This window comes from Entelurus aequoreus, linkage group LG13, assembly GCF_033978785.1.
Source record: "Entelurus aequoreus isolate RoL-2023_Sb linkage group LG13, RoL_Eaeq_v1.1, whole genome shotgun sequence".
NCBI classification, from domain to species: Eukaryota; Metazoa; Chordata; class Actinopteri; order Syngnathiformes; family Syngnathidae; genus Entelurus; species Entelurus aequoreus.
In genome coordinates this window covers 60,795,870-60,867,958 of record NC_084743.1, presented here as the reverse complement: position 1 = coordinate 60,867,958, position 72,089 = coordinate 60,795,870, and the positions used below count along the sequence as shown (strand labels likewise).

Below are 72,089 nucleotides of genomic sequence, written 5' to 3'. Positions count from 1 at the left end.
ACACATATATACCTATACACACACACACATATACACTACCGTTCAAAAGTTTGGGGTCACATTGAAATGTCCTTATTTTTGAAGGAAAAGCACTATACTTTTCACTGAAGATAACTTTAAACTAGTCTTAACTTTAAAGAAATATACTCTATACATTTCTAATGTGGTAAATGACTATTCTAGCTGCAAATGTCTGGTTTTTGGTGCAATATCTACATAGGTGTATAGAGGCCCAATTCCAGCAACTATCACTCCAGTGTTCTAATGGTACAAAGTGTTTGCTCATTGGCTCAGAAGGCTAATTGATGATTAGAAAACCCTTGTGCAATCATGTTCACACATCTGAAAACAGTTTAGCTCGTCACAGAAGCTACAAAAGTGACCTTCCTTTGAGCAGATTGAGTTTCTGGAGCATCACATTTGTGGGGTCAATTAAACGCTCAAAATAGCCAGAAAAAGAGAACTTTCATCTGAAACTCGACAGTCTATTCTTGTTCTTAGAAATGAAGGCTATTCCACAAAATTGTTTGGGTGACCCCAAACTTTTGAACGGTAGTGTATGTATATATACACATACATACATATATGTGCAGTATAAATAGTTACTTTACATGCAGTCGATTTTCGACCCCCGCCAAAACATTTTTAGCCCAATGTGGCCCCCAAGTCAAAAAGTTTGGACACCCCTCGTATAAACACGTTGTAAGACAACACTGGCACATTCAACTTTATGGTAAAGACTACTTCCTGACTAAGGCAACACACTCAGGACAAAGTGAAACAAACGCATACTTGCGAATGAGACTCAGAAGTGTCAGAAAACAAGATGTAACAACTGGGCCGCACAGTTTAACTCGATGTTAAATGTTGCAAAAATGCAAAAGCTATTAATTAAAAAAAAGTCACATTTGTTAACACATGATCATACAAAAAATTCCAGAAAATTGGTACCTTTGAGTATTGAGTATTGATTTCCAGGCACTTGGAATTGATGCCGTGTCGGCTCCAAATTTTTTATGCCAATCAAAGCCGTTGTGAATTCAGTGAGCGGCTAGAAAACATCTATAAAACGTGCACCATCATTTTTCTAATTGACTTCCGACTTTTCTTTTTGAAGCATTCACGTGGAGCAGCGAGCTCATCCAACCCGTTCCTGCAGAAGACACCACCGCGGAAACTGAAGAGCAAGGCAGGGAGGCGGAGTTACACTTTCTCATGGCATAAAATGCTCTGGGTGGTCACATTGCGCAACTATTGTCTCCTTGTCCCTCCCTCGCTTATCCCAGACAAGAAAGACAGGTATTTTGTCTTTGCCGTCTGCCATTCACAATCTGGTGTGGACCAGCCTGGTCCGACTGCACGTCCCATGTGGCAGCAATCACAGCGTAAATAAACGATAAGATATTATCGCAATGTTTTGTACGGTCTGGTAACAATAGTATTAAATTAAGAGCAATGAATTATATTTATCTAATCAAGTCTACCTATGCACACAAAAAAGAAAGAAATTACAATTTAAGAATGAAATATTAGATTAAAATGGGTAATGTAGAGGGATGCACAATTTTTTTTTTAAACCGATACAGATACTGTATTCATATCTATTTATTTTTCAAATGTCGATTGAACTTGAACACAACTTTCTTTGGCGTCTTCAAAAACTTTTGTAACACTGTCGTAGCAATTCAGGTGGCTGATCAGTTTTGATGTGTCGATGAGTGAGGGTTTTTCCCCTCCTGGCAAAATGTTTGCAAAACATCTGGTGCTAATAGTACGCAAATTACCTTCCTTCTGAAACAGCGAAGAAGTCCCACACAATCGACGCCATGTTTGTTTACGACAAGCTCGGGGGAAGTTGGTGTTCAGAATCGATGTTCATACCAATTTATCTTTACTGTATCTTTAGAGAAAACTATGCGATAACGTTTGGATATTGATATTTTATTCTATCTCGAATGACTACCGGTACTCGACACGTAGAGGGGAACTCGCTTATGTTGACATCCTTCAGACTGGCTGACTGATGCGGTTGTCGACATAACCTAAACCAGCCATTAGGGGTGTGAATCTTTGGACACCTAAGGATTCGATCCGATCCCAATTCCTGGGGGGACGATTCGATTCTCGATTCAACACGATTCTCGATTGAACCCGATTCTTGCAATGTATTATTTGGTATATTTACAATGAAACTTTTTCACAACATGTTACAGGTTGGGTTTTTTGGGGTTTTTTTTAATTGATTTTTTAAAATTATGAATCGATTTGGAAACAGAATGAATAAGAATCGCGATTCAGAAGTGAATACATTTTTTGTGCACCCCTACCAGCCATTGCTTGCACATACAGTATACTTGTGATGGGCGATAATAAACGATCTTTGAACCTACGGCAGACATATTGTTTTTTATGTTGTACATATTTTAATTGTTCTGTTTTTACATTATATTGTAAACCAGTGGTCTTCAAAAGCGGATACGTGAGGGGTTTCGCAAAAGTACTGCATTTTTGTTTGACGTTTAATTTTTATATTCCCCTTGCAATTTTTACACAAATTCAAATGTCTTGCAATGAGGGATGTAACGAAAAGAACATTACATATTCCGGTCATTGTTAACAAAATGATCATTATTACCACGGTATTGTTTAATGTGCTTAAAAATTACTTTTACACTAAAATATTTTAACCAAGTTGTATTTTTTTTTCTTTATAACTAAAACAAACACTACTTTTTTGGCAAACGAAACATTAGATATTGTTCTAGCTTTTTAAGAGGCATATTTTTACTTGAGTGTTTGATTATGTTTATCTTCTCCTATTTTAATTTGTAAAAGTTGTTTAAAAATGTCATTATTGAAGATTGATAAAAATGTTATTGATCAAAGAAAACTGAGTGTTCACTTGGCTTCATTTCATGTGACATCACAAGAGTTCACTTCCTGTTGTAGAACTGCACCAAACGATTATTTCATGAATCGATTAATCCATCAAAAAATATTTTTTTTACATTATTCTGACTAATTTAATTTATTTTTGTATCTAACTGTTTTTATTGTAGTGGTACAACACATTTACAAATGAATACCCAAGCAAGTGTCTTATATGTTAGAAACTTTAAATGCATGTTTGGTTGGGGATTCAAACAAAAATTATCCAAAAATCCGTTTTACTTCCTCCGCCATCCAAGAGAATTGCCCTTGACACCTTTTTAAGCACTCATGCAGCACTTTAAAAAGCTCATTTTTTACGGTGTTGTATAAGCATGTTCTGATCAGGGTTTTATGATGCTAATTCCGATACCGGTCATCCATAAGTGATGTCAGCTGATACCATCAGATGTAGGGATGAGAATAGATCTGATTTTTCTGGTTCCGATTCCACTTTTGATTCCAATTGACGATTTGGTTCCTCAACAGCTTTTTTTCCGATTTTTTTTTTGGAAAAACAGAAAATAATATGATGGACGAGCATCAATTGTGTTTAGTTTAGACGTAGCGTGACCTTACAAAGCCTACAGTGAGGTCTCAAGAGGCACATACGTAGTACATAAGAAAAAATTACTTTTTTGTGAATAAATATAAGAAACTAATATTTGTCCGTAGAATTTAATCATGCGCAAATTACACAATAATCTAACATTAACTTATTACAAGCAAATTTGAGATATGTTGATTGATTGATTGAAACTTTTATTGGTAGATTGCACAGTTCAGTACATATTCCGTACAATTGACCATTAAATGGTTACACCCGAATAAGTTTTTCAACTTGTTTAAGTCGGGGTCCACGTAAATCAATTCATGTCAAGCCTTTATTGGTTATAATTTTGATGATTATGTCTTTCAGTTTATGAAAATGTTCAATTGAAAATCTCAGAAAACGTAAGGTTTCCAAAACTGTAAGCCATGATGATCAGAATTATAACAAATTAAGGCTTGCATGTAATAAATTAATATCATTTGACGTTAATTGCTGACATGCATGGACTTTTACACAATATTCTAATTTTATGAGTTTCACCTATAGAATATAATGACTGAGAGACCATCTGGTTGCAGGAGAACATGCAACTTTTCTCTGACTACAATTGAACCTTCACCTACCCAAAATGCAAACTTTTGACCACAAACTGCTCGGTGGCATTGGTCTATCGGCAGACATGAACTGGGGCGAGTCCTGCCAGTCACAATCTGTCTCTCGTCATGCTCATCTAAATGAGAAGGCATTCATTTCAATTAAACAAATATTAGCGCTGACATGACAGGCGGTGTTAATTAGTACCTGTTTTGTTCAGATGGCTGCTGCTGGAATGAGATCGGAACGGTTAAAAACACGACTTTCATTCATAATTATTGCATGGTGTGTTCAAATGTTTCAGTATATTGTTCGTATGTCCTCCTCTTGATGAGCTAGCAGCCTTATAATTATTACCAGTAGCGCTGTTGCAATCTTGTCTTGTAAAACGTAGTCAACTGTAGAGCGTTTTTGATGGGCCGTCATTTTGAGATCTTCCCCATCCGGAAGGATTGATAAGAGAACTGTTTGGATAAATGGCAAGAACAAGAACCGTTTTTTGATTCCCACTCCTAATCACATGTATTAACTGTAGTGTGAGAGCTATTGACTAAATAAACTGAAAGAGGAACCATAAATACTTTTTGGAAAGTGAACTACCCCATCAAATCATAAAAACAGGGTCCCACAGTAAATTTTTGGGGTCCCACTTTTTTGTAAGACAACAAATGATAAAATGTATGCATTGTCCTGTTATATCTCACATTCTATATTGTGTTTTGGAAAAAGGTTGTCATAAACATTAGTTCATTAAAAAAACAATACAAAAGAAAACACATTTTTATGTATATGTAAATGTATTCACTTCTAAACATTCATTCACTTTCTTCTTTCCTTCATGGATCTAAATTTTACCGCTGCCGGTATTTTCCTCTGTATTTTCATTTAATAAGTTGTAGGTGTATTTATTTCTAGTTCTTTCAGATGACATATATGCAGAGTAAGAAGGACCATCAAGACGGAATAGGAATATTATCAAGTTTTACTAAAGCTTTAGGAGACCAGTCCTACAGTCCGTTAATAGCGGCATCTAGAAGCGGTCTGAAAATCAAATGGGAAGAGACAACTTATTGAATACGAAAACAGCCCCCATCCTGCCCACAAAGGAATACAGCCTCTTTGTTCTAATACTGATAAGGTAAAAAGGAGTATGCTATACTCCCACATTCCAACCCCTTCAAAGTAAAGCACAGAGTTTACTTGTGGACATAAGATACAAGAACAACGTGTACACATGGGAAAATTTTAGCTGCTTTAAACATGACTATGAATAAAGAAAGAACTCTTAAAAATATATGCATTCTCCACACTCGCCATGACGAAAACACTAACACGCAGGAGTCCTAATACCGCATTTGCGGTATTTGTGATCGATAAAACTTTCTGCGAATCAAAATTTAAGAAATTGTACCGGAAAGTCCATTACTTTGAAGTCGACCAATAAAAACACAATAAACGGCGACGGAAATTTGACTCTGCAAATATAAACAAAACAAAACATCGGCGGAAAGCGATAATCGATCAAAAAACAAGTAAACCAGAGTTTTGACCCGCAGAAGGCAGGGTCGGTAAAAAACTAAAATAAATCCGCGTCCCAGTGACGTGCATCTTCCGGCTGATTTCAATGCGTAAAAAGACACAAAAAGTGCGTTAATGCCAAAAGTGCCAATATGTTTAACTTTAAAATATTTAAGATCAGTAATTTTGCTTTTTAATTTTGCCTTAAAATTTTAGGTTTATTTAGGGGTTTTTTTGATACTTTGAATTTAAAACGGTAATACTAACTGTCGGGAGTTTTACCGCGGTTGACATTACAACCGTTTTCGTTACATACCAAGAATCTTTTAGGGAATCGTTAACAAAACTGGCAAATGATTCCCAGGAATCGAAACACTGGGTTTTCGATTCCCACCCCAAGTCGCGATCGGACAAGCTGTACAAAAGCGAGCAAAGTTGAACAATAAGGTCATGACTTACTACAACGTGATGCAAGCCAAGCTCCCAGGACTGGCTTATCTTCTGGTACGTCACCATGTCCAAGAGGTCATAGATGAAGTAACCTGTCAGGACAGAACACACGTGTTGAACATACTTGGCCCATAAATCTGAGTCGGACTTGTGTGCTAACAATCTGGTCGTTACACTTCACTCATTCATCAAAATGGAACAGATTTTATCGTCTCAAGTGCTTGCCATGTCCTTTTTAAGCCATGAGTCGTGGGGGTGGGGCCTCGCTACCATGACAACCGCGACGGCAACTAAGAGGCGTCTTGGAGAGGGGCTATTCATATCCACCGACTCCCAAACAGCCTCCGCCCACAATCGGTCGTATCCATGGCGACAGCTTTTCAGAACGCTGGAAAAATAATGGATGTGTGGCGTGCGGGCGAGCGTGGGACTCTTTGGTAAGGTTGGAAGTTGCCCTATTATGTGGGGGAACGCGAGACCTGGACCCAATACTGATGTGGTGGCATGCTTGCATGATTCTTACCATGGAGGTCTTAGGTTATGTGTTTAAACCCAGAAGTGGCAGAAAACTAGAACATTTAAGATAAGGATTTAATGGCAATTGTGTCCGCCGTTAAGAAAGTATTCAGTCATTCTTCATTGTGTAGACGTACATTACTATATAGTCATTTTAACATAATATAAGAACACACACGCAGTAATAACAGAACATTTTGTTGGTACATTTAGATATAAATAAATATGATCCTGTCATTTTAACCTGTAAAACCTCAAGAGAAATGGAGGTGCCTATTTTTAATCATATAATCCTTTTATCGTATAATCCTATTTTTGTATCAACATACGGTACACAAGCTTGTGGCTTCAACATTATGCAAAAAAAAAAATCTGTATTTGTAGTCAAATTTGAGCAAAGGCAGTGAATATTTATGCCAATGAGATTTATTTTATATATATATATATATATATATATATATATATATATATATATATATATATATATATATATATATATATATATATATATATATATATATATATATATATATATATATATATATACACACATTTTCAAACATTTAAAAACATGTTTTTCATGCTGTCATCATAGGGAGTTATGTGGAGAATTTTAACGGGGGGAAAAATAATGTATTCCATTTGGGAATAAGGCTGGCACACAGCAGAATATAGAAAAAGTGAATATTTTACACATGAGATTTCTTACTTACATTTTTTTTTAAACATGTTTGTTATGCTGTCATTACAGGGTGCTGTGTGTAGAATTTTAAAGGGAAATCAATATTCAATTTGGGAATAAGGCTGGCTCACAGTAAAATATGATACAGAGGAATCATTTCCACTTAAGATTTCCTGTTTAATTATATATATATATATATATATATATATATATATATATATATATATATATATATATATATATATATATATATATATATATATATACACACTTTTTTTTATTATTATTATTGCGGTCATTATGGGGTTTTGTGTAGAGAATTTGTAAAGGAAACAACAACAAAAAATTTAAGTTTAATATTTCACACGAGAGCTCTTACTTTAGTTTTTTAAATAAATTTGCAAACATAAAAAAAATCAATTTTGTCATTATGCGGTGTGTTGAGTTTTAAGGGATTTTTTTTATTCCACTTGGGAATAAAGCTGTCACACAACAAAAAATGAAAAATGTTAATATTTTATATGTGAGATTTCTAACTTTTTTGTTTTTAATAATCTGAAAACATTTTATAATTGTTTTTTCCATTCTGTCATTATGCGGTGTTGTGTGTAAAATTTTAAGGGGGTAAATGTATTTATTTCATATGGGAATAAGGCTGTAACAACAAAAAATGGAACAAATGAATATTTTACACATGAGATTTCTTACTTTTTTGTTTTCAATAAATTTGCAAACATTAAAAAAATCCATGCTGTCATTGTTTGGTGTTGTGTGGAGAATTTTAAAAGGGAAAACAGGATTTAACCCATTTGGAAATTGGGTTGTCACACAAAAAAAAAAGAAAAAAAAAAAGAATTTTTTTTTACATGAGATCTCCTAATTTTTTATAAATATAAATTTGAAAACATTTTTAAACATTTTTTTTCCATGCTGTCATTATCCGATGTTGAGTGTAGAATTTTGAGGGGGGGAAATCATTTATTCCATTTAGGAATAAGGCTGTCACACAACACAAAATGGAAAAAGGGAATATTTTACACAAGATTTTTTATTCTTTTTTTTAATATAAATTTGAACACATTTAAAAAATTGTTGAGTTTATAAATATTTTTTTCTAATGGGAATAAGGCTGTCACACAACACAAAATGGAAAAAATGAATATTTTACACATGGGATGTTTTACTTTTTTATAATAAATTTGCAAACTTTAAAACAAAAATAAAAAAAATAATGCAGTCAATATGGTGTGTAGAATTTTAAGGAAGTACAATCCATTTAGGAACAAGGCTGACACACAACACAATTTTTAAAAGGATGAATAGTATTTCCATGTAAGATTTCTTACTTTTTTCTTTTTTGTTAAATTTGCAAACATTTAAAAAAATAAATGTCATGCTGTCATTATGTGGTGTTGTGTGTAGAATTTTAAGGGAAAATCATATGTATCCCATTTGGAAATAAGGCTGTCACACAACAACAAAAAATGAAACAAGTGAATATTTTACATGAGATTTCCTACTTTTTAAAAAAAAAAAATTTGCAAACATTTACAAAAAAATTGTTCCATGCTGTCATTAGGCTGTGTCGTGTGTACAATTTTAAAAGAAAAAATATTTATTCATTTAGGAATAATGCTGTCACACAATAAAAAATGGAAAAAGTTAATATTTTACACATGAGATTTCTTACTTTTTTTAAAATATATAAATCTGCAAACATTTCAAAAAATTGTTTTTCCATGCTGTCATTTTGCAGATTTGAGTGTTGAATTTCAAGTAGGGAAAATACTTTATTCCATAGGAATAAGGCTGTCCCCCGACAAAATACGGAAAAAGTGAATACTTTCCGGCTACACTACTGAGCTTGATTAGGGCAAAGACAAAATATTGACACTGCGGTGTTTCATTGTACATCATCACCTACATCACAAAAATATAATTGCTGTACAATGTCTACTTTTTAAACATGTCCACGACTGATGACTTCAAAATGAAAGGGAGCCTAAACACTTTATAAACTGAGCATCATCATGCAGGAATCAGCCATTTTCCACTGACATCCATCCAATCCAAAGCAAGAATGGAACAGTTGGCTGAAAAAAGTTGAGACGCTTGCTTTTTCCCCTCTTAGGGGCTTTGTGAGATGAATATCTATTAACTGGTACACACATATGGAAGAAGTTTGTTCTGTTTTTTTGAGAAAATGACTGGTGTGTGCAACCATGCAAGCATAAACCTCTTAATGTATCAAGTACCATATTTTACGGACTATAAGGCGCACTTAAAAAAAAAAAATGTTCTCAAAACTCGACAGTACGCCTTATAACACGGAATAATTCTGGTTTTGCTTACCGACCTCGAAGCTATTTTATTTGGTACATGGTGAAATGATAAGTGTGACCAGTAGATGGCAGTCAAACATAAGAGATACGTCCATCCGTCCATCCATTTTCTACCGCTTGTCCCTTTGGGGATCGCGGGGGGTGCTGGAGCCTATCTCAGCTGCATTCGGGCGGAAGGCGGGGTACATCCTGGACAAGTCGCCACCTCAATAAGAGATACGGTTAGACTGCAATATGATGGCAGTCACACACAAGAGATACTTGTAGACTGCAATATGACTCAAGTAAACAACACCAACTTTTTATATGTTCCATTGAAAATATACAGAAGAACATTACGGACGGAATAATTCTGGTTTTGCTTACCGACCTCGAAGCAATTTTAGTTGGTACATGGTGTAATGATAAGTGTAACCAGTAGATGGCAGTCAAACATAATAGATATGTGTAGACTGCAATATGATGGCAATATGACCCAAGTAAACACCAACATTTTTTATGTTCCATTGAAAATATAGAACATTACACACAGCGCTCAAAAATCTATAAAAATGTTTTAGTACGACTTTTGTAAGCTATGAAGCCGCACCGCTTGATGGATTGTACTGTGCTACAACATAGGAGTATTATTATGGTGTGTGTATAAGGTAAGATATTATCTGGCGTTTTGTTTCGCAATATTATGCAAGAGCACCTTCTCTTACCTTTTGGTGCCTGCTGATCTGTATTTGGGATCTGCATAAGTCCTGAAAAATTGCACGTGTCCGCCTTTGTAGTCGATAAGCTTCTTCTTTTTCTCTATCTTCTTGTTATGGGACATTCATGTTGCCATTTCTAATATAAAGTAGTGTAAAGTTCTTACTTATATCTGCCATGAAAAGCGTTAAAACATACCGGCGTAGTGAGTGTACATTATTCACCCAAGGAACTTTAGTTATTAGAGAGTTCTGGTCGGACGTTTTTTCACGGGACACATTTCCGGCGGATGAGGAGATGCTGCTCCGTTATTGATTGAAGTAAAGTCTGAATGTCATTAAAACAGTTAGCTCCATCTTTTGACACTTCTTCTACTCCCGTCCTTGCACGGTACACCGCTACAACAAAGACGACGAGGAGAAGACGCTGCCGAAGGTGAGCCACGTAAATAAGACCGCCCACAAAACGGCGCATCCTGAAGTGACGGTCAGAAAGCGGCTTGAAGATTATCTGTAAAACATCATCTATGCAACATTTTGACCAAAGAACCACCATTACATGTTATGTAGACCACAAGGAAGTGTTTTACATTTAGAAAAAAATATATGTATATATGACTCCTTTAATGCGCCCTATAATTCCTTTCTGTCTTGCCTCTGGTGAGGGCAGTTTTTCAAAGTTTCGTTGTACTTGTGCAATGACAATAAAGACCTATCTGATCTAAACCACAAGGAAGTGTTTTCAATTTAGAAAAAAATATATGTATATATGACTCCTTTAATGCGGCCTATAATCTGGTGCGCATTATATATGAAAAAAGATTGAAAATAGACCATTCATCGGCAGTGCGCCTTATAATCCGGTGCGCCCTATGGTCCAGGAAAACACGATATGTATTTCATGTAATCATGTTTGCCACTGCCTGACCCAAGAAAACACACAGCACACATTACACAGCAGCACTAATTGGATTTGATGAGGAGACAGTGGATTGAGGCCCTAAACAAGGTTTTCATTGAACAAAAGTTGTGAGCCACAAATAAAAATGCCACAATGCGGGTAGGAGCACATCTGGAACAAGCGCCTCTCTCAAATGACTGAAACCCCGGAGTCACAGCACGGTCGTTAAGGGAAGGGTGAAGAAGAAGTGGAAGTAAACACTGCGAACCACGGACTTGTGACCGAGCGACGTCACCCGGAGTGCGTGGGGTTGACGCGTGGTGCCACCGACAGATATAATGCTCTCCATTCAGGCTGGAGGAGCAGCGCCGCGCTTTGCTCCGCCAGTTTCTAGGGCCGGGCTTCTGAGAGGAATGTCAAACATCCCGGGAATTCCTGGGGGAGCCCGAGCGGTGTGGCACACCACACCGCCAGTGAACATGCACTTTGGGGGCCAAGCGCGGCCTTTTAAACAGTTGAAGGATTAATTGAGACAATTTCTATTTTAAGACGGAGGGGTTAGCATGTGCGCTCATGTTTGACAGATTGCTTCCGGAAGGGGGAAAAAAACACACACAAACCCAGAGTGACCTGAGCTGATTCAAACCTGGAACTTTCTTGCTGCTGGCCAACAGCACTAACCACTCCTCCACTGCGCTTCTTTGAGATAAATAAGGCAGGGCATTTTTTATACGCGCTTCTTTGAGATAAATAAGGCAAGGCATTTTTTATACGTGAAAAGTGGTTTTCACACCAGCACACACACTAGTCAGGGCCATGTGCTAATATTTTATAGTATTATTATTAGTGCTGTCAAACTATTAAATGTTTTGATCCGATTAACCACACTTTTGCTTTTTGATGAGGGATGTAACGACATGAAAATACTGTGGTATTATTGAATGTGCTCAAAAGGTACTTAAACACACACTCGAATCTTTTAAACAAAGCATTAAAAATATATATATAGTAAATAGACAGCGTCAGAAAATCCACTATTTTACATGATTTGTGTTTATGTTTCACTGAGTGTGTTTTAGCCTTAGTATTTTATCTGTTTTAATGGCTAAACTCGTATTGTTTTAAATATTGGTTTGTACTTTGAAATGTATTTAAATGAAAAGTACGTAACAAAATCTATTATTATTATTTCTGGCGTTCTACTCTGTCCAGCGGTCCTTGAACGCACCATAAAAAACTCCTCTGAGTATAGATCGATCACTCTGTTCTAAGAGAGCACAGCTTGTAGGTTCAAAGTGCACAATTGAATATAATTTTTTTCGTAAGTTTCTTTGTATGTCGTTTCTTAATGGGGAAATACATTAATGTCTCTTGTTTTCACGTTAGCATTTAAGCTAGCGAGCTGGCACCAGTCAGCCCGTGACTTTCTCAAATGCAGTTATCATCACGGTTTTTCAATTATTTTAATTTAAAAGGGTAATACTAACCGTTGAGAGTTTCATCATCATCATTAATACCGTCACCGTTACATCCCAGTGCTGTCAAAGGATTAGATTCTTTAATCCGATTAATCACACTTTTGCATTTTGACTAATCACAGTAAATTAGTTGCGTGCATAATTCAAATCCACTTTCAAAAAGACACCAATATGTTAACACAGATGCATTTTTATTGTCATACAGGAACATTTGTCAAATATTTTATTTGAATGCACATCATATATTTGTTCAAAACTTAAATACATTGTCACTCAATTTATTATACTTTTTTTAGAGAGTAATTTTACTTAATTTGGTTCCACATTTAATACCGATTACCTGGTTTTAGGCTACGCAGGTTGTTTTTTCTTTTAAATAGTGATGCTCTCATAACAAAAATGCAATTCTACTAATTACTCGATTGCTCAAATAATTGATAGTTGCAGCCCGAGAATGTAGTGTAATTGTTCATTTTTGATGAGTCCAACATCGTCTTTCATGGTTGAATGCCTAATTCATATAGCCTACAGATTTATATAAATGATGTGCCTCTATTATGCACTTCTGTAATTTCTATTAAAAAATGAGGGATACTTTAAAAAAATCCACTTGAATCTCTTAAACTCCAGAGTGTATGGATCCACTCCATCACATTCCAGGGTTTCTACACGTAATTGACCGTGGCGGCTCACCACTGCAAAATAAAAGCCGCCACACCTTAAAAACAAAAGGGTTGGGTTTTTTTTTTACGTGAAAACAAATGTAAGTTATATAATATGTTGGTGCACCAGAAGAAGTCACAAAAAATCTAACGCTCTTTTTAACTTTTATTGCCAATTTTATGATAATGATTGGCCCAAGTCCAACAGCTCGTTCCCACACGTCCGTCTCCGTGCTTCACTCCCAGACACACAACACTTCCTCATTCTCCGCCAATCCCCTTTCAGGCACGGTGCGTTCACGATCACGGGAACAATGACCATTAATAACACATTAACACCAGCAGGTTGTTACAGTATGAATGGATATCTATAGCCTGTTATTGGCAGACTATTGACTGCACAGGAAAAAAAGACTTTGACCGCTGAAACTGGATGTTGCGATGACATAAAACTGAAAAGTAGAGAGAGGCTCACAGCAGCGCAAAGCAAGTGAGACTTAAGGCTCTCTGCAGCTTTCGCTGTTCGTCTGGGATGTGGAGCGACGGGAGTAAAGAGTTTCTTTACGAATACAGTCTCCAATAACACCAGAAAAAGATGCTAGATTTGTTGCTGGTCGTTTTTAACAATGAAAAAGTACAACAAATGTGTACAATAAGTAGCAACAATTGAAAAATAGTAATGAACATTGAAGAGTTTGAATTTCCAGGAAAACCGGAATTTGGTTTGGAACTTGGGAAAGTGTTAGTTTGAATGTCCAGGATGAGTGGAAAGGTTGGAAAGGTTTGAAGTGATTAAAAAAATGTGGGAAATGTGCAACTTGGAAAAATGTCCCATTCATTTCAATGGGAACTTCCCGGAATTTTGGGGAAAGCGGGATTTCATTGAAAATGATTATAAGCATGAATGTCCTGAATGAGCTGAATTGGTTGGTGTTGGAATTGTTTAAATTGGTCAAGAAATGTTGAAGTAGTAACAGTTTAAATTGAGAAATGGTATTAAGGAATTCCTGTAATATCGGGGAAACCGGGAATTTTTGCAGTTCAAAAAACAACTTAGTTTTTTTGTCCTGATTAAGAGTAATGATTTGACGGTGGAACGGTAGAAATGGGTTGGAAAAAAATGGTGAAAATAGGGCTTTGGAAAACCAGGAATTCTGGAAAATCCTGGAATTTTTTTGAACTCGGAAAAAGGGCAGTTTAAATTTCCAGGATGGTGGAATGGTTTGAATAGGTTGAAAAATGTGGAAATGGTGGATGTTTGGAAAGGATCAATTCATTCACCAATAGTATATATTTGTACCATGAATTGATTTACGTGGACCCCGACTTAAACAAGTTGAAAAACGTATTGGGGTGTTACCATTTAGTGGTCAATTGTACGGAATATGTACTGTACTGTGCAATCTACTAATAAACGTTTCAATTAATCAATCAAATTCTGAATGGGAAAAATGTGCCGGAAAACCTGGAATTCTGGGAAATCTGGGAATTTTTTGAATTTTGAATGCTTTGGAGCATTCACACAATAACATTACCTCCCTGCTTGGCACTCAGCATCAAGGGTTGGAATTGGGGGTTAAATCACCAAAAACGATGCCCACTGCTCACCTCACCTCCCAGGGGGTGATCAAGGGGTGATGGGTCAAATGCAGAGAATTATTTCGCCACACCTTATGTGTGTGTGACAATCATTGGTACTTTAACTTAACTTTAACTTTGGTTACATGTCCCTTGGCAAGTTTCACTGCAATAAGGCACTTTTGGTAACCATCCACAAGCTTCTGGTTGAATTTTTGACCACTCCTCTTGACAAAAATGGTGCAGTTTAGCTAAATTTGTTGGTTTTCTGACATGGACTTGTTTCTTCAGCATTCTCCACACATTTAAGTCAGGACTTTTGGAAGGCCATTCTAAAACCTTAATTCTAACTTGATTTAGCCATTCCTTTACAACTTTTGACGTGTGTTTGGGGTCATTGTCCTGTTGGAACACCCAACTGCGCCCAAGACCCAACCTCCAGGCTGATGATTTTAGGTTATCCAGAGGAATTTGGAGGTAATCCTCCTTTTTTATTGTAAAGCACCAGTTTCATTGGCAGCAAAACAGGCCGAGAGCATAATACTACCACCACCATGCTCGACGGTAGGTATGGTGTTCCTGGGATTAAAGGCCTCCCCTTCTCCTCCAAACATATTGCTGGGTATTGTGGCCAAACAGCTCAATTTTTGTTTCATCTGACCACAGAACTTTCCTCCAGAAGGTCTTATCTTTGTCCGTGTGATATCAGATGAAACGCTGGTGATTTGCATTATAGGGCTACTTTAACTTTTTTAACTTTGAAAGGCTTGTTTTTAATAATGTTCAGCCTTTTTAAAGAAAATACACGCATTTCAGCAGTTTATGCAAATGATGTGGTGACGTAATTTAACCACGCCCCCATTACCAGAGGTATTTTGGCACTCTGGAGGGGAAACCCTGCGTTCGGATGTTTTTCTGGCTTCTATATTATCCTCCAAGGGTCAAATGCGGAGGATAATTTCACCACACCTAGTGTGTGCTTGTGTGTGTGTGTGTGTGTTACTATCGTTGGGACTTTAACTTTAAACCTTTGCAACACTCTGACATCCGCGCAGTTGGTGGTCAATAATAACCATACTTGTCAACCTTCCCGATTTTCCCGGGAGACTCCCGAATTTGAACATTTTTGAGAGTCGCCCCTCCCGAAAATCTCCCGGGGCAACCATTCTCCCGATTTCCACCCGGACAACAATATTGGGGGCGTGCCTTAAAGGCACTGCCTTTAGCGTCCTCTCTCACCTGAAAAGGAGACTATTATATATGTCTCCGTTATCCATAGGTTTATCTATAACCCATAAAGTAGGCAGGCACGGAGCTATTTCTCAGCGTGTTTTAGAGATGCGCGGTTTGTGGACACAACCGCGGACTCCGCGGATAATCCGCGGGTCGGGCGGGTGCATGACGAAAAAAATTGATTTTAAATAGATTCGGGCGGGTGGCGGTTGAACCAATTCAGAAAAAAAAAATACATACCGTATTTTTCGGACTATAAATCGCAGTTTTTTTCATGGTTTGGCCATGGGTGCGACGTATACTCCGGAGCGACCTATGTGTGAAATTATTAACACATTATTGTAAAATATGAAATAATATTATTTATCTCATTCGCGTCAGCGACGAAGCAAATGGCAGCCATCGTCACACACATGCCAACCAATAAGAATTCGGCGGGGGCGGGTCATGGCAGAGATGCATTGTGAGTTTAGGAATGCTAACTGCTGTACGCTACTGCCGGAGCTATTAAAATGGACCACATCAACGTTGGCGGTAACTTGCAAAAACTGAGAAAATGGCACCGAAAAGGAAATCATATACTGCAGATTACAAGCTGGACGTAGTGAAATATGCAGCAGAAAACAGCGATCGAGCAGCCATCGTCACACACACGCCAACCAATAAGAATTCGGCGGGGGCAGGTCATGGCAGAGATGCATTGTGGGTTTTGGAATGCTAACTGCTCAGTCTCCTTTCTGCCTTGCATCGTCTATATTAGATATATAACAACGGGTGGGTGGCGGGCGGTTGTGGTTTTGATAAAATGTTAGTTCGGGTGGATGGCGGGTGGATGACGACTTTGGTGATGCGGTTGCGGATGAAATAATTGCCTATGCGCGCATCTCTAGTGTGTTTATTCCGGCCGGCACGTTAATACACTGACACACAACATCCGGATACCCATCATGCATTGCTTCAAAACTACGGCAAGTAGTAATGTCCAAAAACATAACAGAAAAGGAAGCAGAAGAACGAAGACGAGACATGGCGACGACGAGTAAGAAGAAGAAGTACGCTTGCAAGTCCCAAAATGATTGGAAAAAATTATTTCAGTTCATCCAGGACAACTCGAAGGGGAAGGGGTATGCTGCCTGCACATTTTGTAGATCAGACTTCTCCATTGAACACGGTGGCCGAACGGATATACTCATTCATGAACGGCTTATTTATATATATATATACACACTACCGTTCAAAAGTTTGGGGTCACATTGAAATGTCCTTATTTTTGAAGGAAAAGCACTGTACTTTTCAATGAAGATAACTTTAAACTAGTCTTAACTTTAAAGAAATACACTCTATACATTGCTAATGTGGTAAATGACTATTCTAGCTGCAAATGTCTGGTTTTTGGTGCAATATCTACATAGGTGTATAGAGGCCCATTTCCAGCAACTATCACTCCAGTGTTCTAATGGTACAATGTGTTTGCTCATTGGCTCAGAAGGCTAATTGATGATTAGAAAACCCTTGTACAATCATGTTCACACATCTGAAAACAGTTTAGCTCGTTACAGAAGCTACAAAACTGACCTTCCTTTGAGCAGATTGAGTTTCTGGAGCATCACATTTGTGGGGTCAATTAAACGCTCAAAATGGCCAGAAAAAGAGAACTTTCATCTGAAACTCGACAGTCTATTCTTGTTCTTAGAAATGAAGGCTATTCCGCAAAATTGTTTGGGTGACCCCAAACTTTTGAACGGTAGTGTATATAAGAAATACTTGAAAATAAATACAATCCCATCTCCCGAATTCAGAGGTCTCAAGGTTGGCAAGTATGATAATAAGTATAGCCATGGCTGCGATGAGGTGACGACTTGTCCAGGGTGTACCCCGCCTTCCGCCCGAATGCAGCTGAGATAGGCTCCAGCACCCCCCCCCCCCCCCCAAGACCCAAAAAAAGGGACAAGCGGTAGAAAGTGCTTGGAGGTCACGTGGTCACATATGAAGATTATAAAAGGAGTAAAAGGCACACCCTGGGACATCATCACAGTGCCAGGAACACACCCAATTCCCAATATATCACTTTTCATTGACTCACCGATGGAAAAGGACACCAATGCGTGAGAAAACACCGAATGTGTTTCTATCAAATCTTCCGCCATGTGCGGCTGAAGGATAAAGCTGGAAAACAACAAAGTTGAAAGTCACACGCGTGATGAAACCTGGAGGGAAAAGGTGTCATGATTTACCAAAACACCGCCCATATCGCGGTGACCAGACTGTGCACGAAGGACGTGGAGATGTTCCTCCATTTAATCGCGTTCTTGCGGGCGCTGTCTGGCACCGGCAGCCTGCCCACGCCGGTGTTGACCAGGCGGAATAATCCGTATGACCCCGCCGTGGTGAGAAGGACCGAGCTCAGCTCCATGGCGTGGAATAGTGCGGTGGCGGGGGCGGGAAAGGTGTTCGGTGCGCTGCCTTCGTCTCGCTGATAAAGGCGCTCCACGAACTCACATACCGGTAAAGTCGCGGTTGTTGACTGGAGGTCCCTAAAAGGCGCTGGTTTGGGGTCCCGGGCTCCGGAAAAAAGCAGACAAATGATGGCATGAGGTGCGCCAGACGCGGAGGTGTTGTCGTGTGTGTCGCCGGCGAACACAGCTCCGTGTCGTCGGGTGAAACCTCGGGAAAGGTGAAAGGACACAAGCCAAACCAAAAAAAAAAAAAAAAAAAAGGCGTGACGACGGAACTGTTCTGTTGTAAAATCCTGTTCGCTGCTTGTGTAACTTTTTGACACCATGCGAAAGCAAACAAACCGCTTGTCCCCGCCCTACTACGAGGGGGCGTGGCCACGAGCACGTTTCATTGTCCTGGGCGGCGTTCAAGCGCAGTCGGACATCTCAAACTTCTCCCCATTGATTGATTGATTGATTGAGACTTTTATTAGGAGATTGCACAGTAAAGTACACATTCCGTACAATTGACCACTAAATGGTAACACCCGAATAGGTTTTTCAACTTGTTTAAGTCGGGGTCCACGTTAATCAATTCATGGTACAAATATATACTATCAGCATAATACAGTCATCACACAAGTTAAAGGCCTACTGAAATTATTTGTTTTTATTTAAACGGGGATAGCAGATCCATTCTATGTGTCATACTTGATCATTTCGCGATATTGCCATATTTTTGCTGAAAGGATTTAGTAGAGAACATCGACGATAAAGTTCGCAACTTTTGGTCGCTGATAAAAAAAGCCTTGCCTGTACCGGAAGTAGCGCGACGTCGCAGGTTGAAGGGCTCCTCACATTTCCCCATTGTTTACACCAGCAGCGAGAGCGATTCGGACCGAGAAAGCGACGATTTCCCCATTAATTTGAGCCAGGATGAAAGATTCGTGGATGAGGAACGTGAGAGTGAAGGACTAGAGTGCAGTGCAGGACGCATCTTTTTTCGCTCTGACCGTAACTTAGGTACAAGGGCTCATTGGATTCCACACTCTCTCCATTTTCTATTGTGGATCACGGATTTGTATTTTAAACCACCTCGGATACTATATCCTCTTGAAAATGAGAGTCGAGAACGCAAAATGGACATTCACAGTGACTTTTATCTCCACGACAATACATCGGCAAAGCACTTTAGCTACGGAGCTAACGTGATAGCATCGTGCTTAAATGCAGACAGAAACAAAAGAAATAAGCCCCTGACTGGAAGGATAGACAGAAGATCAACAATACTACCAAACTCTGGACCTGTAACCACACGGTTAATGCTGTACCGCCTGGCGAAGCCTAGCAATGCTGTTGCTAACGACGCCATTGAAGCTAACTTAGCTACGGGACCTCGACAGAGCTATGCTAAAAACATTAGCTCTCCACCTACGCCAGCTCTCATCTGCTCATCAACACCCGTGCTCACCTGCGTTCGACGGCGCGACGAAGGACTTCACCCGATCATCGATGCGGTCGGCGGCCCGGAGACGGAGGAAGTCAAGGTGAGGACAACGGTGCGGGGGCGGGCGTTGTAGCTTTCGACGACACCCCGGCCGCCATCAGAGTCGGCAAGAAACATATATTTCCCCAAAGTTACGTACGTGACATGCACATAGCGACACGCACGTACGGGCAAGCGATCAAATGTTTGGAAGCCAAAGCTGTAGTCACGGTAGCGCGTCTGCTATCCAACTCAAAGGAGGGGGGGGTTAGGTTTGGTTGCTATCAGCACTTCAGTCATCAACAATTATATCATCTGAGAAATGGACATTGTAACATAGTGAGCTCAGAAAGCATAAGAACAAGTATATACATTTGACTATTTACATTTGATTATTCACAATCCGCGGAGGTGCGATGTGCTGGAGGCATGGGGGGAAAAACACTCCCAAACAGTACGTTTGTGTTGAACTAGAAATGTAGTGACTTTGCTTAATTATGTTTAACTCCCGAATTGAATAAATTATTGTTTTCCCATTAGAATTTTGCACACAACACCCTATAAAGACAGCATGTAATACATGTTTTTAAATGTTTGCATATAAATACAAAAAATATTTTAAAAAATATAAAAAAATAAGTCTATCCATCCATCCATCTTCTTCCGCTAATCCGAGGTCGGGTCGCGGGGGCAGCAGCATAAGCAGGGAAGCCCAGCATTCCCTCTCCCCAGCCACTTCGTCCAGCTCCTCCCGGGTGATCCCGAGGCGTTCCCAGGCCTGCCGGGAGGGATAGTCTTCCCAACGTGTCCTGGGTCTTCCCTGTGGCCTCCTACCAGTCGGACGTGCCCGAAACACCTCCCTAGGGAGCATACTTGCCAACAATCCCGATTTTCCCAGGAGACTCGCAAATTTCAGTGCCCCTCCCGAAAATCTCCCGGGCAACCATTCTCCCGAATTTCTCCCGATTTCCACCAACACAATAATATTGGGGGCGTGCCTTAAAGTCACCGCCTTTATCGTCCTCTACAACCTGTCGTCACGGCCGCTTTTCTTCCATACAAACAGCGTGCCGGCCCAGCCACTTAATATATGCGGCTTGTACACACACTTCAGTGAATGCAAGGCATACTTGGTCAACAGCCATACAGGTCACACTGACAGTGACCATATAAACAACTTTAACACTGTTACAAATATGCGCCACACTGTGAACCCATACCAAACAAGAATGACAAACACATTTCGGGAGAACATCCGCACCGTAACACACCATAAACACAACAGAACAAATACCCAGAACCCCTTGCAGCACTAACTCTTCCGGGACGCTACAATATACACCCCCGCTACCACCGAACCCCGCCCCCAAACCCCGCCCACCTCAACCCCGCCCACTTCTCACCCTTTTGTATTGATTGATTGAAACTTTTATTACTAGATTGCACAGTACAGTACATATTCCGTACAATTGACCACTAAATGGTAATACCAGAATAGGTTTTTCAACTTGTTTAAGTCGGGGTCCACGTTATTCAATTCATGGTAAAATATTCTCCCCAAACGCTCCCAAACAGTATGTTTGTGTTGAACTAGAATTGTAGTGACTTTGCTTGATTTTTTTAACTCCCAAATTGAATAAATTATTGTTTTCCCATTAGAATTTTACACACGACACCCTATAAAGACAGCATGTAATACATGTTTTTAAATGTTTGCAAATGTATAAAAAATAAATATCATATATATCCATCCATCCATCCATTTTCTACCGCTTGTCCCTTTTTTGGGGTCGCGGGGGGTCGCTGGAGCCTATCTCAGCTGCATTCGGGGGCAGGGTGTACCCAGCTGATTTATATTTTTGTCATATGAAATATAAGATAAATATGCAAACCCTTTTTACATCAGGCTATTGCTTTTCGACTTGAAAAAAGAACAACGCTGCGTTTTTTAATGTAATTTTTTGTAATTTAGTTTAGTTTAGTTCATTATTTCTTCGGTCAATGGTCAACAAAATAAACAAACAGTTTTACATAAACAAACAGTTGTACATTCATAAATTGAAAATGTCGCAGACCGAAAGGGTTTAGGCTGAAGTTGAACACTTATTGCACCTAACCCTATAAACAATGTCAAATACAAGATGAGCTTCCAAAAATTATGACATTTCCTTTTCACAACATATAATAAATACACATTGTACACAACATAAACACTGTTCAATTATATACACAGTAAAGACATGTGAAATATCCTTGTTAAACCTTAATTCAAAACGTAACTCAGATAAACCAATCGTTTTTTTGGTTTTAATTTCCTTAGTTCGTCTTGACCGCTATTTTGATGTTTTGACATTGTTATTCAAGGCATTGGAAAATTACAATCGTCAATGAAGGCACCAAGCCACCCACGCGTCCTCAATGGGTTTCAGCGCCATGGAATTGTGGGAAATGTAGGTTGAATTTGAAATCATGTGGCTCTAGGCACTTCCGGGTTGTCGTGACGCGCGTCGCTCAGCCAAACAAACCGGAAAAGAGCACAAGACTAGACTCAAATGTTCCTGAACGCAACACGATTGATACTCCGCCGTCAACACACCCTACTCCCGGTTGTGTCATTCAATTTGTCGCGGAGGAATAAAAGGTAAGTTTAGCATCATTCCGCTTCTTGGTTTTAAATGAATAATGTCCACTATGGTTGTCTAGCGTTTGAGAATAATGCATTGTCAATTGTTATTGAGCCTTTAGTATGTACGTATTGTACACACAAGAATAAAATAAGAACAGCCGACACATTTTACAATGTAAACAGTCAAAAGTCATAAAAAAGCATGTATAATTTGTTATTCGAAGAATATAAACGGTACTTGACTAGGTGTTTACTTGTATCACGTGTGTCTGAAATGTAAGCCATTATTAATATTACATGGTAAACAAAGTGTATGTTTTGTACTTAAAAACCTGAAAGCCCAGATATAAATTTATTCCATTTTGGAATTAAGCTATATATATATATATATATATATATATATATATATATATATATATATATATATATATATATATATATATATATATATATATATATATATATATATATATATATACTACCGTTCAAAAGTTTGGGGTCACCCAAACAATTTTGTGGAATATCCTTCATTTCTAAGAACAAGAATAGACTGTCGAGTTTCAGATGAAAGTTCTCTTTTTCTGGCCATTTTGAGCGTTTAATTGACCCCACAAATGTGATGCTCCAGAAACTCAATCTGCTCAAAGGAAGGTCAGTTTTGTAGCTTCTGTAACGAGCTAAACTGTTTTCAGATGTGTGAACATGATTGCACAAGGGTTTTCTAATCATCAATTCGCCTTCTGAGCCAATGAGCAAACACATTGTACCATTAGAACACTGGAGTGATAGTTGCTGGAAATGGGCCTCTATACACCTATGTAGATATTGCACCAAAAACCAGACATTTGCAGCTAGAATAGTCATTTACCACATTAGCAATGTATAGAGTGTATTTCTTTAAAGTTAAGACTAGTTTAAAGTTATCTTCATTGAAAATAAGGACATTTCAATGTGACCCCAAACTTTTGAACGGTAGTGTGTATATATATATATATATATATATATATATATATATATATATATATATATAATTGTAAACCTAAACCTGTAACATAACAAAATGTGGGGAAAGCGCTGTAAATACCTTCCGGGTGCACTGTAATTACCTGCGAGCCGTTTGTCAACCTGACGATTAAAAATAAATATAATATCCCGATTGTTTTTGTCGTCATTAAAATGGCGATCACATAGTTTTTCAAGAAAATCGGTGTCGGCACGGACTACAAAGGCGGACGCGTGCAATTTTTCAGGATTTATGCCGATCCCAAATACAGATCAGCAGGTACCAGAAGGTAAGAAAAGTTGCTTTTGCTTAACATTGAGAAATAAAATGCCTGATAATGTTTTATCTTATACACACACACCATAATAATACTCCTATGTTGAGGCACATCAAGCGGTGCAGCTTCATAGCTTACCAAAGTCATACTAAAACATTTTGATAGATTTTTACACGCCATCATCTTGCAGTCTACACATATCTCTTATGTTTGACTGCCATCTGCTGGTCACACTTATCATTACACCTTGTACCAAATAAAATTGCTTCGAGGTTGGTAAGCAAAACCAGAATATTCCGTACATCAGGCGCACCGGGTTATAAAGCACACTGTCGAGTTTTGAGGAAAACATTTTTTTTTAAGTGCGCCTTATAATCCGGAAAATACAGTACATTGTTTTTTTTAAACAAGTGCCCTTTAAGGAAGTGTGACTGAGTTCCCTACATAAGTACAAAGGGTCTTTTCATCCATGGTTCACATGGTCATTCCAGTCCCTCCACACAACAATGTGTTTTTGACATGTGATCCGTGTCTCGACAGTATGAATCCAAGCACAGTACCGGGGCAAGACGTCCAGGAGGTGACAGGACTGGTTTGTCAGGAAGCCGACCTGCAAGATGGCCAGTACGTCACATGACCAGCAACATCTACTGTATTGAGACTGTCGGGTAACATTTCCATTTTGAAGGATGAGAGAAGTATCAGTGGGGGACCACAAGGTGCTGCTGGTCCGCACCGAGGGTCGGTACAGTGCGGTGGGAAGCCGGTGCTCTCATTATAATGCCCCTCTGGTTAAAGGTGAAGTTTCTAGGCAGGTAACATACAACATGTGCAACCTGCATCCTTTGTAATGTGTATTCATTGGCAACGCAGGAGCGCTGGTGGGTCACAAAGTCAGATGTCCCTTCCACGGTGCTTGCTTCAATGTGAAAACTGGAGATATTGAGGAGTACCCAGGCCTGGACTCCCTTCCTTGCTACAAGGTAAAGCATCCTCTAATTTGCCGTGACGCTTGTGCACAATGTGCAGTAGGGAAGGTACCTAAAACCAGTGAAGTTGACACGATGTGTAATTCGTAAATAAAAACAGAATACAGCGATTTTCAACTTATATTCAATTGAATAGACTGCAAAGACGAGATATATTATGTTTGAATTGAGAAACTTGTTTTTTTTTTGCAAATAATCATTAACTTAAAATTTAATGGCAGCAACACATTGCAAAAAAGTTGACACAGGGGCATTTTTACCACTGTGTTACATGGCCTTTTCTTTTAACAACACTCAGTAAACGTTTGGGAACTGAGGAGACCAATTTTTGAAGCTTTTCAGGTGGAATTATTTCCCATTCTTGCTTGATGTACAGCTTAAGTTGTTCAACAGTCCGGGGTCTCTGTTGTGGTATTTTAGGCTTCATAATGCTCCACACATTTTCAATGGGAGACAGGTCTGGACTACAGGTAGGCCAGTCTATTACCCACACTCATTTACTATGAAGCCACGCTCTTGTAACACACAGCTTGGCATTGTCTTGCTGAAATAAGCAGGGGCGTCCATGGTAACGTTGCTTGGATGGCAATATATGTTGTTCCAAAACCTGTATGTACCTTTCAGCATTCATGGTGCCTTCACAGATGTGTAAGTTACCCATGTCTTGGGCACTAATACACCCCCATACCATCACAGATGCTGCCTTTTCAACTTTGCGTTTTTAACAATCCGGATGGTTATTTTCCTCTTTGGTCCGGAGGACACCACGTCCACAGTTTCCAAAAACAATTTGAAATGTGGACTCGTCAGAACACTTTTTACACTTTGCATCAGTCCAAAGCGAAAGCCATTTATCAACACCCAGAAACGCTGCCGGAGTCCCATCATAATGTGTTTATGAGCGAGGCAGAACAGATGGTGCCGAATCTATTAGTGGCAGTTTTTTATTTATTTATTTTTTCTGTCTTGCCTCTTGTGAGGGCGGTCACATTTTTTCTGCTCCCTTCTTCTCCCTGCTTGCTCTCTTTGTTTTTTGCCTTGTCTACACTTTTTTGAAGCCTCTTTCTTTGCGCTGTCCTCCAAATCTAAACATCAGACATGGAAATGATCATCTGGACTCTCGACTCAATTGACAAAATCTTTTCGACGAGGAAAAGAGGTTTTGGGGAGCCTGGCTGCCCTGATAGAACCATTGCTGCTGGGTACGTGAGAGATTCCTGGGATAAATGGAGAATCATGTGCCTCTCAGTCCTGTCCATCCAGGACGTGGAAGACATCTACCTATTTGGAACCGTGATCGCGGGACACCTGCTGATTGGGCTGAGCATTGCTCTGGTGTATCGTTAAATTCGTAAGACGATCGCAGCCACTCAAGGGGCCCAAATGCTGTTCGTCGCAATGGAAGGTTTGGGCCGGGCTGTGGCATCACAGACTGGGGCGATTTCTGAACTGAATCGCAAGATGGATCACATCATGGAAAAGCTGGTAAGGGAAAAATTGGATATGAGGGCCAGCATGGACGATTACAACAGCCATTGTAATGTCTGCTCGCGGAAAAACAAAAATCCTAATCTACGATTTGACTCCCTCGAATGGCCTTGACGCTCCAACAACAGGAGCAGGCTGTTCTGAAAACATCAGATGCAGATGTACAATATTAAATATCTCTGTCACTGTCAATCTAAAGTCAACTTCATTATTTTTGTAAAGGCAGAATATTCGGTCCATCCCATGTGTTGAATCCCATTAGATTGTGCAAGTGCACACAAAGTTGTATTTTTTTCAACAGATTACGGCTGGAGAAGTAATCAAGCGGGAGAATTTGATCGATGACACCAGGGCTATTATTTTCTTTTATCCTCTCAAAATTCCCAGATTACCAGGAAGTCAACATTTTGTATTTGTAATATGCTCATTTTAGCATGCCGACTTTTTTTTAGCTAATTTTAATAAAAGCCTCACACCCTCAGCGAGGTCTCTGCCCGGGAATGGCAGGCCACCAGACCGCAGTCCCCGCAACCCGCGCCGGCCGTGGAGGCAAAGAGGGGTGCACCGTACTCCCGAACCCCAACCCCCCCATAACACCGCATTCACCGCTAATTCTCATACTTGCCAACCCTCCCGGGAGACTCCCAAATTTCAGTGCCCCTCCCGAAAATCGTCACGTCCGCTTTTCATCCAGTCCGAGTGCTGGCCCAGTCACAAAATATGTGCGGCTTCTGCACGCACACACAAGTTAATGCAACGCATACTTGATCAACAGCCATACAGGTTACACTGAGGGTGACCGTATAAACAACTTTAACACTGTTAGAAATATACGCCACACTGTGAACCCACACCAAACAAGAATGACAAACACATTTCGGGAGAACATCCGCATCGTAACACAACATAAACACAACAGAACAAATACCCAGAACCCTTTGCAGCACTAACTCTTCCGGGACACTACAAGGTGTGTGTGTGTGTGTGTGTGGGGGGGGGTTATTTTGTAGCCCCCCCCAGTCCATGCAGGCGACAACCAGGAACTACGGCCAGCTAATTTTTTAGTGTACACATAGCGTTGACATAGCATTCAGGATTCGCACACAATTTTCCCCGAAATTGTATATTCTAGTTAGCATGCATCAACGCCATATTCATGCCTTTCTTGTTGTTGTTTTGACGCAGGTCAGCGTGCAAGACGGAAAGGTGTATGTTTCTATCCCCAAACAGGCAAGTAGCGGCATGGTGAATAGATGAAAGTAATCCTGACGTATTTTATTTAAATTTACCTGACATATATCGCCCCTCAGACCCTGACGTTGACGAGAAGGGTGAAGGAGATGTGTAGCGTTTCACCGCACGTCAACCACACTATCGTGCTCATAGGAGGGGGTAAGAAGGACCATGCACTTCGGCCTGTGGACGGCTACACTTTATTTTTGATGTGTTGTGGGTTCAGGCCCTGCTTCTTTGGTGTGTGCTGAGACGCTGCGTCAGAACTGCTACCAAGGTCGGATCGTCATGGTCACCAAGGACACTCTACCGCCGTTTGACAAGCCCAAATTGAGTAAGGTAATCAGAGCTTTTCTTTTGAATTTTATCAAGTCACCAATGCTATCTTGACACATGTGGTTAGCATGTTTCTCACAATCAGGTTCCGCTTTCTAATGTTGGTTCCCTCCCACAATCCGAACACATGCATGTTAGCGTTATTGGATACATAACTTTGAGTCTTTAGTGCTATCTTTCTAGGTGCTACCATGCTAACAGTTATAGCATTTTAGCGATTTCGCTAATGTTTAAATGCAAATGTAATATGCAATGCAGATCGAGAGAATTACTTGATGCATACAAATGACTTCTCCTCTAAAGGAGGCAGAGCTTTTCTTCCTGTCGCACACACCAGTGACCGGGAGAGGTTGAAAAAAAAGTGTTTCAAAGGTTGTTTAGCAAACAGGGAGAGTTATGATGTTAATTTTCAGATAATACTGATCAATGAACAAAGAAATAAGCAATCTACCACTTTTTTCTACAATGCTATTAAAATAAAAAAATAATTGTCGTCTTAAATTTGGGTTAACATGGTATTTACTGTTGTAAATACCGTATTTTCCGGACTACAAGGCACACTTAAAATCCCTTTTTTTCCCTCAAAACTCGGCAGTGTGCCTTATGACTCAGTGCGCCTAATGTACGGAATAATTCTGGTTTTGCTTACCGACCTCGAAGCTGTTTTATTTGGTACATGGTGAAATGATAAGTCTGACCAGTAGATGGCAGTCACACACAAGAGATATGTGTAGACTGCAATATGACTCAAGTAAACAACACCAACATTTTATATGTTCCATTGAAAATATAGAACATTACACACGGCGCTCAAAAATCCATCAAAAATGTTTTAGTAAGACTTTGGTGAGCTATGAAGCCGCACCGCTTGATGGATTGTACTGTGCTTCAACATAGGAGCATTATGATGGTGTGTGTATAAGGTATTTTGTTTCGCAAAATATTATGCAAAAGCAACTTTTCTTACCTTCTTGTACCTGTTGATGTTTAATTGGGATCTGCATAAGTCCTGAAAAATTGTGCGCGTCCGCTTTTGTAGTCCGTGCTAACTCCGTGCTAACACCGTAGTCGATAGGCTTCTTCTTTTTCTCTATCTTCTTGTTATGGGACATTCATCCTCCACTGTTGCCATTTCTAATATAAAGTAGTGTAAAGTTCTTACTTATATCTGTCAGTAAACTCGCCATGAAAGCGCTAAAACATACCGGTGTAGTGAGTTTACATTATTCACCCAAGAAACTTTAGTTATTAGAGAGTTCCGGTCGGACGTTTTTTCATGGGACACATTTCAGGCGTTGTTGTTGCACTAGTGAGCCACGAATGAGGAAATGCTGCAGAGACTCCCCCCACCCCCACCAAGGACTGTTTTCACTGCTGGACTCTAGAAAGAGGTTCTGCAGCCTCCGTAGCAGAACCTCCAGGTTCTGTAACAGCTTCTTCCCTCAGGCCGTAAGACTCTTGAACGCATCATAATACTCCCCTCAATTCCCCCAAAAAATGGATTAACTCGCTGGAATATAAAGAAAATATAACATACATCCATAAACGTGGATACATATGCAAAAGTGCAATATATTTATCTGCACAGTAATCTATTTATTTATATCTGCACCTTATTGATTTTTTATCCTGCACTACCATGAGCTAATGCAACGAAATTTCGTTCTTATCTGTACTGTAAAGTTCAAATTTGAATGACAATAAAAAGGAAGTCTAAGTCTTTATTGATTTAAGTAAAGTCTGAATGTCATTAAAACAGTTAGCTCCATCTTTTGACACTTCTTCCACTCCCGTCCTTGCACGCTACATCGCTACAACAAAGATGACGGGGATAAGACGCTGCTGAAGGTGAGCCACGTAAATAAGACCGCCCACAAAACGGCGCATCTGAAAGCGACTGTCAGAAAGCGGCTTGAAGATGATCTGCAAAACATAATCTGTGCAACATTTTTACCACAGACAATTACATGTTATGTAGACCACAAGGAATTGTTTTACATGTAGAAAAAAAAAAAAGAATTCTAATATGACTCCTTTAATGCGCCTTATACTTCGTTGCGCCTTACATATGAAAAAAGATCGAAAATAGACCATTTATCTTATAATCCGGTGCGCCCTATGGTCCGGAAAATACGGTACCACTTTTTTCTTCACTGTTATTATTATTTTTTTAAGTCTTAATTTTGGGTCAACATGGTATTTACTGTTGTAAATACTGTAAATGAATAAAGCTAACGGAAGCCTTTTTAAAAGTTTCCCCTTTTTTTCCCAGGCTTTGAACGTGGACAGCAGCCAAATCGTCCTGCGCTCCAGTGACTTCTTTCAACAATATGGGATAGAAGTGCGGACACAGCAAGAGGTGATCAAGAGACAAAAAAAAAACCCAAAGAAAAAGCGTGTGATATCGTGGCTTGACGCTGTCAGGTTCAAACACTGATGACATCTATTAAACAAGACAAAGAAGCAAGGAATTAAACAGAGACATAATTACATTTGGCTCAATTGAGGAGAGACATCTGGGCTGTACTCTTGTAACAGTCTCCAGCACGCTCTGGCGAAAGATTGTACGCCTCCTCTTTTATTTGGACTTTCCCTGATTACATGGCAACAGCTGTTTCTAAGGGATGGGGGTCGTAAACAGCCATCGCCTCGGGTTACAGAACAGTTCAAAGAAAAGGTCGTAAACAGTTCACAGAAAAGGTCGTAAAACAGTTCAAAGAAGAGGTCCCTGTAGGGGAGTCAGGTCCTGCTTCCTCTTCGCTTTGTAGTTCTCGGGTCAGACAATATATTTCTGTTGATTACAATACATGAAAGAAACAGAACACCTTCATGTTGCTTCCCATCCTACACAGTGGAGTTTTACAAGCTTTCTGCTTGGTAGGATTAAATACAGCTTTTGTCTGCTCGTCGGGAACTCATTGAAACACAAAGTTTTGTGATAACTTAGACACAATTATTTTAACAGACGCTCTCTGTGACGCAGGCGCTGAATTTAAACACACGCGATAAAGCAGTGGTGATGAAAGATGGCACCTTGCTGCGTTACGACAAGGTCCTCATCGCAACAGGCTGCAGGCAAGATGGCGTCTTCCTTAATAAACTGTGTAGATGTACAGTAAATACAACAACAAAAAACACGGCGTCCACAGAGCGAGGCCACTCGGTTGTCCCGGTAGCGAGCTGAAAGGAGTGAAGTTACTGCAGAGTCACGAAGACGCCAAGGAGATCCACACTTCCTGCTTGGGCCGCAAGGCTGTGGTCGTCGGATCTTCCTTCATAGGTGGACAGGATTTCAAGTTCTACATCTGCTCCTGGATCGCCTCTATGGCCGTACTCATTCCTTACCTGTCTTTGCAGGTATGGAGGTGGCCTCCTATCTGGCAGACAAAGCGTCCAGTGTGGCCGTTGTGGGAACTTCCAAGTATCCTTACGAGCGCTCTCTGGGTTCCCGGATTGGCCAGATGACCATGCAAGTGAGGAACAACGGGGACAGCACAGAATGCCACGTAATCATCGGGTGTTTATTGTCGCTCTCCTTCTTAAAGATGTTGGAGGAACATCACGTGAAGTTCTACATGGACGACCGCGTCGCTGAGATCAGAGGGGAAAGCGGCTCGGTAATATGACTTTTTTTTCATGCTGCTTATTTCAGTTAGGACTGCAACTATTAGTCCGCAAAAATCAATATTAAAATTTGTCACCGACTACCATCAACAAATAGCTTTGACAGCATTGCTTGTGTTTTACACAGGCGGGAACAAACATGCTTAAAAGTCGGGTCAAATAGGCCGGCTTCGTTGGGTGAAGAAGCCTATGATTTTTGGTTGTGTTTTCCGCTCCATTTGCTGAATGGCGATATATATCTTGATATTTTTTCCGTAAAGTAAAAAAAAAAAACACAAAACACTCCTACTAAGTATGTCATTATTATGACTTAGTAAGTCAATAATTTGACTTAGTAATTTACTAAGTCAAAATAATGACTTACTAAGTCAAAATAATGACTTACTAAGTCAAATTAATAAGCGTTTTGCAATAAGCGTTTGGGAAAAAAAGAGTTAAAAGTGGGGCCACATGCTGACATAAGCTCAACTCATAATGCTTCATTTATTACAGCATTTGGGAAGCCTGTAGTTGATTTGTATTATGTAAATGTTATATTTTATCAACATGTGATAGCAGGGACTAGGGGTGTGGGAAAAAATCGATTCGAATTCAAATCGCCATTTCTCACGTTGTACGATTCGGTATCAATTCTCATTTTTCAAAAATCGATTTTTATTTAAATTTTTGTATTTTTTTTAATGAATCAATCCAAAAAAACAATACACAGCAATACCATAACAATGCAATCCAGTTCCAAAACCAAACCCGACCCAGCAACACTCAGAACTGCAATAAACAGAGCAATTGGGAGGACACACAAACATGACACAGAACAATCCAAAAGTAGTGAAACAAAAATGAATATTATCAACAACAGTATCAATATTAGTAACAATTTCAACATAGCAGTGATTAAAAATCCCTCATTGACATTATCATTAGACATTTAAAAATTAAAAAAAAAGAACAATAGTGTCACAGTGGCTTACACTTGCATCACATCTCATAAGCTTGACAACACACTGTGTCCAATATTTTCACAAAGATAAAATAAGTCATATTTTTGGTTCATTTAATAGTTAAAACAAATTTACATTATTGCAATCAGTTGATAAAACATTGTCCTTTACAATTATAAAAGCTTTTTACAAAAATCTACCGGTACTACTCTGCTTGCATGTCAGCAAACTGGGGTAGATCCTGCTAAAATCCTATGTATTGAATGAACAGAGAATTGTTTTGAATCGGAAAAATATCGTTTTTGAATCGAGAATCGCGTTGAATCGAAAAAAATCCATTTATAATCGAATCGTGACCCCAAGAATCGATATTGAATCGAATCGTGGGACACCCAAAGATTCGCAGCCCTAGCAGGGACCCTGCCATTCAAAAATAGGCTGCTACATTACTAATGATTAATGTAGCTATAGCTGAAAAAATAGTACAAGAGCAATAGGAGAGACTATTCATCCGTGAACAACATGGAGTTCATGTAGGCTTTATGATGCAGTTACATTATTATATAAATTATCAGAGACAGCTTCAGGAAATGCTTCATTTAATATAATGTCGTTTTTTTGCTGCTTCAACACAGTTCAACCAACACGGAAAAAGGTAAAGTGAAATAACTTAGTTGTTAACTGTAGGTCAATAATGCTTGTCTTTCTCTCAGACAGACAGGGCTTTGCTGTCCATTTCATGTGGGGCGCACACACACACACACATGTGCACAAGCACGCACACACATACGCACGCACGCACACACACCGCACAGTGAGCTAACATTACGCTAAAAGCTAATCAGCCTTCACCTCAAGGACTGCGAGCGAGCTGTATACTTTTTTTAATAGACAAAAGTTTAATATTATTTTTGTCTCTGGAGCAGCCTAATGAGCAGCACAGTACATAAGTAAATATTTCTGAATGAAGTTGTCATTTTGGTGGTCTTTATTTTAAGATAGTGTTTGCCTTAAATACCTTAAACTGAATTCACTAGTTGAACTAGAGCCACTAAACAGTGGTATGCTTCATAATCCGAATAATTGTTTAGTTGGTCGATTACTCGAGTATCAAAATAGTCATTAGTTGCAGTCCTATTTACAACCTGAATCTAAACATTGCCTCTTTGCAGGTGAGACAGGTGGTGCTGAAGAGCGGCACGGTTCTGGAAGCAGATGTGGTGATTGCAGGAATAGGTAAAGAATTATTTTTGTGTTGTTAAAGGATACATATTTTTAGGAATACTCAAATGTAAACAATTGCAGTATTTTAAAAATGCAAAAGTCTTATTATCGAGTAGAGCTGTCCGGATCTAATATTAATGTTGAATATCGCTCCGATATCAGCAAAAAAAAACGTAAAACAAGTATCGGATTATATCGTCATCTTGTATCTAAAATGTCTGACATTATCTCCGATACAAGCAGCGTGTTTACTTGTTAACAGTTACAGTTAAACTCTAAATGTCCTCCAATAAACACACACTTTCTTCTATTTTAGTCAAGTCTTTTACAAAAAGGTGACCATGGTAGGCTGTAGGCTACGAGGAGCTAGCAGATACACAACAGCTAAGCACACAATAGCACACAAGCTAGACATATGTAATAACTGTCCTTCATTGAACAACAATGCCATGTAAAACCGCACATTTGTCAATATGAACAAGTATCAAATAATTACCGTTAGATATTACTTACACATACAAAGTCTCCAAGGCAGAAGAGTATTGGAAAGTATCCAGTAAGAAACGTGTCCACATCATTCAACCAAAGGCTGGTACGCACTATGATTTTCTGAGTATGAAAATACTTTTTATCAGTTACAGACCACACACATAAAAATAGAAATCAGGCATTGATCAGTTTTTGTTGTTGTCTGTGTGTGGTGTGCTATGTTAGTACAAACAGTGTGTGTTTTGTAATTGTCCTATTCAATAAAGAAATGCAAAATACAGACTTGATTGTGACCAGGAATGTTTTGGTTAAACATTGGGAGTGGCAGTAATACAGCATCAATCACAAAAGAAACCCATTTGGAGAGAAGCCTTTTGACCAAGAGACGTTAAATACAGTATAAATTATTGATCTTCAGCATCACAACAGTCCTAGTCCTTATGTTCTTGGAAGGTGGGGGTATGGATGTAAAAAGAACCAAGCAGAGCTTTCTCCGCAGGGAACTTTTAGAGACAAAACAGTCCAATGCAGTGAAGAGAAGCAATACAGTATAAATCACATGAGGACTGTTACTTAGACTGAAACTGTTGTTTGACAAGTGATGACTAAAATCTTAATTTTGCCACAACATGTTTGTGTTTCAGGTGTGAGTCCTAATTCAGATTTCCTGTCAGGAAGTGCAGTGGAGGTGGATTCTAGGAGAACAGTCATCGTAGATAAGGTCACTGCAGAGTTCATGGAACTATTGAAAGATGCACGTTGCATATTCTCATGTGCCCGTTCTTCTCTTTAGTTCATGAAGACCAACATGGCGGACGTCTTTAGCGCGGGAGACGTCACCTCCTTCCCACTGACCATTCGAGGCGATCAGATGGTCAATGTCGCTCACTGGCAAATGTCACAAGCCCAAGGTAAGACTTTTGTTTGTGGAGGTCCATTTGTGTCTTTATTACCAAAGCTCTTATTTGACACTGAATGTATGTAACTGAATTTTTGCCGTTTGAATTTTGTGAACTGAATTTTTTTTACATTTAATTATGTTGACAATTTAATTGAAAAAAATGTGTCAGCAAAAGGCATGCATTTAAAAATTCAATGTTTTAAAATTCAGTGTAAAAAAAATTAAGTGTAAAAAAAAAATGGTTATAGGAAATCAGTGTAAAAAAATTATGTTAAAAAAAATCAGTTTATAAAAATTCAGTGTAAAAAAAAATCAGTGTATAAAATTCAGTGTAAAAAAACAGTGTATAGAAGTTCAGAGTAAAAAAAAAATCTATTAAATAAAAATTCAGTGTAAAAATATTAATTGTGCAAAAAAATCAGTGTACAAAAATTCATTGTAAATAAATTCAGTGCTGAAAAAAAAAATCTGCCTCTGTTTGACACTTGCTACGCCGTAAACAAGCCCCGCCCACTCTTCTCCACTCTGTTTGTGCCCAGTCTGATTCTTTAAGCACTGAATTTTTTTTACACTGAATTTTTCAGCTCTGAATTTTTTTTACGCTGAATTTTTTTTACACTGATTTTTATACACAGCTATTTTTTACACATAATTTTTAAACACAAGCATTTTGCTAACGTTTTTTTTTTCAATGAAATTGTCAGCATAATTTGATGCAAGAATTCAGTTCACAAAACGCTAAAAATTATTTCAATTTTTATACACTGAAGTTTTTTACACTGAAGTTTTTTTACAATGAAGTTTTTTACATTAAAAATGTTTTACACTCATTTTATACACTGATTTTTTTATACACCAAATTTTTCAGCACTGATTTTTTTACACTGAATTTCTATACACTGATTTTTTTTACACTGAATTTTTTTACATTTAATTTTTTTACACTGATTTTAATACACACAATTTTTTTACACTGAATTTTTAAACACAAGCATTTTGCTAACAATTTTTTTTCAATGAAATCATCAGCATGATTTGATGTAACAAATTCTGTTCACAAAATTCAAACGCAAAAAATTCAGTCACATAAATTCATCCATCCATCCATTTTCTACCGCTTGTCAGTGTCAAATAAAAGCTTCCGTAATTAACACACAAATGAACCTCCATATTTGTTGGCCTTTTTGGTGAACCCAAAAATGGATCTCGCTTTGTCTCTTTTCTCAGGAAGGGTTGCCGCCCTCAATATGTTAAATAAACCAACCAAAATGGAGTCGGTGCCTTTCTTTTGGACTGTGTTGCTTGGAAAGAGCATCCGATACACAGGTAGACGTCTTTTAACTCTTCCAAAGTGCTTTCAGATTTTCAATCTTGTTTTGTTTCGTAGGGTACGGGGAAGGCTACACCGAAATCATCTTCAAAGGCAACGTGGAGGAAAGAAAGTTCCTGGCGTTTTATATCAAGTAAGCACGTGCGCAGGCTGACAACGATGCCGTGTGTCGTGTTCAACTTCCTGTTTGCCCTGCGTCCGCAGAGACGAGGCGGTGGTGGCGGCGGCCAGCCTCATGTTCGATCCCGCCGTGGCTCAGCTGGCGGAACTGATGGCAACAGGCCAGCGCGTGACAAGAGCTCAGGCTCAGTGAGTTCATTGCACACAGACCACACCACAACAGTTAGTTAGTTTCAGTTTATTTCGAACATGCATACAATACAATTATAATGTTATGCATCACATGTTTCCACTTGTTTCATGACGGCACGTCCGAGAAGGAGTAGGAAGAAGCAGAGTTTATTTAATCCTACCCCTTTTGATATCATAGCGGTTTTATCCCATTCCTTTGTTGTCTGTAACAGAACAGTAAATAAATAAATGAGTAATAAATTGATATAAAATTAGGAAGTAAACAAATATTGAATACTTGAATAAATATTAGATCTATAAACATATACACAATAATTCAAGTTCTCATGAATAAATAGTTAAGTAATTTGTGGTTTGCCTAGTGGCTCCCTGGAGCTTTTTAAAAATGTATGAAAATGGAAAAATATATTTTTTGTATTTATATTGTTTCTGTAGGAGGACAAACATGACACAAACCTTCCTAATTGTTAGAAATCCCACTGTTTATGTTAAACATGCTTCACTGATGAGAGTATTTGGCGAGCGCCGTTTTGTCCTACGAATTTCGGCCGACCTTGAACTCACCATACTTTGCTTACATGCACAACTTTCTCCGACGCCACCAGAGAAAGACGTGTTTTATGCCACTCCTTCTTTGTCTCATTTTGTCCACCAAACGTTTTATACTGTGCGTGAATTATAACATATTATAACGCTTTTAAACTCATTTTAAAGTCATTTTGACAGTAGGCTAATATAGTTAACTTAGACACTTCCATCATGTGTTGCCTTCATTATAACACTTATATAAGGCTTGTATTTGTTTTGCGGCTCCAGACAGATTTTTATTTTGTATTTTTGCACCAATATGGCTCTTTCAACATTTTGGGTTGCCGACCCCTAGCCTAAACCCTTTTGGTCTGAATAATTGTCAATTTATTGGATGTAAAATTGTTTTTGTTTATTTAGTTGACCACTGACCGAATAAATAATAATAAACTAAACTCTTTTTTTTTCTCTTTGCAGATGTGAAGACCTGAGTTGGTTGCAAGGTTTCTGATTGGCCTCCTACTACAAAGGATACAGTCTTGATCCTGTTTCCCGCCACCCTTTTGCACTATGCTTGTACAATATTCTCTCTGAAGATGCACTGTGGGTATGAAAAGGTCTGATAAAACGAGAAACATGCAAATAAGGATTTTGTTTACATTTATGCTATGCTTGAACTCAATTCATGATAACGCTGATTATTTCAAAATAAAAACATCACAAATACTTAAGTTGTAAACTGCTTCCATAATGCAGTCAGCGCTATGTTGTGCTTATTTATTTTAGAGACATTGCTCCACTCAGGCTACGCTCTTGGTTTATTTTTTTCATGTCTATTTTGGTGCTGTTCATCACTGTTTTATATTAACTGTATGTCTTTAGCAAATGTCTTTTAATAAAGCATAACTCATTATCGTATCTATTTCTAAGATTATAGTTGTTTTGCTGTTCTTTTTCCACATTTCATGTTACAACCTTATTCCAAAATGTAATAGATTCATTTTTGTCCTCAAAATTCTCGACACAATACCCATAATGACAATGTTTTTTGTTTTTTTGTCCACAGCCTTTGCTCAACACTTTGTTGTTGCACCTTTGGCGGCATTCACAGCCTTTTTGAATACGATGCCACAAGCTTGGTGCCTCTTTGCAGCACCTCTAAAGCTCTATCAGGTTGGATGGGAAGCGTTGATTTTCGTCCAGGATGTCTCTGTGCATCTTAAGTGACGTATTGACAGTTTAATATATGATGGCAAGGAGCAGTTTTCACCGCCAGGCTCCGCCCACTATGAATGGGTACAAGTAGGTACTGACCCATACGGCACGACAGGGTGTTATCATTATCATTGGTACCAATTAGGATCAAGACCTGAAGTTGTGAAGCCGAATTATTCAAGTTTGTGTTGTTTAAAATGCTGTGGTGAGCCCTCAGATCAAAGACATCTTATAAGATGTCTAAGGTCACAGCCATAGACATCTTATAGGTAGACGCAGCATTGGCTGCGGTGACGCGAGAAATTCGGCCGCCATCTTGAAGTGGTGATGAGGAGCCGGTGAGCAGCCTAAACTGACAGTTGACAGGTAGAAAACAAATGAGCGGACTGTTGAAAATAGGAATCGGGGGATTACTTTTCACAAGTAAGATTTAAAATTAACGTACTATTGGTTGTATTTTGTGAAAAGAATATTACCACAGAGTTGAGAAGGAGCAAAGATCTTCAATTGTACTGAAATCGTAGCTGCTAGCAAACAAGAGTATGACCATAATAGAATTGCTTGTCAATTAAATTAATTACATTTAAACATGTCATACTTGAATAACATAAAGTTGAAATAAATGATGAAGATAAAGATTGTAAAAGCCAACAGGGGTAAAAATTAGGACCACAGTCCAGTTTGTGTAGGGGGGGGGGGTAATATATGTTAGTTAACTAGACAATCAGATGGCCAGTGGGTAGAGTGGCCGTGCCAGCAACTTGAGGGTTCCAGGTTCAATCCCTGTTTCTGCCAACCTAGTCACTGCCGTTGTGTCCTTGGGCAAGACACTTTACCCACCCAACTTAGATATTGGGTTTCACAATGTAAAGTGCTTTAAGTCACTAGAGATAAGCGCTATATAAATATAATTCAATTCAATTATACAAGTCTAAATTTAGTCTAGCTTTTCCAACCCAATTTTGTGTAGCCCACCTTCGTGAAATGTGTGGGACTTTTATCCAAAGCGACATACATATAAAACAATCACTGTAAACATGATCATTTAAGGGAAGAATGTGATACAAAATATCAATACAAAGTGTCAAGACAGAATAAACTCTCTGCTGCTGCAGCAACAGAGATACAGTCTATAGGTCCCTAAGATATATAGATATCTAATGTATTCATACATTGTTTATGTAGGATATATGCATGTATATATAACCTAACCATATTGTTTCTTGAACTTAAAAATAGCTGACCGTTTTTTTCCCCCTTCTCTGGGATTATATTCCCAGTTTTGATCTGGGACGTCTGGTTACTTATAGCATATAAAAATATTCAATCAATCAATTAATCAATGTTTATTTATATAGCCCTAAATCACAAGTGTCTCAAAGGGCTGCACAAGCCACAACGACATCCTCGATTCAGAGCCCCCATAAGGGCAAGGAAAAACTCTCAATCCAGTGGTATTCTATTACTGTTAAGCAAACTATTAAAAATAAAACACGCCAAAAAATGTGTCCTTTATCATAGCTACACGTATGACACTCCCAACAGGTGTAAAATAAAGTGCATCCCTATCCTCCTTCCACAACCGCACTAAAACAACACCTCCAGGCAACTTCAACCCCTGACTAACACCCTACCCCTTCCACATCCCACCTCCCCGGATTGTAAATAACCAAATGTAAATAATCAAATGTATTTCTAATCTATATACTTGTTGTTATGCGATCTAAACTCAAGATGTTCTCTGCTCGCTGTACATATCCTACCAAGTCAGACCTACACTGTTTCAATGCCCATTTCTCTGATGATGCAATTGTTGATGACTGAAGTGCTGTTATCAACCGAACCCTCCTCATCCCACCCCCCCGGATTGTAAATAATGTAAATAATTCAATGTATATACTCTGATGATTAACTTGTGTGATGACTGTATTATGATGATAGTATATATTTGTACCATGAATTGATTACGTGGACAAGTTGAAAAACTTATTCGGGTGTTACCATTTAGTGGTCAATTGTACGGAATATGTACTGAACTGTGCAATCTACTAATAAAAGTTTCAATCAATCAATCAATGACAAAAAAACGCGTGAAAATCAGTGGTATTCAGCGAGGTCAAATTAATTAATTGCGCTGACAGTTCATTGCTACTGCCAAATGAATTGCACTGAATGGAGCGGATCACCACTCCAAGATGGCGGCCCCGCGTCTCGTCAGCGCCAGTAGGCAGTAGCGCTCGATGCTGCGTCTACTAATAAGATGGCTATGGTACTGTTGGAATGATGTACGATATCCTCCAATACTGCAGAGGGCGGCCATGAGCTGAAAACAAAAACAATCCGGGTATTTTCAGAGTTGCGCTTGCGCATGTTTCGCAACGTAGGTCAGGAAATAACGCAGGCGAAAGTGCGGTGGTGAATCCAACTAGACGACGTACTGCGTTTGGGGCCAGCGTCGCTCCTTGTGTGCGTGATGCAGTTTTCCGAAGGCAAGCTGCATTAAAAGAAACATGTTTTAGCCAGCAAGAGTGCGGGGGGAAAGAAGATTGTTCACGTTTACAAATCATCGCAGGTGCTGCTAAGGTAGCGAGGTGAGTGTTTGCTGTATTATGTTTGTAACTTCCGAGCTATGCTAAAGGGTTAGCTTTTAGCTTAGCCGACCGAGTCAACCACGTTTGGCCTAACTAGCGCCATTATTGCACCGAGTTTAAAAGCCAAAACGAGGACCTATATGATATATTTGTGTAGTAGAATCGCCTGTTAAATATTGGGTTTGTATTTTCCATGTGAGATCTCTGCATAACTTGCATAATATTCACGTTTTCTGATCCAGTGAACCATTTGTTACCGAACGCAAGCTAAGCAATCAGATGCTAGCTCATTTGTCTCAACTGTACTCTTATTCAACCACGTATTAACACTATTTTCTTAAAGCTAGTTTATATTATTATTTAATTTTAGATAGACTTCTGAGAATGTTTTGCATGTTATGGACTAGGGCTGCACGATTTTGAGGGAAAAAAAAATCTAATTTTGATTAGATCGCATTTTGATATTTTGTAAATACTGCGAAAATTACGAGTGGATGACTTTTAGACTGCCAATCAACATATAATTGTCTCAATGTGCTCCACAATTGGACCGCATTCGAATATTTACTATAACAATATTTGATTTTATGCAGACAGATTCAGAGCTTTGGTCTACAGTACACCAAGCTCTTTAACTGAATAAATACCTGATACAACCTATACAGTGATTATATTGTAATAATACTATATAATCATGCAAGTAACCAATTAAAAGGGTATAAGGTCATCACTGTAGAATTTAGGGCTGCAACAACTAATCGATTAAAATCGATTATCAAAATAGTTGGCGATTAATTTAGTAATCGATTCATTGGATCTATACTATGCGCATGCGCTGAGGCTACGTTTTATTTTATTGAATTTTTTTTTTAACCCTTATTTATAAACTGCAACATTTACAAACAGCTGAGAAACAATAATCAAAATAATAGGGGTGTAACGGTATGTGTATTTGTATGGAACCGTTTCGGTACGGGCGTTTCGGTGCGGAGGTGTACCGAACGAGTTTCCACACGGACATATTAAGTAGCGTACTGCACGTTGTGTAAACAATACTCAAAATGCCGGACATTTGAGGCAAAAGAGGACATGTCCGGTGTAACCATACGTCCTCTTTTCACCGGACATGTCCTCTTTTGCGGGGCTGTCCGGGCGGTGTTTCTTAAATGCCTCAAATGTCCGGCATTTTCAGTTATGGTTGCGAGTAACAACAATGTACGTTCAGGGTTAAGAAGGGGTTAAAAACAAAACAAATTGTGCGCGCAGCAGCATTCGTGAGGGAGGGGCAGAGACAGAGAGAGTTATGATAAACGCGCATGCGTCGCCAGGCTCTGCTTTTTATCGATAGATTTATCAGATTTAATTTTTTAATATGGGACGGCGTGGCGAAGTTGGTAGAGTGGCTGTGCCAGCAATCGGAGGGTTGCTGGTTACTGGGGTTCAATCCCCACCTTCTACCATCCTAGTCACGTCCGTTGTGTCCTTGGGCAAGACACTTGTGGGCTCTGTACCGAGGATGTCGTTGTGGCTTGTACAGCCCTTTGAGACACTTGTGATTTAGGGCTATATAAATAAACATTGATTGATTGATTGATTGACTTCACCCTTGCTCCTGATGGCTGCTGGTAGCGCCTTGCATGGCAGCTCCCTCTATCAGTGTGTGAATGTGTGTGTGAATGGGTGAATGTGGAAATACTGTCAAAGCGCTTTGAGTACCTTGAAGGTAGAAAAGCGCTATACAAGTATAACCCATTTATCATTTATTATCATAGCAGGGTTGTCAAAAGTGTGCATTTTTGTAACGTTTTCCTTGTTTTATTTGGCAAGTTGAATGAACATGGCGCAGGATGCTGTTTTTTTTTTTCAATAAAATACTGGAAAGGATAGAAAGGTAGTTTGTCTCTTTTATCCGATTATTAATCGACTAATGGAAGTAATAATCGACTATCAAATTAATCGTTAGTTGCAGCCCTAGTAGAATTGTTTACCATTTTTACTGTAATTGGAAGGTAAATAACTTTATTTTAAATAAATAAATAAAATGGGTTCTCATTTCTGTAAGCAAAAATGTAACTTAAATATGTATTTAACTTTTTATTTAACATTTGTGCTTTTTTTATTACCGTTGGAAAAACTAGGTCACAATTTTGTCTTTTTGTTTGTTGCCATCACAGTATTCTCGCTCGTTTTTCTCGCTTTGATGGTCTCATATTGGCCATCTGATTTGAACCTGAGCTATTACCGCAACGGGACGTTTGGCTTCGTAATACATTTTTTTCCCTCTTAATTTTTGTTACTTCGTGGAACTTCTTACTAGCAAGTAGCGAGGTGCTCTGTCTGCGCTTCCTGTGTGTATAAAGCTGGGGGTCTAGCCCTACGCCCACCGAGACAAAGATTGTTAATGACTGAAAAGAGGGCTCACTGCATCCAGGTAATTATACTGTTAAATAATAATAATAATGGATTAGATTTTATATTGCGCTTTTCTATTATTAGATACTCAAAGCGCTCACAGAGAAGTGGGAACCCATCATTCATTCACACCTGGTAATAAACGCGTTTAGGTGCAGAGAGTGAGACCTTTTCTCCCTGTTTGAAGAGCGAGCCGAGGAAACGTGAGGCTCAACAATTCTGATTGGCCAACATGTTTGTCACTCAAATGGCGGTGACGGCGAAGGAAATAAAAACAACTTCCATCTCTTGCGGTTGGTGATTGCAGGAATTAAAACCCTCATTGTCGATTAATCGTGCAGCCCTATTATGACCGTTTTTGAATTAAGTTTGTAACACAGCGAAGCAAACAAACATCGAAAGCACCTTCAACAATCTAACGTGGTTTCCTTTGTGTTTGCTTGTAGTTAGAGGCGCCATGGCAGTTCCCTTCCCCTTCAGAGGAGTCCCTCCTGGGATCCCACCTCCAGGTGTACCGCTTCCACCTCAGGTCCCAGACTACATGACGGAGGAGAAATTGCAAGAGAAAGGTTTGCTCACTCACCGCAGGTCTTCATTTGAAGTGGATTTGTGTTCATGTGTTGAATGTCTTCCAACCACACAGCCCGAAAATGGCAGCAGCTCCAGGCAAAGCGCTACTCGGAGAAGCGAAAGTTTGGCTTTGTGGATGCTCAGAAGGAAGACATGCCACCGGAGCATGTCCGTAAGATCATCAGGGACCATGGGGACATGACCAACAGGAAGTTCCGGCATGACAAGAGAGTTTACTTAGGGTAAGAGTACTATCATTAGGGCTGGGCGATATGGCCTTTTATTAATATCTCAATATTTTTAGGCCATGTCACGATACACGATATATATCTCAATATTTTGCCTTAGCCTTGAATGAACACTTGATGCATATAATCACAGCAGTATGATGATTCTATGTGTCTACATTAAAACATTCTTCTTCATACTTCATTAATATATGCTTATTTTAAACTTTCATGCAGAGAGGGAAATCACAACTGATTCAATATACCAAAACTGTATTTATTGGACGGTTATTAAGTAGTGGCACAAACATTCATGTCATTTCCAAAACAAAGTGCAAGATTGTCAGAGACATTTTAAAACAAGCTATGAGTGCACTTTTGTGCATGATGTCACTAAGATGACATATCAAAACAACACTAAATTAAAGTGCACTTTTTGTACAGAACGCCACTACAATAGTTTAAAACAAATAAAGTGCACTTTTGTGCATGATGTCACACAAGATATTTCAATAAGTGTCAAATAAAAATGAGCTGCATAATAGGAAATCAAATAGTGTATGTCCTCCGCTATGTGGTAGGTTCCTGCGGACGTTATCTCCTTCTGTTGACTATTTTTTTCATACGGTGTTGATCTGGAAATAGTTGCTTCGGCATTTTGTTGGTGTGGCACCGAACGCAGATGATGACATGCAGAGTTTCAAGCACTCGTTATTCTCTAGCGGGTGACTTTTCATATGATGATACATTAGCAGTGCTGCTACTTTTTGTAGCAATGCCAGACGATGGACCCTGTGCTGTTTTTCTTGGGAATTAATTCTTCCTTCATTTGTTACCAGATTCGCACCTTCTTTCTGTCTTATCACCAACCGCACCGCGCCGTTAGCATCACAGCTAACGTTACCATGTCGCTACCTGTCTGCTCCGTGGGAGCGTGTGACGTTGCACACGTGACGTATGTAAGAAGGTGTGCTTGTTTTAAGTCTCTGTGAGAAGGAGAGACAAGAAAGAGTTGGCAACACATGTAGTGTAATGCCCGCAGCTTAAGGCAACTGCGTGAGAACGTATACTCGAATATCACGATATAGTCATTTTCTATATCGCACAGAGACAAACCCGCGATATATCGAGTACCGTATTTTTCGGACTATTAAGTCGCAGTTTTTTTCACAGTTTGGCCGGGGGTGCGACTTATACTCAGGAGTGACTTATGTGTGAAATTATTAACACTTTACCGTAAAATATCAAATAATATTATTTAGCTCATTCACGTAAGAGACTAGACGTATAAGATTTCATGGGATTTAGCGATTAGGAGTGACAGATTGTTTGGTAAACGTATAGCATGTCCTATATGTTATAGTTATTTGAATGACTCTTACCATAATATGTTACGTTAACATACCAGGCACGTTCTCAGTTGGTTATTTATGCCTCATATAACGTACACTTATTCAGCCTGTTGTTCACTATTCTTTATTTATCTTAATTTGCCTCTCAAATGTATATTCTGGGTGTTGGATTTTATCAAATACATCTCCCCAAAAAATGCGACTTATACTCCAGTGCGACTTATGTTTTTTCCTTCTTTATTATGCAATTTCGGCCGGTGCGCCTTACACTCCGGAGCGACTTATACTCCAAAAAATACGGTATATCGATATATCGCCCAGCCCTGACTATCATCTTTCCTTTTATTTCTTAATCATCCGGTATTCAGAATCTAATGTATGTCCTCAAGCTTCTTGTTTTGGTTAATATAATTGAACTGATTCAGTTTGTCTTCTACACAGTGCCCTCAAGTACATGCCCCATGCAGTTCTGAAACTCCTGGAGAACATGCCAATGCCCTGGGAACAGATCAGGGACGTGCCAGTCCTCTACCACATCACTGGGGCCATTTCTTTTGTGAATGAAATACCATGGGTCATCGAGCCAGTCTACATCGCCCAGTGGGGGTAAGAAGGATGCATTTCGCGCGCAAAGTAGAGCGGGGCGATTGACGTACTTCCCTGCATCCCCTCTTAGCACCATGTGGATCATGATGCGTCGAGAGAAGCGTGACCGTCGACACTTCAAAAGGATGCGCTTCCCGCCGTTCGACGACGAGGAGCCGCCGCTGGATTACGCAGACAATATCCTGGACGTAGAACCCCTGGAGGCCATTCAGATGGAGATGGATCAAGAGGAGGACGGTTCAGTAGCGGAATGGCTGTACGAGCACCAGCCCCTCAAAGACACTTTAAAGTAAGGACTTCTTGACATCCTTTTGGGTTATTTGCAAACAATGCACTGACCTGTCGTTGTTTCAGGTTTGTAAACGGCACCACTTACCGTCGCTGGCAGTTCACACTTCCCATGATGTCCACTCTGTACCGCTTGGCCAACCAGCTGCTAACAGACTTGGTGGATTTCAACTACTTCTACCTGTTTGACCTTAAGGCCTTTTTTACTTCCAAGGCGTTAAACATGGCCATACCAGGGGGGCCTAAATTTGAGCCACTCGTCCGAGACATTAACCTCCAGTAAGGACCTTCCGCACATCTTGCTGCACAAAAAAAGTGCTCGACTTAATTTTTTTCTGTTTTCTTCCCGTAGGGATGAAGACTGGAATGAGTTCAATGACATCAACAAGATCATCATCAGGCAGCCGATCAGGACGGAGTACAAAATCGCATTCCCCTACCTGTACAACAACTTGCCACACCATGTTCACCTCACCTGGTAAGAAGCAATTTTCATGATCAATTACCAAATTTTTCGCTGGATTATAAGGTGCACTGCCGATGAACGGGTTTACTCCGGTCTATTTTCTCACATAAGGCACATTAAAGGGGTCATATGATTCCCCCCCCCCTACATTTAAAACACTTCCATGTGGTCTACATAACATGCAATGATGGTTCTTCGGTCAAAATGTTGCATAGATTATGTTTTACAGACCATCTTCAACCCGTTTAGTTGGCGGTCCTATTTACCTGGTTGAACTTGGACAGCGTCTTCTTTCCATCGTCTTGGTTGTACTGGTAGTTTTTAGCACTGCCACAGCGAGGCCACTGACAGATATAAGTTAGAACTGTATGCTACTTTAGGTGGCGACTTGTTCAGGGTGTACCCCGCCTTCCGCCCAAAATGCAGCTGAGATAGGCTCCAGCACCCCCCGCAACCCCAAAAGGACAAGCGGTAGAAAATGGATGGATGATACTTTATATCAGAAATGACAACCGCACAGGATGAATGCCCCACAACAAGAGGGTAGAGGAAAAAGGAGCCTATTGACTACAACGCGGGCTAACGGCGGACATGCACACATTTTTGGAACTTATGCAGATCCAAAATACCCATCAGCAGGAACCAATAAGTAAGAAAAGTTAGTTTTGCATAATAGGTCGAAACAAAACGCCAAATAATGTCTCCTAATAGGTGCAATTTTGGGGTCCTTATACACACACCCTAATAATATTTGTATGTTGAAGCACAACACGTCTGACTACGGTAGCCGTAATGCTTCTTATTCCATCAAGTTGTGCGGCTTCGTAGCTTACCAAAGTCTTGTTAAAACATTTTGACACATTTTTCAGGGCCCTGTGTAATGTTCTATATTCTCAATGAAACATCAAATTATTATGCTTGCTTGCTTGTGTGTACTTGATAGCGTCATTTACTAACCAGGCATCAGTCAACCTGTAGTCCACATGTATCTCTTATGTGTGACTGCCATCTACTGATCACACTTATTACACCATGTACTAAATAAAAAGGCTTCGAGGTCGGTAAGCACAACCAGAATTAATACGTACATTAGGCGCACTGTCGACTTCTGAGAAAATGAAAGGATTTGAAGTGCGCCTTATAGTCCGAAAAATATTGTACATGTAGGGGAAACCCTGTATGTTATATATTTTATGAATAGTTATACTTAATTTGTTTCTTGTTGGTTGTAAAAATAAGTTGTTGGTTGTAAAAATAAGTTGTTGATTTGTATGCAGGTACCATACACCCAATGTGGTGTTCATCAAGACAGAGGACCCAGATCTTCCAGCGTTTTACTTTGATCCACTGATCAACCCTATTTCACACAGACATTCAGTCAAGGTAAGTGTGCGTCTCGTGTCTTCTATAGACAACAACTTAACACAATGCTTTGTTCTAGGGATGCACGATAATGAAAATTTGAACCTATACCGATAATTTTCCAGACCTTCACACCGGATAACGATAATTGATATTTATGTACATATATATATGTATGTATGTGTATGTATATATATATACTTTATTTATTTATTTATTTACACAAGATTTAGCCGTGTTTCCCCTGGTTTGCTAGCATACCTGTGAGGGCGTGGCTAGTGGAGTGGTCAATATGACATCATATGATTTGCATAATCTGCGATGATTTTCTTTAAAATGGCAAAAAAATATATATACATACAAATGAAAAACAAATCTTTTAAATAACATATTTTTTCTTATGTTATTTTACTCTATTTTTCAATTGTTGCTGCTTATTGTACAATGTACTTTGTTGAGAATTTTTAAAGTTTCTAGAAACTTTGCCAAGCCTGTTATTGACTTTTAGTTATTAAAGACTGTACTCATGTTTGGACAATGCGGCAAGTTTGCCTGTGACACTTGCTTCGCGCTTATGCTACGATTACATTTTCTCTCCTTAAAACAGCGCGACTTTCTTTAAAATATGCACATTAAATATTTTGTAAATCATTGTCCCTGAATATCTCTGATGTATTAACGTACGTCCACGACGCTGACATTCTGTGCATATTGCTTACATCATCACAACATCTGATATCTGTGATTAATGGGCACATTTTTAATATTGTGCATCCCTACCTTGTTTTTGGGAGCCTATCTGTTGCTTTAGTTCACTGATCAAGTCCTCTTACAAAGGCGCACTTGCATTGGTCTGCTTGCCTGTGCGTAACAAATGGAGGAATATTAAAATGAATGGTGGCTTTTATTTATGGCCGTTTGCAGTTGCATTAGGTCTGCCATCAGTCAAATATTGTTTATGTAAAGGAACTGATAAGTCATTTTTAGTTTGCTCCTCAGTGTGATGATTTAATGTCTCATATTGTCATTGTTGCTACCTGCTTCTTTTCAGAGTCAAGAGCCTCTACCAGATGACGACGAGGAGTTTGAGCTTCCCGAGTATGTTGAGCCCTTCCTGAAGGAGACGCCACTCTACACTGACAACACCGCCAATGGCATCGCTCTGCTTTGGGCGCCACGGCCTTTTAATCTTCGTTCAGGTCGCACCAGAAGAGCCATCGATATCCCTCTGATCAAAAACTGGTAAGCAGGCCAACATGTTAATAGTTGTCATCAAAAAAATTATATTTTTATAAAGAGGGGTTTTTATATTCAACAGGTACCGTGAGCACTGCCCTGCTGGACAGCCGGTGAAAGTACGTGTGTCCTATCAGAAACTGCTCAAGTACTATGTTCTCAATGCTCTCAAACATAGACCACCCAAGGCCCAGAAAAAGAGGTGTGGCATATTTGTTTTGATTTTCCTTTTACAGACTTAGATTTCCTCTTTTAAGCCTTTGTTTTGCTCGTCATCCTAGATTTGCTGTTAAGAACTATGTTGTTTGGCTTCCAGGTACCTGTTCCGCTCCTTCAAGGCCACCAAGTTCTTTCAGTCCACCAAGCTGGACTGGGTGGAGGTGGGCCTGCAGGTCTGCCGACAGGGCTACAACATGCTCAATCTGCTTATCCATCGCAAGAACCTCAACTACCTGCATCTTGATTACAACTTCAACTTGAAGCCTGTCAAAACACTGACCACAAAGGTACAAACTTAAACCTTTTGTCATTAGCGTTATATACTCCTATATAGGGATGATGTTTGATAAGGAATTATCGAGTTCGAGCCTATTATGGAATCCTCTTATCGAACCGATTCCTTATCGATTCTCTTATCGAGTCCAGATAGGTGGTTGTATATGGGAAAAAAACACAATATTTGGTTTAACAAAAGCTCACTTTTATTATATAAGAAAAAAATAAAATCTAATAAATAAATAAATATTGACTGTTACCCACCTAAAAAAATAAAATAAAATAAATAAATATTGACTGTTGTTACCCAAAGTATATTAAGTGGGATTTTTCAGAAAAACAAATATATACAGTAACACAAAAACAACCTGTCTCTGTGATCACTATAGGTGTATAAATAATAATATAGTGTTAAATAAAATCAGTCCCTTGGGCACAAAACTGAAAATAATACAGCTCTCCAAAAAGTGCACTTCTGCTGCTATTTGACATAACTGTTTGTTATGATGCTTTGACATTTTTGCACTTTATTTCTTTATTGAAAGAAAATTCTATGAAGAGAAAAGTTGTTTGCAAATGTGGTTACAATGCTAAAAAATGAAAAGTTAAAGCTAAAAAAACAAATACACTTTATTGAGTTAACATTATTTCTTTATGGGGGAAAAATGTTATGAGCTAGAGAATATAACAACTACACTACCCAGCATGCAACGGGAGTTACGAGCATGCGCGGTAGCCCCGAAAAGTGTTGCATGTTGCCACGCTGTGAAAGTAAACGTCAAGAACTCAGCCAACACGCCTCGTCTGCATTATTTATAATTAGACAAACAACACATCTACAGTGTGATTTTGTTTTGATTACAAGGAAAGAAAAACAAAAGTTAAAAAAGGGAGATGTCATATATGTATGTGCTGCGGTTGTTTTAAGAACGTTGCGACAGCTGCCGTAAAGGAGGTGCGTTGCTAGCCTGGTTGCTATGTTTCCGGTTGGTGGTAAAAGTGTTCGTCATGTGTTTTACCCTGCTCAAATCTCTCAGTAAAGTTATTCATTGGAGTGTACCTTTTGTTTTGAATACAGAACCAACTCTTTTCTTTACTATAGTGGTATCGATAACGGGTACCGGTTCTCAAAAAGGGATTGGAGTCCGAGGACTCGGTTCTTTTCTTATCGAACAACCGAGAAAACCGGTTTCGAGTATCATCCCTACTCCTATATAACTACTTGACACTTTATTGTTTCTCTTCTAGGAACGCAAAAAGTCTAGGTTTGGCAACGCTTTCCACCTCTGCAGAGAGGTGTTGCGACTCAGCAAGTTGGTGGTGGACAGCCATGTGCAGTACAGACTGGGAAATGTGGATGCCTTTCAGGTCATATTAGTGTATATTTTCTGTACTTTTGTTAACCATTGGATAGTTGTGCATTATTTTAAGACCCAACCTAATGAATTAATAAGCCAATTCTCAATATTACTTTTTTTTTATAGTTGTCTGATGGACTGCAGTACATCTTCGCTCATGTGGGACAGCTGACTGGCATGTACCGCTACAAGTACAAGCTAATGAGACAAATCCGGATGTGCAAAGATCTGAAGCATCTTATCTACTACCGCTTCAATACTGTAAGTATTATTTGTATTTTTTTAATTGAGACATTTCTCGGGATGTAAGGATATGAAAATATCACAAATGTCGTGACCAAAATTGTCACCGTTGTTATTGCGGTCGGTATTGTTAGATGTGCTCAAAAATACTTTCAGACACTGAAATCTTTATAGTGTTGTCTTAATAATTTATCCATCTCATGGGTCGAACTGCCAATTTTTTGGAATGGAAAGTGTGTAACAAATTAAATATATATTATTATTTCTGTAGGGCCTTGTGTTGTCCTTTGTTCAGCGGTCCTTGAACGCCTTATAAAAACACTTCTCTCATATTCCTTGGAGTATTGAACAATCACTCTGTTCTTAGAGACCACAGTTTGTAGGTTTAATGTGCACAATTGAATCTATTAGTTACTCAGACATCAATGTGTTATGTGCAATAAGTTTTGAGTTGAGTTTGAGTTTTATTTAGAACATGCGTACAATCACAACGTGATACATCACAATTTCCAGTTTCTCTTTTCAACATGTTCGAAAAGGAGTAGGAAGAAGCAGAGCTTATTTAATTCTACCCCTTTTCCTTCACATGGCAGTTGCTAACACTTTTGTTCCCTTCCTGTTCTCAATTAATTCACAATATACTCCATAAGTAATAACATTAAATAATAATTAGTGAAGTAAGTTGTATTTCATATGGTGAGATTATCAGTTAATTCAGAATGTTTATCATGGTTTTTCTTCTTAGTACTTTGTAAACAATTTGAGTTTGAACAGTTTTTTGAATTGGATCATATTAGTGCAATGTTTAATTTATTTGCTTAATCCATTCCATAATTTGATTCCACATACTGATATAATAAAGGTTTTAAGTGTTGTACGTGCATAGAAATGTTTTAAGTTACATTTTTCTTTTAAGTTATATTTTTTCCTTTGTTGAGAAGAATTGTTGTACGTTCTTGGCTAGCAGGTTATAGTTTGCTTTGTGCATAATTTAACTGTTTGCAAATTCACTATGTCGTGGAATTTCAATATTTTCAATTAAAAAAATACGGGGTTTGAATGTTCTCTATATCCAATATGTATTATTCTCACTTATCTTTTTTGTAACACGGTGTACTTTTGTAGTTTTTTCCCCATATTTCTGCACAATAACTCAGATATTGTAACACTAGCAAGTCGTTTAGGTTTGGGGTATGTCGTTTAACGGGGAAGGATGTTAATGTTTCTTGTTTTCATGTTAGCATTTACAAGTGTACTGTTGCCATTTAGTCCGTGAGTTAATCAAGTGCAGTTATCAATCCAGGTTTTTCCATCATTTCAATTTAAAAAGGTAATACTACTCGATTATCATTAATACTTTTTATTGGTGCATTCCTAGATGTTTCACATTATGTATTTACCACAACACTCAATTTGTCTCAAATCCATCGCTGCATGTTTTAATTGTAGAATTTTGAGTTCATGTTTGGCTATTGTGATTAATCAGGGTCCCGTAGGCAAGGGGCCAGGTTGTGGCTTCTGGGCGCCTGGATGGAGGGTGTGGCTTTTCTTCATGAGGGGCATCACTCCCCTGCTAGAGAGGTGGCTTGGAAATCTACTGGCCAGACAGTTTGAAGGTGAGCCATATTTTTGTTGTGTTCAATCCTAAATGAACAATGATACAGTATTAAACCACATAACAGTATTTATAACTAGATGAGTCCCAAGAGGCAAACAAAAATCTAAAATGTTGCAGAGTTTTGCTATAACTGTCGATATTTAGATGTGTGGAACTCAGACAATGGATTTTGCATTCTGTGTGTGAACTACTTGTAATTCTTAAAATTTAAATTTGCCAACAGGGCGTCACTCTAAGGGTGTGGCCAAGACCGTAACCAAACAGCGCGTGGAGTCTCACTTTGATCTGGAGTTGCGTGCTGCTGTAATGCACGACATCCTAGACATGATGCCCGAGGGCATTAAACAGAACAAGGCCAGGACCATTCTGCAGCATCTCAGTGAGTCGTGGAGGTGCTGGAAGGCCAACATCCCCTGGAAGGTTGGTACATAACAAGCCATTGTCGTGCTGAAGATGGAACAAAGGGAACGTAAAACCAAAGATGTATCGTTTCTCTTTTCCCTACAGGTGCCCGGCTTGCCAACACCCATCGAGAACATGATCCTGCGTTATGTGAAAGCCAAAGCCGATTGGTGGACCAACACGGCCCACTACAACCGCGAGCGAATCCGTCGCGGAGCCACCGTTGACAAGACGGTCTGCAAAAAGAACCTGGGAAGACTGACTCGTCTGTATCTGAAAGCTGAGCAGGAGAGACAGCACAACTACCTGAAGGTAAGTTGCTGGGACAAAAAGCATATTGTTTTTTTGGGGGGAAATCCTCTTACATAGGCGCACTTGCATTGGACTGCTTGCCTGTGCGTAAGAGCGGGAGGAATATTGAATTTAATGGCAGCTCTTTATCACTAGCTGCAGCAGCAGCAAATATGTCGCCATTCAGACATTGCTTTCAATTAAATTCAAGGGTCAAGTTTGTTTTTTTATGTACATATCAATATTAAAAATATTCCCACAAAACCTTAATTTGATGTCAAACTGCTAAAAAAAATTATATATATTTGTGAAAGTGGTTATGATTTGCCTACAGGATGGCCCCTACATCACAGCTGAGGAAGCTGTAGCCATCTACACCACAACTGTTCATTGGCTGGAGAGTCGACGGTTCTCACCCATCCCTTTCCCACCACTGTCATATAAGCACGACACCAAGCTGCTCATCCTGGCCCTGGAGAGGCTCAAAGAGGCTTACAGGTAAACAAACATTCAACAGCTGTGGTCATTCCAGCCTGAAAAGAAGCCTTAATGGATGTGTCTTTTGACAATGTGTGTCCTAGTGTGAAGTCTCGCTTAAACCAGTCTCAAAGAGAAGAACTGGGTCTGATAGAGCAGGCTTATGACAATCCCCACGAGGCTTTGTCCAGGATCAAGCGTCACCTGCTCACCCAGCGAGCCTTCAAAGAGGTCAGGACCAAACCATTGTTTTTACTCCTGCTCGACATGCATTCGTAAATTGCACTTTTCTACTGACATCCTGACTGACTCAAAAATGTCCTGAATTGTGATGTTTTTGTGAGACTAGAAAATAGTTAAGTTTGCCAATTTAATTGTAATAATAATTTGTATGTGTTTATAATAAGTTAGCAATCGATTTTAACCGGTTGACCTGTAAGGACAGTTAAAAAGTTAAACCGTGATGTTTTTGCAGCAGAACACTATATAGCAACATTTTATTTTTACTATAGGTACTTAAAACAGAACACACCTGTTATATGAAAGATCTATGACCACTAGGGGTGTCACAAAAATAGATTTTTGAATTAATCGTGATTCTTATTTGTAACTATTATCGGCCTAAAAAATAAAAAACGATCTAATGTGTTCTGTCCAGCCACTCAGGCAAATCATGTTGTTGATGTAGATGCCCATGTCTGATGTACAGATTTACTTTAGAAAAGAGAAGTGTGGAATACTTTCCTTATTCTTGCCTTATTTGTATTTAACTTTATTAAATGTTTGGGTAGATTTTTTTTTTAAACAAAACCAGTTTTCTTTTAAGTAATATAGAAATTGATTAGAACCGTTAATCTAATGACTACAAAATAAATTAAAAAATACTTCAGATACTACGAGTCTTTCTGAAAATGACTCCCATATCAGTTTATTTGAGTAGTCCTTAAAACTCGCTGGTTTTTTTTTGTAATTCATCATGTTTTTAATGATGTAAACTAATTTATCTAGTTTTTATTACAACATACAGAGCATACGTATATATAAGCAGTCAAATGAATATAAAATTAACAAGTTGCATTGTAAGTGCTTATTATTATTATTTATAAAAGCTAAGATTCTGTAAAAAATCTGAGCACAGTTGTTCCTCGCCACATCTTGTTTTCAAATATTGAGGTTTCACCACATTGCTGATTTTTTGGGGGGGTTTTAAACACAGTCTACATTTTCCCGTAGATGAAGCCTTTTCAAGCATAAACATGGCTAAATGAACTAAAAATATCAATACTAAAGTATTATTGACCATTTGATGAGACCAAACCAATCAGATCATGCCGTTCAGTATCGTGGCCACTGACTGACTGGCTCAGCCTCAGGCCACAGGCAGCATTACTATATTAGATTCAAAGAGTGGAAAAGTGACTAATGGGTAAAGGTATCGCGCTTTTCTACCTTCAAGGTAATCAAAGGGCTTTGACACTATTACCACATTCACCTATTGATGACATCAGGAGCAACTGGGGGTTTGGTATACTTCGACAGGGGGATTGAGTATGGAACCCGCAACCACTCTTATCACCTGCGCATGCTTACGTTAGCATGTATCAAGTACCAAGTTATGACTGAGGAGTACGGCTGCAAAATTAACTTAAAAAGTCAGCATGCTAAAATTAGCATTGTTGTTATTCCATGTCTAGAGGGCTCTCATTATGTTGTCAAATGTATTTAGAAGGTAGTAAAGTGTTATGTATGCTTTAGCTATGAAAGTATAAAAGTTATAGATATTCTTACCTGGCGGAAATTCATTTATTGTGGTCATGTCCAGAACCAAATAACAGTGATAAACTATGGATTATTGCAGTGGCAATTATTGGATTCGACAGTGCTAAATTTTACTTGCTATTCATTTGTTGGGAGTTAAGTAAAATAATTTTTTTTATATTTAAATAGCCAACACTCGCAAATATGGGGGGGGAGATCTACTGGATTGCAAACACCAAATGTTGGCCCGCTATGCATTCATTCTTGACAGAGGTTTTTGAGGAGCTAATCAGAAGCTTCATTGCATTGGCCTTCATCACACTGTTCTTGTTTTGTACAGGTGGGGATCGAGTTCATGGACCTGTACAGCCACCTGGTGCCGGTGTACGACGTGGAACCCCTGGAGAAGATCACAGATGCTTACCTCGATCAGTATCTGTGGTATGAAGCTGACAAGAGACGGCTGTTCCCACCCTGGATCAAACCAGCCGACACTGAGCCACCTCCACTGCTTGTCTACAAGTGGTGCCAAGGTCGAGCCCCTGCCATTACACAAACGATGTTTAAAATCTTCAATACAGATCATATTTTTACTCCTATCCTTTTGAATGTTTGCAGGCGTTAACAACTTGCAAGATGTCTGGGAAACTACAGAAGGAGAGTGTAATGTGATGTTGGAATCTCGCTATGAGAAGATGTACGAGAAGATAGATCTGACATTGCTTAACAGGCTGCTGCGCCTTATTGTGGACCACAACATTGCTGATTACATGACGGCCAAGAACAATGTGGTCATCAACTACAAGGTAAACTGATTTGTAATACATTTTAAAACGGAACTGCAGTTTTTTGAGGAACACATTTCTTTTTTTTTTTGCATTCTAACTCGCGAGTAAACAAAATTTCCTTCTTATCTGTACTGTAAAGTTAAAATTTGAATGACAATAAAGGAAGTCTAAGTCTAACATTAAAGGTAATTTAAGTCGCTCTATTCTGCCTAAAAAGCGCTCTAAAAACATCAAAAACCTCCATCGTTATATATACACGCTGTAAGTATATAGGTTGTATTCAGTCACGTGACTTTTAAACCAAAGTTAAAAAAGTAGTGGGCCATGAAACCAACATGGCAACTTTGCAGAAAACAGAGTACGAACTGAGTATGCAAGGGCTATGTCATACCACTAAAAGCAAATACGAGCAAAAAAATTGCAAACTCTGCAATGGAATGGCTCATTCATCTGGAACACATTGATGAAGCCTACTTGGGTCAGAGGCGAACTCAACAGTCCAGTTGCGATCGATTTAATGCCTCGCGTATGCAATGGAATCTATCCCTATATGTTATCAAAAAAAGATTTGTCGAGTGACCTCATAGATTATCCGTCGGTCACGTTCCCAGACAAGTCGAACTATCTGAACTATCTGTTAAGAACGTCAAAACAAGATAAAATACTAATAATATCAAGATAATAATTAAATGGGAAATACTAGAAGTTAAAAGTATAACAAACAAACCTTTAACGAAGAGATCACTGCAAATTTGTGCATTCTTCGACTCTGCATTCTTGGGCTGGAGTATGTGCCACTTGTCTCGTCCTTTTGTAAAATCTTTCATCTTTCGCCCTTCCCCTCTCGAGGAACTCTGAAGAAACTTTTATACTTTTTGCGATTTGAACGGTTCCTAAAACAACCAAGCCTAGGGCATTTTTCTTGAGTCGTTGTTCTTGTGATGCAGGAGTTGCAGTAAAGTCATTAAAATGTACAGTCGTCCCTATTGATCCAACAATATTTACATATCTTTGTCATTAAGCATACGGCGATGTGTTAATTTCACAGAGGTGTCACGTTTGCTTTTCCCTTTAACAACAACACTACTAATCATGGCAGACTTCATAAGAGACAACAAAGACTACTTTGGAACAAACGATGATCCAGAACCCTATATTCTATATAGCATGAATATACAGGATGAGCTACAGGTTTTAAAAGCTGAGTGATGAATTGATCCAGCTTTAGTGAAACACTGAGCATCATGTAGCAGTATTGCCAAGTGCTAAACAAGATATACAAGCTACAAACATAATAAAACAATCACTTACTGTACAAGGTCAGCTCTTACTGGGATGCCGACAAAAAGGATGTTCTCATATTCCCATTTAGATGAATAATTCTTTATAATCCTAAAGCAGGTTAAAAAAAAGATAAGTTGAATGTCAAAGTTGACCAACTTCTTGGTTTATGATCACAACCTTCTACTATCCAGGTGAGAGGCATGATTTTTAATCTAGAATTAACTTTCATTAGCTCAGAGGCGATGCAGTACCAGCTCATATTGTCGCTAGTGTAGCTGCGTAAGCTAGTTAGCTCTCTGTGATCACGGCGCAGTTAAAAAAATTTTGTCTACGTTAACGCTTATAACTATTGCTAATACTTGGTTAATATTCAGGTCACAAGATGCAAATGGAGTATTGTTGGTGGTTTTTGGATGTTTTTTTAGCGGGCTCTACGGGCGCAATAGAGTACTCTAATTAGCTGCATTGTTAGCCACCTCATACTTTCATGCATAAAAAAAAGAAAAATGTGTTCTTGTCTTTCATAGGGATTGTGAATGATAGGCAAAATTTCCAAAAAGTACAGTTTCTTGTTGAAGATATCAAATAATCCCTAATTATTTTTTCTGTTATCACATTTGTAATACAACACAAAAAGTAAGTGAGCATTTTCTTATCATTGTTTTTAGGACATGAATCACACAAACTCTTACGGCATCATCCGGGGACTCCAGTTTGCCTCATTCATTGTACAGTACTATGGTCTAGTTATGGATCTACTAGTGCTAGGTCTGCACCGAGCCAGCGAGATGGCAGGTCCCCCTCAGATGCCCAACGACTTCCTCAGTTTCCAAGACACAGCAACAGAGAGCGCCCACCCCATCAGGCTGTACTGCCGTTACATCGACCGCATTCACATCTTCTTCAGGTTAGAATGTTGTTAGAAAATGAAACCTCTCAAAATGAGTATTTCCTTTTTTACTCTTGGCTAGTTACATTTTTGTGTAAATATTCTCTTGTGACTTCATCAGGTTTTCTGCTGACGAGGCTCGGGATCTCATTCAGAGGTATCTGACGGAGCACCCTGACCCCAACAATGAGAACATTGTGGGCTACAACAACAAGAAGTGCTGGCCCCGTGATGCCCGCATGAGGCTGATGAAGCACGATGTCAATCTGTGAGTCGTCTGCCTCTGACTTATACCACTATGTATTTCAAACTAGTCAAAAATTTGGCTATAAGTCTTTTAATTTTCATCTCAGTGGGCGTGCAGTGTTCTGGGACATCAAGAACCGCCTGCCAAGGTCTGTGACCACAGTCCAGTGGGAGAACAGCTTTGTGTCCGTCTACAGCAAAGACAATCCCAACCTGCTCTTCAACATGTGTGGCTTTGAGTGCCGCATCTTGCCCAAATGTCGAACAAGCTATGAGGAGTTCACCCATAAGGACGGTGTCTGGAATTTGCAGAATGAGGTAAATAAATACCTTCCCTTCATTGACCAGTACCAGGTTTTTACCTTCCACAGACCCAAAATGCTGTGGCCACCATACCATTGCGGTGTTAAAGGCATCGTTGCTTTTGTGTATTTGCATGTGTAGGTTACCAAAGAGAGGACAGCTCAGTGTTTCCTGCGTGTGGATGATGAATCAATGCAGCGCTTCCACAACCGAGTGCGCCAGATCCTGATGGCCTCTGGCTCAACCACTTTTACAAAGGTCAGTGGATATTTTAATTCCAAAGCTGGTGTTTTTGGCAGCCATCTTAGTTTTAGTCTTAGTCCTTTGGCTGAGAATACTTAGTTTTAGTCACACTTTAGTCATTTATTTTTTTGGTAGTTTTAGTTGACGGAAATTCCAAAGGGTTGTAGCCTAGGTATGAAAGAGACAACCTGAGGGATAAAACGATCTGTGATTTTGTCATTGAAGTGATGGCGCTGGATGACAAGCCCTTTATTATTGGTGAAGATACAGGCTTTTGTGAGCTAGTAAACGACTAGGAGCCACAGTTTGTACTTCCAAGCTTTTTCGAATTCATGTTTTTTCTTGCAAAATACGTGATCGCCACACTGCATGCACTGATTGATGGAAATAAGGACTTAAGCTTCACTACTGATTTATGAATGGTTGTGTTATCCCAACCATAGTAGTGATGTCGTCCTTGGTCAGGACAAATCTACATGTAATGTTAGTCAAATCCACCTTAAATGTGTACAAACTACAGTTAAAACAACATTTTAAATATAATAAATAGGGATGTCCCGATTAACATTTCTGGCCTAATATCCCGATCAGATATTTTGACAGATTATCCATCCATTTTCTACCGTTTGTCCCTTGCTGGGGTGGCTGGTAGAAAGAAACTAAAGTAAACATTAAAACATTTTTATCAAGCTTATCTTATAACATTTAAAATTTGCTAATATTGTTGTAAATCAGATACAGATACATACAACTTTTTAACTAAATAAAGTGGCTCCTGCACAAAAACAAAGGAAAAAATGTCTATTGGCTTCCTCTTTTAAAAAAATTGGGTTTTACCTTCAAAGCCTTCCTGTATGTAGACAATTACTACCCGAGTTTGTCAACAATAACAAAAAACGATTAAAAAATAAAGATTTTGTAATAAGAACAGTAAAAAGATTAAGATTGATCTAATTGTTTTAGTATCATTTATACACTGATACCATGCTCTGCATTGATAGTATCGACATCTTCATCGATCACCTCTATTTTACATGGCTGCTTTAGCAGTGGAGTGAATTACATTTATATAGCGCTTTTTCTCAAGTGACTCAAAGCGCTTTACATAGTGAAACCCAATATCTAAGTTACATTTAAACCAGTGTGGGTGGCACTGGGAGCAGGTGGGTAAGGTGTCTTGCCCAAGGACACAACGGCAGTGACTAGGATGGCGGAAGCGGGGATCGAACCTGCAACCCTCAAGTTGCTGGCACGGCCGCTCTACCAACCGAGCTATACCGCCCCAAGCTGTTAGCTTCTGGTGTTGTCCTGCTCGGTGTGTGTAACATGCTTAACCATTCTCTTTCCTCTAGTCCTCCAGTAAAAGAAAGTTTATTTTCCACCATGGTGTTGAGGATTACAATTTTAGAAAGAGGCTTCTCGACGACGCCCTTGTTAGAGCTTGCTCTCAAATCGGTGCGGTGTTCTGGCAAGACTCGCACTGTCCGGGAGTTAATGCACACATCTCCTGCATGTGTGTAACAAGGAATATGTAAATGTAATTCTGTCTCCCTGACTGTATCCCTTTTTGTAGGAAGCTTTCCGGTGAATAAAATCCTTAGCCATGTGAACACAAACAGCTGTGGTAAAGATCACCTGGGCTCAGCAGCTCATCAGCCGATCGCGATCAGTTGAAAAAAATATATATATCGGCCCCCGATCAAGGCATCTCTAGTAATAGATTTAATAATAATTATCGGTATCTGCTTGGATGAAAAAATTGTGCATCCTTAAAATGTACAGTCTTAAAAATTGGAGGTAGTGTTTGTCAAAATGACTTAAGGGTCATAACGAATGTTTTTGCCTCCAGATTGTGAACAAATGGAACACAGCTCTCATCGGTCTGATGACCTACTTCCGTGAAGCGGTGGTCAACACCCAGGAGCTCCTGGATCTACTGGTCAAATGTGAGAACAAGATTCAGACGCGTATCAAGATCGGTCTGAACTCCAAAATGCCCAGTCGCTTCCCGCCTGTCGTTTTCTATACTCCCAAAGAGTTGGGAGGCCTGGGCATGTTGTCCATGGGCCATGTGCTGATTCCACAGTCTGATCTGCGGTAAGCCGGCACATTTTCCATGATCCTTAAACTACTTCAAAGTTTGTATTAAACTGTTCTCTTTCCCTACCAGGTGGTCCAAGCAGACAGATGTGGGCATCACCCATTTCAGGTCTGGAATGAGTCACGAAGAGGACCAACTGATTCCAAACTTGTATCGTTACATTCAGCCATGGGAAAGCGAGTTCATTGACTCGCAGAGAGTATGGGCAGAGTACGCCCTCAAGAGGCAAGAGGCCATTGCACAGAACAGGTATGTTGTTCTTCTCATTGGTAGTGTTTTATGAAAGTAATTGGAGTTCTCATGATGGGCATGTTTTCATAAAAGGCTTTCCCAGTCATTAGACTTGTGTATTGTGAACGCTAGACACCCACATATTTCTAGTTTTCCTTGACCACAAAGGAAAGAATGTCATAAGCTGTGGAACAAATGGCAGTTTGTGTTCTGTATCCCAGGCGTCTCACTTTGGAGGATTTGGAAGACTCATGGGACAGAGGAATTCCACGTATCAACACCCTTTTCCAAAAAGACCGACACACACTGGCCTATGACAAAGGCTGGAGAGTCAGAACAGACTTTAAACAATACCAGGTATGATGGAGAGATATTTTAGCTGGAAATGCATGTTCGATGCAAAGTTCAAACGAGCTATCAGCATTATCGTGTGTCGCATGATAACATGCTGTGTTTAACACCAAATGTGAAGTGAATCTAAAGATTGATGCATCTGTTTTGTGGAATAATGCAGGTGCTGAAGCAGAATCCCTTCTGGTGGACCCATCAGAGGCATGATGGAAAACTGTGGAACCTCAACAATTACCGCACAGATATGATCCAGGCTCTGGGTGGTGTGGAAGGCATCCTGGAACACACTCTCTTCAGAGGCACTTACTTCCCCACATGGGAAGGTCTCTTCTGGTGAGTCATGTTGAGAAATAAATTATACTCGCGTCACCAAGTTTTCTTATTGTGTGTGTTTTCCCCAATATTGAATTTAAATCAAACTGACTAATTGTCTTTCTGGACTACAGGGAGAAAGCCAGTGGCTTTGAAGAGTCCATGAAGTGGAAGAAGCTGACCAATGCGCAGAGATCTGGTCTCAACCAAATCCCCAACCGTCGCTTCACTCTTTGGTGGTCGCCCACGATCAACAGAGCCAATGTTAGTTCCAAATATAACTACAAAAGGATTATTTGTAGGGATTGAAAATTAATATTTTGTAGGTTAAAAGCTTCACAAACTAATAGTGTTTCCCCCCTCGTTAGGTATATGTGGGTTTCCAGGTGCAACTTGACCTGACTGGAATCTTTATGCACGGAAAGATCCCCACACTGAAGATCTCCCTCATTCAGATCTTCAGGGCTCATTTGTGGCAGAAGATTCATGAGAGCGTTGTCATGGATCTCTGTCAGGTAGGATTTTTCTCCACAGAGCAATAAGGAATGGAAAGCTATATTTCCCTGCTTTTATTTGTACAGATATGAATGTGTTTTTGCTTTCAGGTTTTTGACCAGGAGCTCGATGCTCTTGAGATCGAGACTGTGCAGAAGGAGACCATCCACCCCAGGAAGTCCTACAAGATGAACTCGTCTTGTGCCGACATCCTCCTCTTTGCGTCCTACAAGTGGAACGTCTCTCGGCCGTCTCTGCTGGCTGACTCAAAGTATGACTCGGCACTTCTCTTCATTGATTGTCTATGCTCATGAAACTGGGGTATGAACTTCATGTAAACTCCATGTACGACTCTTTGCAGGGATGTGATGGACAGCACCACCACCCAAAAATACTGGATTGACATCCAGCTGCGTTGGGGTGACTATGACTCGCATGATATTGAACGCTACGCAAGAGCCAAGTTCTTGGACTACACCACAGACAACATGAGCATCTACCCTTCCCCAACTGGGGTGCTCATTGCCATCGACTTGGCTTACAACCTTCACAGGTCAGTATTGTGTGGGCATCACCCAAAGTGCGGCCTACAGTTTGTTTGTTTTTGGCCTGAAACACTATTGTAAAGACAAAATAAAATTGGATACAAAGTAAGCATGCTAATGTTAATAAGGCTGCAGAGCCTGACCCAATCAGTGGCCACAATACTGATGAGGGCAGTCTCATTGTTTAGGTCTGGTCTAGTGGCCAATACTACTGTAGTGTTGGTATTTTTAGTTAATTTAAAAAATGTTATGTTTAAAATGCCTAATTTAGTGCAAAATGATGTAGAATATGCTTTGTTACTGATAACACAAAGCTAAGAAATCGATGTTGTGTTCAGAAGTTTAGCATATTTTGATTGACCCATGTTGTATTCGTTTTAGTATCTTTTAATGTACAAAATGTAACAAAGTGGCCCCCGCTGCCTCCAATTTTTATTCATGCAGCCCTCGCTGGAAAAGGTTTTGACTCCCCTGGTTTAAGTACTTCAATGACTTGATAACAATTATTAGAGCCCAGAAATATAAATGTGGACGTTGTCCAGCTCTCACATCTTGCATGTGTTCTTTTTGTGCAGTGGTTATGGAAACTGGTTCCCTGGCAGCAAGCCTTTGATCCAGCAGGCCATGGCTAAGATCATGAAGGCCAATCCTGCGCTGTATGTGCTGAGGGAGCGCATCCGCAAGGGTCTGCAACTCTACTCCTCAGAGCCTACTGAGCCCTACCTGTCCTCACAGAACTATGGGGAACTCTTCTCCAACCAAATCATTTGGTTTGTGGATGACACCAATGTCTACAGAGTCACCATCCACAAGGTGTGTGCTGACTTGTGCTCCCAATTTTAAACTTTTAAATGTTTGTCTCTTTGTTAGATATTACCTCGATTTACGAACGTTCATGTAGTGAAGCAAATTTCTCCATAAAGCCAAAACATGCTGAACTGTGCTCTATGCGCTGCTCTGCCAACACATGCAGAAGTCACTATGGTGTCCTCACAAACAATCAGAAATCACAACAAGCCTTAACTTTAACAACATTGCTATATTAATTAAGATTTTCAATCCAATCCACTTTATTTATATAGCACATTTAAAAAAACAAAAGTTTCACAAAGTGCTCCACAGGAGTTAAGACATCCATACAAGGAGAGTCAGTAATATAAAACATTTAACATAAAATAAAAATGTTTTAAATGGACTAAAATCACACAATTCTCATGCTTGTTTAAAAGTCAAAGAGTAAAATTATGTTTTAAGACGTGTTTTAAAACTCATTAAAGAGGGAGTCGTCCGAATAGCAAGAGGGATATTGTTCCAAAGTTTTGGAGCCACAGCAGAAAATGCACGATCCCCTCTGGATTTTAAACGGGTTTTAAAAAGTAAAATCCGTGAGAAGGAGTCGACGGGAAAGAAAGGAGCAGACAGGGAAAGCGAGAGTACGGGCAATGTGTGCGTGAGTGCGACATGAAAGACACACTACTGAACGAGAGTAGCTCTTCCCATTCGCTGTGAAATAAATCTGCTTTGGCATATTTTTCTAGACAAGTCCAGTCTCATCACAGTTAAAACTTGCTCTGGTACGTAGGCTGCTTCGATGATTCTTCTGCCATTAATGTACTCCTCGCAAATAGTTTTTTTTTTTTAATTCTACTGCATTTCCCTTCTTCTTTCCACGCTGGTCTGTTATCTTTTTGGGACTTAAGTTAGGTACTTGAGTTAGCAAAATGGACAAGATGTGTCAAATGGGGGAAAGCACACAAAAAGCACACATGCTAAAGCGCTAAGAAGTGACTAGCAGCGTCCTGGGTAGCAAGTGACCTGGAGGGCTCTGCCTCCACAAAAATGCCGCGCCTTGCTTTTTTGCCTGCAGGCCTAACACAAAAGGAATGACTGAATGAAGTGTTTGTACACAAATACATGGTTTACACACAAAGGCATATATGCCTCAATTTAAAAGTTTGTAAATCTAGAAGTTCGCAAATATAGGGATTTATAAATTGAGGTTCCATTGTATCGTCATAGAAAATGTATTACAACCATTTTTTTCCATTTTTACCAGACATTTGAAGGTAACTTGACCACCAAACCCATCAATGGAGCCATTTTCATCTTCAACCCCAGGACGGGACAGCTCTTCCTTAAGATCATTCACACTTCTGTGTGGGCTGGGCAGAAACGTCTGGGACAGGTAAAAAAAAAAAAAAGACATGTGACTCAATGTCACATGTCATGTGACATTATACAACTGATGCTGCTGTACCTGCTACAGAATTGAGTTCCTTTTGGCAAATCGAGGAAACACTACAAGCGACTCTTTGCTGTTTTTAGCTCTGTTTCTGTGGGAGTGAAAACAAAACTTTCATGTTAGGCTTCATGCATAATCTATTGCAAATACCGTTTTTAAACCAATATCAATAATGTTAATTTCCTTATAATTTGCATGTGTTAAAACAATTTGTTTCCTTGCAGCTGGCTAAATGGAAGACAGCTGAAGAAGTAGCCGCCTTAATCCGATCTCTCCCAGTGGAAGAGCAACCGAAGCAGATCATTGTGACCAGGAAGGGCATGTTGGACCCTCTGGAGGTAAGACTGTCACACTAAAGTACAGTTGGCTAATTAATAATTATTAGCGCTGAGTAGGGGTTTCCCGATATATTATGATATGCCGATATAAGAGCTTTAATTATAGCCCGATAACGATATTGATCGGACGTGATATCAGCACGAATCATACATGCTTTTATTATTTTGGGGCTTGTCGTGGTTAGCGCCTTGCATGGCAGCTTCTGCCATCTGTGTGTGACTGGGTGAATGTAATGTATACTAAATGCATTTCAGGGATCGTATTAGATAGGGGTGTAAAAAAAACCGCCTTTGGAATTAATCGCGATTCTTATTTGTAACGATTCTTAATCAATTAAAAAAAACTAATCTATCTATTTAATTTATTTATATTTTAATATGAATCAAGTCGTTACACCCAAGAATCGAATGGTGTGGTGCTCAAAGATTCACAGCCCTAGTATCAGGTATAGTAAAGTGCTCTATAAATACAGTTTAAATACTAAACAAAAATATTGTAATGTAGAATCTTAGAAAATGCTTGATTAGGTGAAATAAAACCTAACAATGGTAGGTAATGAAAACAACTCACCTATTTATTATTAACTGTCTTAAATGGACTTATGCTGTCTTCAAGTGGAAGTGGAGTGATGACTGTTTTTTTTTTTTTTTTGCAACACTTCATGGCCACAATCATTAGGTTAAGCTCTTGACGCCCAGTAAGTTGAATGATGCGGACACGTTTGTGACTGGGTTTTTTTCCAATACGCTTTTGCCTTGGAGACTTTGTATCTGTGTGTAATGTGCAACTATAACTATTTGATACTGTTTTAGACTGCAATGTTGTTCAATCAAGGACACTTACTACTATGTATGTCTAGCTTATATGCTTTTGTGTGCTTAGCTGTTGTGTAACTTCTACTAGCCTATAGCCTACCATGTGTACCTTGTGTAAATAACTTGACTAAGAGGAAAGAAAAGACCAACCATGTGTCATTATTGGAGGATATTAACTGGCTGTCCAGCTTTGCACAAGTAAACACGCTGCAGGACTGCTTGTATCGGAGCGCTCATATTGGTGATTTTAGATGTAAATCGATTCATGTTTTTTGCTGATATCTGACCCATATCGATATCGGATCGAGCCCCCCCAGTAGCGTCAATGCCTAATATTTGTAATGCCATTCTTCTCTTTACACAGGTCCACTTGCTTGACTTCCCCAACATTGTGATCAAAGGCTCTGAGTTACAGCTGCCCTTCCAGGCATGTCTGAAGGTAGAGAAGTTTGGAGATCTGATTCTCAAAGCTACCGAGCCGCAGATGGTGCTGTTCAACCTTTACGATGACTGGCTCAAGACTATTTCGTCGTACACAGTGAGTTTTACTCCCTATCGCCAAAACGAAATTGTAGTGTTTTCTTCACCATCGTGCTTCTTTGCAAGCATGAAAATGGGTGACATGACAGGAAACTGAATACGTATCCACCTGTGTAAGTAGTTTGTGCATGGGGATTTTCTCCCTCTGTAGGCCTTCTCGCGACTCATCCTGATCCTCAGAGCGCTACATGTCAACAATGACCGTGCCAAGGTGATCCTCAAACCTGACAAGACGACCATCACTGAGCCCCATCACATTTGGCCCACTCTCACGGACGAGGAGTGGATCAAGGTGGAAGTGCAACTTAAAGACCTCATTCTGGCCGACTATGGCAAGAAGAACAAGTGAGTGTTATAACTAAAATTGGACACTGTACAGTTTTTTTGGTTAGTACCATTAGGTGGATAAAGCAGGACCAAACAATTTAACATCCAGCACGTCACTCCGGTTTTCTCTCCCTCAGCGTGAACGTGGCTTCCCTGACCCAGTCTGAGATCCGTGACATCATTCTGGGAATGGAGATTTCGGCTCCCTCGCAGCAGCGCCAGCAAATTGCTGAGATTGAGAAGCAGACCAAAGAGCAGTCGCAGCTCACCGCCACACAGACCCGCACCGTCAACAAACACGGCGATGAGATCATCACATCCACCACATCCAACTATGAGACGCAGACCTTCTCCTCCAAGACCGAATGGAGGGTCAGGTATGTGTCTTCTTCAAAGGCAACACTGAAAGTAGATGGCAATTAATGGTACGAGTGTGATGATAACTGGCGGGATTAACATGTTTCTCATTTAAAGAAAAGCTGTCTCACGGGCAATACGCAGTCGGCTTATTTTGTTATTTTACTACTAGAAGCATATTAGTCTGGCAATGAGCAAGACATTTGAACAGCATATGTGGCGTTTTGCGCACACAAGAGCTACTGAGAGCTAGCTAACATAGCTAGCCTCTCCTGGGTGGGGGTGACTTTTAGCCACTCTTCTTCATTTTAGTTCCACAGCCAACAATATGTCCCAGTAGAAGCAGGCTAAACTGCCAATCATGCACTCTAGACACACCGGATTGCTTTCATGAGCAGCAAGTAGTGTTGGCCACTAGAGGAGACCAAACAAATTAGATCATACTGTTCAGTATTGCAGCTTTACTGTATTGGATTAAAAGAGTGTAAAAGTCAAAGTCTAGGGATGCTATTAAAAAAATAAATAAATAAAAATTCACATCCAAATTGCGAATTTTCTTTATTTTGATTTTAAATCAAGTCATAATTTTCAAAAAATGTATTAAAATATTTTTATTTTTTTTAACTATTTTTTTTTTAGGGGTGGAAATTTGAATTCAAAACATTAAGCAACTATTATTGACATCAACATTATTATTGATACTGTTGCTTTTATCAATTCCTTTTTTAAATTATTGTATTTAATAAGTATTGTATTTTGTATGTCTTTTCAATTGCTTTATACATTTATTTTAAGTATTGTAAAGCTCGATTGAGTTGGTTACATTATTTTTCTTTTATTAAATTAACATTCTATGATTTAAAAAAATAAAATACAATAAAAAAAATTATTTTTAAAAATATGTTTTTTTTTTAGGCCAACACTTTGCATATAAGTTGTATGTCAGCAGTCAAGAGGAGCGTTTGTAAACTGTAACCTGTTTTGAAAAGGTTTTATTATAATTTATACTCCAAATAATACATTATAGAAATTGTGGTGAATGATTACCGGTATTTAAAAAGTATTGATTTTTAATCGAGGATCGTTTTGAATCATGAATCAAATCGAATCGTGTGGTGCCCAAAGATTCACAGCCCTATCTTGTATCATCATCACACCTGTTGTAAATTACCTAGTTTTTATTTTCTGAGTTGGTTAAATTCTGTTTATTTTTAGGGCTATATCTGCTGCCAATCTCCATCTCCGAACCAACCACATTTACGTGTCATCGGATGACATCAAGGAGACGGGATACACTTACATCCTGCCCAAGAACGTCCTCAAGAAGTTCATCTGCATTTCAGACTTGCGAGCACAGGTATGTCCTGGTAGTCGGTGTTATGATGATGCTTTTATGTGTTTGACAAAAACAGTGTCAAATAAACATTGGCTGTTTGCAGTAAGAACAATTGTTGTTGTTGTTGTTATTCAGATTGCAGGCTACTTGTACGGCACCAGTCCACCCGACAACCCGCAAGTAAAGGAGATCCGTTGTATTGTCATGGTACCTCAGTGGGGGACCCACCAGACGGTCCATCTGCCCAATCAGCTGCCGGGACATGAATATCTGAAAGTAAGAGACCGAGGCTGAACTAGAGAACTCATCCTCAAGATTATGTTGTCACATGAGATAGTCCAAAGTATTTTAAGAATATTAAGGAGGTTTTGTTTGCAAAGGAAATGGAGCCCCTCGGTTGGATCCACACGCAACCTAACGAGTCGCCACAGTTGTCGCCCCAAGATGTCACCACTCATGCCAAAGTCATGGCTGACAACCCCTCTTGGGATGGAGAAAAGACCATTATCATCACCTGCAGGTAACCACGGTTACGGTTGCTTGTGTTGTCGAAGACTGAAGTTGGACAATAAGAAGCGGAAATAAATGGCTATTTGGCGAAGTAGTATTTAATAGCGTCTCGTTTCCAGCTTCACGCCAGGCTCGTGCACGCTGACGGCCTACAAGCTGACGCCCAGCGGCTACGAGTGGGGCAGGCAGAACACGGACAAGGGAAACAACCCGAAAGGCTACCTGCCGTCCCACTATGAGCGAGTCCAGATGCTGCTCTCGGATCGCTTCCTGGCCTTCTTCATGGTGCCGGGCCAGGTTTCATGGAACTACAACTTCATGGGTCAGTAACTTTTACTTGCTTTTCATCTCACACTTTTACAATACAGTGGAACCTTGATTTACGGACTTAATTAATTCTTGAACAAGGTTGGTGAACCGAAAAGTTTGTATAGTGAAGCAGCGTTCTCCATTAAAAAAAAACTATGTAAGCATGAATAAATGGTTCAAGCCTCGAGAAAAGTCCCTATTTTAGTTTTTTTCTGAAAAAGAAAATAGAAGACAATTTGAAGACCGTATAGTCTGTACAGTATTTTCCGGACTATGGAGCGCACCGGTATATAAGCCGCACCCACCAAATTTTTAAAGAAAAAAGTGATTATTCATAAATGAGCTGCACCGGACTATGAGCCACAGATATATACGTTATGAAATGAGTTATTTACACAGAAACATTTTGTAGATGTTTATTTACATACTTTAATTATTTTGAAACAGTGCCTGTAACACGGCAGTAAAACGGCTGCTCAAACAAAACAGAAGTCATCATGGACCCACTAGCTGCAGAAGCTAGCTCTCTAATCAGCTAAACAGACTCAATAACTCCACGCTGACATTTTGGTGAAATTACGTAACTGAAACAATACAAAAAGAATGCCATTGTAAGTAAATAATACTAACATTGACACTCGTAAAGGTGTTAGCATATTAGCTTATGCTAACGATGCCAGCTTCATTGTGTTACGATAGCATGTACAAATATGCATTAAAACACTCTTTACAGACATCACACATGGCACGGTTTAGTAAGTAATTGTTTTAGTTATATTGTAAAACTTACAAATGTTGATGACTGAAGAATACGTACAAGTAGAAACGCTATGGACAGCTAGAAGACGGACCAGCACATCTATCTCCGGTTGAAAGCACTACACGAAAGGACACTGCTGCACCTGCACTAAGCGAACTCATCCAAAAGATGGCGCCATAGCACAAACAATAACACCTTTTCTGTGTATTAGCTTGTTTTTTTGTTTTTTTTACTATTTGCATTATGGCCATCAGCCAAGGAAAAATCCATAAATGAGCTGCACCGTCAAAATGTAGGAAAAAAGAAGTGGCTTATAGTCTAGATTTTACGTGGCCCCTTTTTTAGTCCGCAGCAAATTTCTTACTTTCCAGGCTGGTTTGTTGGCTTTTTGGACCCATGTTCTGTGCAGCAAGTGACGTGGGGTCCCGCCTTCGCAACAATGATGCG

General features: G+C 39.3%; 1 protein-coding gene across 1 annotated transcript; it reads left to right on the top strand.

Annotated features, from left to right (window-relative positions):
* The first annotated feature begins 40,943 nt into the window (after window positions 1-40,943).
* LOC133663556 (pre-mRNA-processing-splicing factor 8-like) lies at window positions 40,944-70,918 on the top strand. The gene is made up of 42 exons (XM_062068108.1): window positions 40,944-41,158; window positions 44,017-44,139; window positions 44,214-44,382; window positions 46,161-46,325; window positions 46,396-46,614; window positions 46,680-46,892; window positions 46,966-47,091; window positions 48,357-48,462; window positions 49,493-49,683; window positions 49,760-49,879; window positions 49,994-50,183; window positions 51,421-51,540; window positions 51,657-51,791; window positions 53,260-53,389; window positions 53,615-53,811; window positions 53,899-54,105; window positions 54,419-54,582; window positions 54,666-54,792; window positions 56,660-56,852; window positions 56,938-57,125; window positions 59,060-59,298; window positions 59,402-59,548; window positions 59,634-59,844; window positions 59,971-60,087; window positions 61,922-62,169; window positions 62,243-62,422; window positions 62,626-62,761; window positions 62,919-63,088; window positions 63,202-63,331; window positions 63,436-63,582; window positions 63,673-63,833; window positions 63,924-64,115; window positions 64,683-64,920; window positions 66,164-66,292; window positions 66,574-66,687; window positions 67,868-68,041; window positions 68,195-68,388; window positions 68,508-68,747; window positions 69,943-70,084; window positions 70,199-70,339; window positions 70,444-70,583; window positions 70,693-70,918. The coding sequence occupies exons 2-42, from the start codon at window positions 44,028-44,030 to the stop codon at window positions 70,901-70,903; spliced, it is 6,873 nt and encodes a 2,290-aa protein (XP_061924092.1). The 5' UTR covers window positions 40,944-41,158; window positions 44,017-44,027; the 3' UTR covers window positions 70,904-70,918.
* The last annotated feature ends 1,171 nt before the right edge of the window (window positions 70,919-72,089 follow it).

Coding starts and splice junctions, on each gene's coding strand:
- LOC133663556 (XM_062068108.1), top strand. CDS start 44,028: ATGGCAGTTCCCTTCCCCTTCAGAGGAGTCCCTCCTGGGATCCCACCT. Junction 51,792..53,259: donor TCTACTACCGCTTCAATACT/GTAAGTATTATT, acceptor GTGATTAATCAG/GGTCCCGTAGGCAAGGGGCC. Junction 59,845..59,970: donor TCTGGAATTTGCAGAATGAG/GTAAATAAATAC, acceptor TTGCATGTGTAG/GTTACCAAAGAGAGGACAGC.